Below are 64,536 nucleotides of genomic sequence, written 5' to 3'. Positions count from 1 at the left end.
TTCCATCCCTGATCCCACATGCCTTGTGGTACAGCCAGAAAAAAAGCATGTTGAAGAAAAAGATTAATGTCATGGCATATACATATAATTAAAAAGCATGTCATAAAATGATATGATACCAGCTTGTAATATATAAATGTACATAAATGTGTATCATGTGTAGATTTTTTAATTGGAATTTTATTTTCCTCTGTGACTTCTGTATTTTCTTTTTACACTAGTACATTAATATTTAGTTGAAATCAGGAAAAATTATATTTTCAAGTGCATTTTTATAAAAAGGTATTTCTTACATATATTTATGGAATTAAAAAGAAATGTATTAGAAATCAGGAAAGGAAGTTGGAAATGATCTTTGAAGGGTAGATGGGACTTTGGCAACAAAGAGGGGCTAGTTGAGGAGGCTGACCTATGCAGAAGGAACAGTACAATCAGTGATACAAAATAAGAAGTTCAGCAAACACCAAAAGGTCAGTTTGCTTGGAGCACAGGTTCACGTGGGAGAAATACAGGTGAGTCAGTCTGGAAAGGTAGGGCTTTGATCCTGCATACCAAGCTGAACCCACTGTGATTTGATGGCTGGAAGAAAATTCCTGAGGCTTGAACTGTGCAGGTGATAAATTTCAAAGTAAATGTTCCTGTATCCTCTTCCTTAATGAGATTCTAGATCTTAGCCCTTCTTCTAGTTCAGTTGCTAAGTCATGTCTGACTCTTTGCCCCATTGCCTGCTGCATGCCAGGCTCCTGTGTCCTCTACTGTCTCCCAGAGTTTGCTCAAATTCATGTTCATTGAGTCAATGGTGCTATCTGAAACTTCTCATCCTGTCCCACCCCCTTCTCCTTTTGCTTTAAATCTTTCCCAGCATCAGAGTCTTTTCCACTGAAAAGCCCTTCTACCCTAATGCTGTTTGGGTATATGACTGACTCAGAATGAAGAGGTAGGGACAACAGTTTTTGCATTCCAGCTGTTCACAGAGTGAGAACTTGCTTCTCTGAGTGAGGCCCTTGCTTCTCTGGTTATTCATTACTGCAATTTATTCAGAATGCAACCGTTTCAGAGAACAAATTAGCAGAGAGTAATGAAAGAAAGAAGAAATGTGCACTTTAAAACCAATGCTTAGCAAAAACTTTATTTTTTTTTACAGCTTTCTATGATTGGCTCTTTTTTTTAGATTCCATATAAAAGTGAAATCACACAGTGTGTTTCTCTGATTTATTTCACTTAGCGTAATATCCTCATCCATGTTTTCAAAAATGGTGTGATTTTCTTCTTCATTATGGCTGAATAATATCCTTTGCACTCTTTTTTGACTGTGGCCCTCCATAAGAAATATATTCTACATCGCAACCCAGAATATATATGCCCATGCACACACACACACACACACACACACACACACACACACCTCTGAAACAAAACATTTCATGAAATATTACCATTATTTTATGCAATTCTTTCTGATATTTTCAATTTTATATTTTTATTTCTTTTTAAATACTGATTATTGATCTTCAGACCCATTATAGGGCTCCAAAATGCCTTAAAGGATATTAAGAAAAGGCTAGACTATTATTCCCCACTATGTTTGCAGTTTTCACTTAAATATCCATACGGCTATGACCTTAAATTTGCTAAGTTTACCAGTCCAGAAATCAGCAGGACAGGCAACACTCTCGCAGGATGTGGTGGAGGAGGGGCTAGAAGGATTGGCAGGAGCCATGTTTGGGTTTCTTTTCCCTTCTCAGTAAATATTTCCTGATACCAGTATTTCTCAGAAATCATAAATGCTTTCTCATTGTCTAGCTTCAGATACAGACTAAACTTTAAACAAGACTAGGCTACTGACAGCAGACTACTGGAGACAACTGTTTATTTGAATGAACACAATCACAAACTAAAATAAAAGGGAAAATGATATATCTTGGTTGTGACAAAATGTAGAAGCCATCTTACCCAACACTGTTGGAATGCTACAGGGACAGGAAGTATCAGCCCTGAGAAGACTGGAACCCAAGAAAAGATGAAAATATCAACTTTATTACCAATAAAGCTGAGCTGAAAAATGTGCTGGTGAATGACCTGGTTAATGACCAAAAGCTTTTCACTATTCTTTGAATTAAAATAGCCTCTCCCAAATTCCAACATCCACTTTGCAGAGGTCTATCAGCTTTAGCCACGTGTGATTAGGAAAGATTGCCCTCTAAGTCCTTGTGTGTGCACGAGTGTGCCTGCACTCAGTCATGTTCATCTCTTTGCAACTGCATGAACTGTAGCCCACCAGGTGCTCTCCATGGGATTTCCAGGCAAGAATACTGGAGCAGGTTGCCATTTCCTACTCCAGGGCATCTTTTCCAACCCATCTCTAAGGGCAGGTAGATCCAAATTCACCAGTTAGATAGATCACTCCTGGAATAACCAGCACAAATTCTCCCCTATCTGACCTCCTATGGGGAAAAAAAATATTAAAAGGAATAGGGTATACGTATTTGTCCCTGCCCAAACAAATCAATCTGGCCCAACAGTTGGTCAGTTAATAGGAAAAGTATATTAAAGTGGCAAATACAAACCTTAACATTTCATTTTCACTTCAAACCTGTAAGGAACACCCACTTGTCAATCTTTTGGTGTGAGGGCAAACCTTTTATTTGAGCAAGTGGCAATTAGAATTCTTAAGTTGTCTTTCTTATGTAATTAATATCCATGATGTATTTTCTATGCTTTCCAATTTGGTTTTTTTTTAAGTTGACTGAGAGGGACTTCCCTGGCAGTCCAGTGGTAAGGACTCCATGCTACCACTGCAGGGAGCATGGGTTCATTCCTTGGTTGGGGAACTAAGATCCAGAATGCTGTTCAGCACAGATGAAATAAAACAGAATAATTTAAAAAATAAAATTGACTGAGGACTTAAAATTTCCTCCAAAGCAATATAAATAGAGACTCCTTTAAAAAAAAAAAAAATTCCTTTATATTTCTGCCTCCCATGTATGGTTTGCCAGTAATTTTCATGTGGTCTTTAGCTAATATTTCCAAAGCATTCAACTGACATTTCATAGAAATAGCTCCTTCTCTTTCAGGCTTATGTCTTATCAGTTTATGTAATTTTAATTAAATCAGTTAAACTCTGGCAAACAGCTGTCATAAGCAGTTTTGGGACCAACCACAACAGACTCTTGTTAGGTATCTAACAAAACTGGTAGGAAGATGTATATATATATACATATATATGTATATATATGTGTATACACACACATATATATATATATTCCAGATGTAGACTCACTTGTCCAAAGCATTCAGCAGGCATGGAAAGTAGTCAATATATTTATTTGGAGGGAATGGAAAGTGTTGATTCCAGCGAGTTCATTAAAACTACTGAATGCTCATTTTACTAGTATAACCAACTCTGGGTGTGTATATCTTAACCTTCTCCTCCCATCATGTATACATTTTATAAATGTTTATTGATATTCAGGACAGTCTGAGGCACTATACTAGGCCCTGAAGAAGCACAGCTCACTGAAGAAGAAACTGGTATATAAACAGGATGAAGAGGCAGGGTAGAGACAGAAGAATATTAAGGAGCAAATCCCTTTACCTTCTCTCTCAGTCCCCTCAAAATCACTGTCCCTCCATTCCCATTTAGCTAAAAAATAGCTTTAACTATCTTAGGATTGGTATGGCTATTATAGAAATCCACATAGCAATACACCTACTACACTAGCATGTATATAGGGCTTCCCTGCTGGCTCAGATGTAAAGAATCTTCCTGAAATGCAGGAGACAGTTTCGATCCCTTGGTCGGGAAGATCCCCTGGAGAAGGGCATGGCAACCCACTCCAGTGTTCTTGCCTGGAGCATCCCATGGACAGAGGAGCCCGGCAAGTTACAGTCCAGGGGGTCCCAAAGAGTTGGACACGACTGAAGTGACTTAGCATGCACGCATGTATACACACACACACATACCTACCTTATGTATTTTCCATTGCTAATAAGATGATGCAATTGGCCCATTCAGAAAAAGCTGTAGCAATGGGAATTTGTATAATCCTCTTAAAAAACAATTTGACAGTACTTCTTTTTTTTCTTTTTTCTTTCTTTTTTTTTTTTTGACAGTATTTCTGAAGAGCCTTAATAGAGTATGTGACTCTCTTTTGACTCATCAGTACCACTCCTAGAAACTTTTCCTTCAGAAAAAATCCTCCCTCTTTTTCACTAAGATGGCACTGAAGGCAAAGAAGGAAATCCTTGCCCCTCCCAAAGCCAAAGCCAAGACCAAGAAAGCAGTGTTGAAAGGCATCCATGACCACAAAAAAAAAAAAAAAAAAAAAAAAAGATTCAGATGTCACCCACCTTGCCACAGCCCGAAACACTGCAGCTCAGCGGGCAGTGCAGACAGGTATCCTCAGAAGAGCGCCCCTAGGGAAAACAAGCCTGACCACTGTGCCATTATCAAGGTCCCCCTCACCACCAAGTTAGCCATGAAGAAGACAGAATACAACACATTTGTGTTTATTGTGGATGTCAAGCACTAAATTGAACAGGCTGTGAAGAAGTGCTATGACATTGATGTAGCCAAGGTCAACACCTTGATCAGGTCTGATGAAGAGAAGGCATATGTTTGCCTGGCTCCTAACTATGATACGTTGGATATTGCCAACAGTTTGGGATCATCTAAACTGAGTCCAGCTGGCTAATTCTAAATATAAAAGTTTTCACTAAAAGAAAGACTCCTCCCCAGGGACTTCCCTGGCAGTCCGGAGGGTAAGACTTCACCTTCCAATGCAGGGGGTATGGGTTCAATCCCTTGTCAGGGAGTTAAGATCCCACATACCTATCTGGCAGCCAAAAAACCAAAACATAAAACAAACAATATTTTAACAAATTCAATAAAGATTTTAAAAGTGGTCCATGTTAAAAAAAAAAAAAATAGAATCCTCTCCAAAAGTGAATAGCTACTTGCATAATATTTACTGTAACCTTTTTTGTGATAGTGAAAGTTTGAAACATATGAATGATTAAGTAACTATGGCTTGCAACATTGTATAACTTACCACTGAGTAAGCACCCAGTGGGGTAACAGAAAAATATTAAATGAAAAAAAGATACAATTTGTTCAACTACACTGAGAACCATCAATTAGATACTTTACAAGGGTGAACTTTTGGAAATTCCACAGTGGTTCAGTGCTTAAGACTCTGGGCTTTCACTGCTGAAGTCCTGGTTCAAACTCTGGTTGGATCCTGGTGCAGCCAAGAAAGTATAAACATAATGAAAAGGTGAACTTTATGAATCATATTCATTTCTTTTAAAAAGATATAACTCTCCGGTTTTACTTTTGTATCAGCCAAGATCAGCAGGAAACAGATGGCCTGTTCAGTGAGTGTAACTGAAGACAGTTAATGAAGGCACAGTGTACACAGATGTGGGCAGGGCTGAGGGGAACCAACCAAGGATAATGAAGTGCCCCAGGGCAGTTATCTGCTGAGAAGCCATCATCATCAACCATAGGCCTGAATGGGCAAAGAGATGGAACCAGGGCCCATTGAGAGTCGCAGCTGAGAGGGAGGGCCAAGAGGAACTTCTAGGAACACAGTCCTTTCTCTCTGTCTGTCTCTCTCTCACTTCCTGTGGTACCTCCCACTGGCTGAACCCAAGAGGAAGTCTAAGGGGCAAGTGAGCCCGGATGACACTGTCCTTCAAGGTCAGCCTCTGCACAAGGACCGAGAGGGGTGGATCTGGAGGCAGCTTATCTAGCAGATAGGTGATCATATAACAAGGTGAGGGCTGGTTAAACATATGGCCAAGGACCTTAAGGGAAACCTGGAAAATCAGGGATTGTAGAGGTAGTTAGAGAACAGTAGGATGGATAGAGGGGGCAGGAAAAATTGTTACCTCAGGCTGAGACAAGGATGAGAGCCAGAGGCAGGAACAGTTTATTGTTTGGCCAAATACTGAGCTAGAGCCTGAGCTCTGGACTCTTATTAATAGGAGTGCGGGCATGCTCAGTAGCCTTAGTCGTGTCCAACTCTTTGTGACCCCACGGACCATAACCCACCATGCTCCTCTGTCCATGGGATTCTCCAAGCAAGAATACTGGAGTGGATTGCCATGCCCTCCTCCAGGGGCTCTTCCCGACCCCGTTAATAGGAGATACAGAACTAAATCAGAGGGGCGCATCAGAAATTCTCTGCCTATTGGCTATTACCCTGTATTTCTCCTTCCCAGTGAAACTTCATGCCTTCAACAAATAATTGTTTAGTACTTAGTATGTGCCAGGAACTGTTAGGCCCTGAGGATTGAGAATAAACAAAATAAACTTAACATTCTTGCTCTCCTGGAGTTTACATCCTGGTGGCAGGAAGAGAGACAACAGATAAGTAAATGTAAGTCAGGGGTGATAGATACCATAAAAAAAAAAAAAAAAAATGCAGGAAACCAGGGAAATAAAATCCTGTCCATTTTACCTCTTTATAAAAGCTCATGTGTGCACACGTACCAAGTCAATTCAGCCCTGTCTGCCTGTTTGAAACACTGTGGACATCAGGCTCTTCTATCCATGGGATTCTCCAGTCAAGAATACTGGAGTGGGTTGCTATGCCCTCCTCCAGGGGACCTTCTGAGCCCAGGGATCGAACCCAGGTCTTCCGCATTGCAGGCAGATTCTTTACCTTCTGAACCACCAAGGAAGACCCCCCCCCCCCCCCCGCCGCCCCTGCAAAATACACACAAAAACAAGTCCATACATGCCCACAAACTCCAGAGCTCCTGAGTAAATCAGGACTTTGATCTGCACTACGATGAGACTATCCTAATTGACCTTCCAGCCTCCAGCAAACTCCAACCAGTTCTGCACTCTGCTGTGAGGATCTTTCTGATCTTTTCAGTGTGCTCTGCTCAGTCATTCAGTCGTGTCCGATCTTTGCAACCCCATGGACTATAGCCCATCAGGCTCCTCTGTCCATAGGTTTTTTTCAGGCAAGAATATGGGAGCCGGTTGCCATTTCCTTCTCCAAGGAATCTTCTCGACCCAGAGATCGAACCCTCATCTCCTGTGTTGGCTGGCAGATTTTTTACTACTGAGTCACCTCAGAAGCCCCGATCTTGTCAGTGCCTTGCCTTAAAAAAAGTACCCTTCAATGCACTTATTTGCTTATCATATGGTATAATGCCTAACCTCCTTCTCATGGACCTTATCTTCTGGATCTATCATTTGCATATACCTCTATCATTCTCCTTTTCCCTAATTGTCTGTAGTCTATTGACCAAGCTGGACTTTCTCTCATTTCTGTACCACCGTCCCTGCTGCTCTTTCCATTTGGAACATTCACCCAAACTCCCTGCCTCCTCCCAAGGTTGGCAATCTTCTGCTTATTCTTCTAAGCCCATTAATTTCCACATTTTGGTCAAGCTTCCCTGACCTTCCCTGGTGTGAGGGATTGTCTTTTAGTTCCCACCTTTGTGTTACCAGTACACTAGGTACCTCATACCATATAATCCTAGTTCTTGGATCTCAGGTGTACATGATGAGGTTAAATATGATCCATGGGTCAGGGACCCTATATTCTTTTGTTCATGTGTGACTACCTTTTGTTACTTATCCCACTCAAAAACTACAATTGACAACTTACATATACCCTCCCCCCGAATCCAGTGCTTAACCTTTCTTTTTCTTTCAGTTTTATTGAGCTATAACTGATATGCAGCACTGTGTAAGTTTAGGCGTAGAATTGTCTCTCAGGTTGTTGGAAAAGGGTGTTTTATATTATGACCAACGTGTTCTCTTGGAAAAACTCTGTTAGCCTTTGCCCTGCTTCATTTTGTACTCAAAGGCCAAACTTGCCTGTTAGTCCAGGTGTCTCTTGACTTCCTACTTTTGCATTCCATTCCACTATGATGAGAAGAGTATGTTTTCTGGTGTTAGTTCTAGAAGGTCTTGTAGGTCTTCATAGAACTGTTCAGCTTCAATTTCGCCAGCATCAGTGGTTGGATTACTGTGATGTTGAATGGTTTACCCTGGAAACAAACAGATCATTTTATCATTTTTGAGACTGCACCCAAGTACTGTGTTTTGGACTCTTGTTGACTATGAGGGCTACTCCATTTCTCTAAGGGATTCCTGCCCACAGTAGTAGGTATAATGGTCATCTGAGTTAAGTTCGCCCATTCCTGTCCATTCTAGTTCACTGATTCCTAAAATGTTGATGTTAACTCTTGCCATCTCCTGCTTGACACATCCAATTTATCTTGATTCATGGACCTAACATTCCAGGTTCCTATGCAATATTTTTCTTTACAGCATCAGACTTTACTTTCACCACCAGACACATCCACAATTGAACATCATTTCTGCTTTGACCCAGCCTTTTCATTCTTTCTGTAGCTATTTCTCTGCTCTTCCCAAGTAGCATATTGAACATCTACTGATCTGGAGGTCTCATCTTCCAGTGTCATATCTTTTTGCTTTCTCATACCGTTTATGGGATTCTCAAGGCAAGAATACTAGAGTGGTTTGCCAGTCCCTTCTCCAGTGAACCACATTTCATCAAAACTCTCCACCATAACCCACCCATCTTGGGTGGCCCTTCACAGCACAGCTTATAGCTTCATTGAGTTATACAAGGCTGTGATCCATGTGATCATTTTGGTTAGCTTTCTGTGATTGTGGTTTTCATTTTGGAGTCTGCGGATTTGTAGTTCTTGCCTCTTCTGTCTGCCCTCTGATGGATGAGAATAGGCTTGAGCAAGCTTCCTGATGGGAGGGACTGACTGTGGGGAAAACTGGGTCTTGCTTTGGTGGGCAGAGCCATGATCAGCAAATCTTTAAACCAATTTTCTGCTGATGGGTGGGGATGTGCTCCCTCCTTGTCAGTTTTTTGGCCTGAAGCAACCCAGTCCTGAAGTCTACAAACTCTAGGACAGGGATAATGGTGACCTCCAAAAGAACTTATGCCAACACACACCTCCCAGGACTGCTGCTGCCTGTGCTCCTGTCCCCATCAGCGGGTCACTGCCAAACACCCCTCTGCAGGAGACCCTCAAATACTCACTGGCAGGTCTGGCTCAGTCCCCTGTGGGGGTCACTGCTCCTCTCCCCTGGGTTCTGGTACGCACAAGGTTTTGTTTGTGCCCTCCAAGAGTCTTTTTCCCCCAGTCCTCTGGAAATTGCTGTAATCAAATCCCCGTAAGTTTCTGTAAGTTTAGATGGACAGCATAATGATTTGAATTCCATACATTATGAAATGATAATCACAATAAGATTTGTAAACACCCATCATCTCTTATAGATACCTTATAAAAGAAAAAGGGAAAAAATTGCTTTCCTTGTGCTGAAAATTCTCAAGATTTCTCCCTTAACTTTCATATATAACATACCTCAGTATGCTCTATGTTAAATTCTATGAGTCATGTTGTACATTGCATCCCTGCTCCTGGATATTGAAAGCTGGTAACTTTTGACCACCTTCACCCCATTCCCCCTCCTCATCCCCCTCCAAGTACCACTTCCTCTGGCAATCACAAATCTGATCTCTTTTGCATGGAGGTTGTTTGCTTGTTTTTTGGGAGGCTTTTGGAAGTATAACTGACCTACAATGTTATGTTAGTTTCCTGGTGTCCAGTATGGTGATTTGATATTTCCATACATTACAGAGTGATCTCCACCCCATTGCTTAATCTTGTATTTATCATATTCTTGTTCTTAAAAATAATTAATATAAAAAATAAATATTTCATTATATATATGTATATACATCAATGCTTGCACGTGTACTAAGTCACTTCAGTCATGTCCAACTCTTTTGAGACCCCATGGACCATAGCCTGCCAGGCTCCTCTGTCCATAGGATTCTCTAGGCAAGAGTACTGGAGTGGGTTGCCATGCCCTCCTCTAGGGGATATTTCCAACCCAGGGAACAAACCCAAGTGTCTTATTTCTCCTGTATTGGCAGGTGGGTTCTTTTACCATAAATTTCACCTGAGAAGTCCTATATATATCTATATATACTTTTTTTTTTTTTTTTTTTTACTGTACCACACAACTTGCAGGACTTTAGTTCCCTGAGCAGGGACTGAACCCATACCCTCAGCAGTGAAAGCTGTGGAGGCCTAACTACTGGACCACTAGAGAATTCCCAAAAAATTATCTTTAAAAATTGTCCCAGCTTTATAAAAATTTAAAGTTAAAAGTGTTGCTTTTTAAGGGAACCCTCCTCTACCAATGGTAGGAATGTAAATTGTCCTTTTCTCATTAATTTTCAGAATTCTTTATATGTTCTTTTAGTAATCTTTTGCATTTTTTTTCTTTTGTTGGAATTCAAACAAACAGAAAAAAATTTTTTTTAATTTTCAAAAATTTGTATAAAAGACCCTGATGCTAGGAAAGATTGAATACAAAAGGATAAGGGGATGGCAGAGGATAAGATGGTTAGATAGCATCACCAACTCAATGGACATGAATTTGAGCAAACTCCAGGAGATAGTGAAGGATAGGGGAGCCTGGTGTGCTACAATGCATGGAGACACAAAGAGTCAGACACGACTTAGCAACTGAACAACAACAAAAATGTATTTACATACAGACATAAATATATATTTGTGTGTGTGAACATGCGCACATATTCCCAAAACGTGTATTATTAATTATAGTTGCTTATTAAAATGATATAATTCCTTACTTAATATCCTGGGATTTCTTTTTTTAAAATTCAACTATAGTTGATTAACAACATTTTCTTAGTTTCAGGTATACAACTTCAGACTCATTTCATTATAGGTTATTACAAGATATTGAATATAGTTCCGTGTGCTATATGGTAAATCCTTCTCATTTGTCTAATGTATACATAGCAGCATGTCCTGGGACTTCTTTTTTACCCTTCCTGTTTTATTGCTAAGATCCATCTCCGCTCTGTGGCATGTAGCTGAGTTTATTGTAGCTGCTGTAGACCATTTCAATGTGTGAATATGCTAATGTTGCTTTGTTGCTGGCAGCAAACACTCTTGGTGCTCTGTGTTCTTCCCTTTGACCCACATCTGGTTTTAGCTAAATGTGTGGTAGCCAGCTTCATGGGACCTCCCACTTACTGACAATGCCCACCGCAAGTGCTAGGCCTGGGGCCTCTCCAATTTCTGCTTTACCTCCTTCTCAAAAGCCATAAGTGCCTTCTCAGTCCTCTCCCAGGCAGAGACTGAAAGGAAAGAGCCTTAGCCCTCAACCAATGGGGGCTGTGAGCCAAGGGGTAAATGCCCAGGCTCCTTTCCTTCAGATGGACAGTTCTGGGAGGCATTTTGCATATTTCTCAGCAGTCTCTATGGAATCACACTCCTCACATTGGCTTTTCCTTCTGCTTTGCCTCAACTCTCTCCCTCTTCTTCACTCCTCTGCCGGAGATCCCTTCCCAAATAAATAACCTGCACCCAAGTCCTCGTCCCAGTCTCTGCTTTGGGGGGCCTCCAACTAACACAGCCACTTTACTGATACGGGGCATTCAGATTGTTGCAAGTTTTTGCTATTGCCAATGTGCTACTAAGAATATTCATATAAAACCCACTGGTGCACAAGTGCAAGAATTTCTCTTGCGTATTTACTTACTTGGCTGTGCTGGGTCTTAGCTGGGGCATGCAGGATCTTCACTGAGTCACGTGGGAGCTTTCCTTTTGGTGCATGGACTCTCTAGTTGTGATGCGCAAGCTCAGCAGTTGTGGTGAGGTCTTCGATGCTCCATGGCATGTGGAATCTTAGCTCCCTAACCAGGAATCAAACCCATGACACCTGCATTGAGGCAGATTCTTAACCACTGGACCACCAGGGAAGTCACACAAATTTATACAGGAGTAAAACTGTTGGGTCAAAAGCTAAGTGAACTTTCAGCCTTACAATCCCAAACTGCTAACCAAAGTGGTTTTTACCAATTTACAGTTTCAACAACATTGTATAGGTGATCTTATTGTTCCAAATCCTCTTCAATACTTGGTTTTGTCACATTTCTTAATTTTCATCTCTCAGATAGATATCAAATAGAATTTCATTGTGGTCTCAATTTGTACTTCTTGCTGACTAATGAGGTTGAACATGCATTTGTATATTCATATATTCACAGTTTTTGGACTGTAAATGTTTTGTCTTCTGAGAAATTCTTTTCAAATATTTTGCCCCTTTTTCTATTTGGTTGACTGTTCTTTCCTCATTAATTTTACTAATTCTTTTGCAGTTATGGTTATTCTCCTTTGAAACTTAGATGCTCAAAATCAAATTAATTATAATCTTCACTGAATATTACCTTTTTCTTGGTTACAAAATTAATGCATGCTTATTTTTAAAGAAACATATCATACAGATGTGATTAACTTAGAAATTCTTCCTTACTATTGGCTCCACCCCACCTCTAAGAAGGAATAATTCCCATGAATATTTGGGGGAATTTTGTTGTCACATCTCTCACCCAGATTAGATTGATAATTTCTTAAGGGTAAAGGCTATGTTTGTTTTTAAAATATTCTTTATTTTTATTATTATTATTTTTTAATTTTGACTATGCTAGGTCTTCATTGTGGCCAGAGGTCTTCTCTTGTTGCCCTGTAGAATGCAGGATCTTAGTTCCCTGACCAAGGATCAAACCCATGTCCCCTGCAGTGGAAGGCAGAGTCTTAACCACTGACCTGCCAGGAAAATCCAAGGACTGTGTTGTATTCATCTTTACATCCTCTTTCCAGGCATAGTGCCTGGTTTAGACCAGGAACACAATACATTATTGTTGAATGAATTGCTGAAAGCTAGGTTAGAACAGAAATTTTGAAGTTACAAGAAGACTTCAGTTTGGAACAGAGGATTTGTGTAAAAGTAGGAGATAGCACTGCTAAAATGTGTTGGGGTTTGATTACCCGAAGTCTTGGCCGTTGGACCAGAGTGTTTGATTATCTTGGAGGCAGCCACCCGGGAAGGCACTCAAGAATTTTCAGGTGGAGGGAGGTTATTCTTTTTTTTTTTTTAAACCAGCAACAGAGAACATAACACTGACAATCCAGTCATCTAATGACAATGTACAGGATATAAGGGGGAGGAGGTTGGAGAAAATGAAAACGAAGACAGAAAAATGAATAAATTGGGATTCCCTGGTGACTTAGTGGTAAACAATCCACCTGCCAATGCAGAAGACATGAGTTCGATCCCTGATCTGGAAAGATCCCACATGCTTCGGAACAACTAAACCCATGCACCACAACTAGAAAGTAGTCCCGCTATCCTAGAGAAGAGCCCATGCAGCAACAAAGACCCAGCACAGCCCCCAAATAAATAGATAAATAAAATTATTTTTAAAAAAGAAAAATGAATGAATCAAGAGGTTATTAACTTCTGGGGGAACCTAGATGCTCATGTAAAACGTGAGAACTGTGTCTCTTTCAGAAAAATAGACATAAATCCAAACCCATGCACTTTTTAAGTACCCTTTGTTTGTGGGTTGGTTATTCTAAGAGTGAGAGAGTAAGAACCTGAACCACGGGGACAGGATGTGTTCATTCATTCAAACATGTTTATCCATCTCCTGCTACATGCAAGGCACCAGGCTGAGTACTGAGAACAGACATTGTCCAGTTCGGGCCATCAAGAGCCATTTGTCCAGCATGGCCATCAAGAGCATAGACTCTGAGCCCAATGGTCTGATTGCAAACCCCTGGCAGATGTTTGGAACCTTGGCTAATTTACTGAAGTCATCCACACCTTACAGGTGTTTTATAGAGGCAGGACTGCCACCAGCCTCGTGATTGAGAAGGGAAACCCACAGCCGTATAAAGTGCTTAGAATTCATGGCATGCAGGAAGTCTTCAGCGGAGCCCTAGGGCTGAAACCAGAGTGGAAAGCAAGAAGAGGAAGCAGAGAGCACGGGCTTGATTTCAAGAACTTTGGTTAAAATAGAGGAGAGAGAAGGTTAGAGGGGGAAGTGAGGGGAGAAGGTTAGAGGGGGAAGTGAGGGCAAGGAAGATTTCTTTCTTTTCTTTCTTTCTTTCTTTTTTTTTTTTTTTTTTATGAAAGAGATCCTAAATGCTGACAGGGAGGATGTAATGGAGTGGGAGAGGCTGAGGGCATACCACTGATGATCTTGCTCTTTCCCCCTAAGGGTACCCAGATGGCAGGAGGGGTAAAGGTGGAGGGCCCTGCTTTCGATAGGAAGCCGCTTCCGCTTGTGAGCTGGGGGAGCGTGGTGTGGCTGCAGGTGCTGGCTTTGAAGTAACCACAGGCAAGTGAGAAGGAATGTCACCCATGGGGGAGAGGTGAGGGGCGGTGGTGACTGGTGGGAGGTCTGAGGAGAGAGAAAAAATTGTGACACGCCATTTAAAGATGGGATGGTCAGAAACTAGAGGAGAGAGGCAAGACTGCTAGGTGCTGGGAAATGTGTCAGGATCCTGACCTGACTAGGTGGGTAACTCCTCGTGGTGCTGGGAACCACAGGAGGGAAGCACCCAAGGAAGCGGTGGCGGCGGTTAGCCGCTCAGTCGTGTCCAACTCTTTGCAACCCTGTAGACGATAGCCGGTGGGGTTCTCTAGGCAGGAATACTGGAGTGGGTGGCTGTTCCCTTCTCCAGAGGCTCTTCTTGACCCAGGGATCGAACCCCAGTTTCCTGTTTTGCAGGCGGACTCTTTACCATCTGAGTCACAAAGAAGCAGTGGTAAGTGCCAAGTGTCACGGTGGTGAAGTTGGGCAGAATGGGGGAGGATGGGGGATTTGCCAATTGACTGGTCATGACTGAAGCAGCATCTTGAGGGTCACTGTAGTGTCAGAGCAGACAGGAGAGGAAATTCCCTGGTGGTTCAGTGCTTAAGACTTTGCTTTCCAGTGCAGAGGGTGTGGGTTGAGTCCCTGGTTAGGGAACTAACATCACACATGTCTTGTGGCCAAAAAATCAAAACATAAAACATAAGCAATGTTGTAACACATTTAATAAAGACTTAAAAAATAGAACTACATTTGTAAAAAAAAGAAAAAAAAGAAAAGAAAGAAAGGAGAGAAAGAACTACAATGCAGTAAAACACACGCAAGCCGAGAACACTGACTGTGAAATGAAAGGGCAAAGTAAGACATTAACCAGTCTGAGTCTTAACTTAATAAGAAAGTAACTAAATCAGTGAGCGTATTTTTCTTTCTAAAGGTTGGGAAAGCTATTTATATATAATTATTTAATTACTTTATTTATGATTTACTGGCCACAGCACTTACCTTATGAGAATCTTAGTTCCCCGACAAGGGATTGAACTCTGGCCCCCTGCAGTGGAAACGTGGGGTCCTAACCACTGGACCACCAGGGAAGTCTCTAATTATTATTATTTCTTACTAAGACAAAGGCAACAGTCATACATGCTGGCAGGAATAGGGGTCCCCAAGGTCAGCAGGGTTATGATAAAGGATAATGTGAAAAATGTTAGTTGCTCAGTCATCTCTGATTCTTTGCAACTCCAAGGACTGCAGCCCACTAGGCTCTTCTATCCATGGGATTCTCCATGCAAGAATACTGGAGTGGGTTGCCATCCCCTTCTCCCAACCCAAGGGTCAAACCCTGGTCTCCGCATTGCAGGCAGATTCTTGATTGTCTGAGCCGCCAAGCATAATATGGTCAAAAACAACTCCCCTGAGCCAGGTGTTTTCCATTAGAGTATGTTATCCCCAATTTATCGAGAAGGAAACTGAGGCTTAGAGAAGTGAAATTACTTGCCACAAATCACTGCTAATAAGAGGCAGAGTCAGGGTCACATGGCTTTAAAGCACCAATGCCAGGGACTTCCCTGATGGTCCAGTGGCTAAGACTCCATTCCCAATGCAAGGGGCCTGAGTTCAATCCTTGGTCAAGAAACTAGATCCCATATGCTGCAACCACAAAAAAAAAAAAGAAGAGGGAGATCCCACAGGCTGCAACAAAAATCCCACATGCCACAGTGAAGACCTGATGTAGCCAAATAAGCATATTAAATAATAATAATAACAATAAAGCACCAATGCTTGCCTACCCCTCTACCACAGACAGGGCTTCCCTGGTAGCTCAGCTGGTAAAGAATCTGCCTGCAATGTGGGAGACCTGGGTTCGATCCATGGGTTGGGAAGATTCCCTGGAGGAAGGCATGGCAACCCACTCCAGTATTCTTGCCTGGAGAATCCCATGGACAGAGGAGCCTGGGAGGCTGTAGTTCATGCGGTCGAAAAGAGTCAGGCACAACTGAACAACTAAGCATAGCACAGCATACTACAGACAAGCAGAAAAGTTGGCACTCCTGGGGAGGAGGATGGTTTGTGTTTCTTTAGAATAACTCTCCTTCCAACTCACATATGCAAGCCTATGGACTTTTAAAGTTGGCATGACTGAATTTGCAGGAACATGGATGGACCTAGAGAGTGTCATATGGAATGAAGTAAGTCATACAGAGAAGAATAAATATCCTGTGACATCCCTTATATGTGGAATCCAAAAGAAATGATAAAGATGAACTTACAAAACAGAAAAAGACAGACTTAGAAAATGAACTTATGGTTGCTGGGGGAAGGCCTAGTTAGGGAGTTGGGGATCAACATATACACACTGGTATATTTGAAGTGGATAACCAACAAGTTCCTATTGTACAGCACAGGGCACTCTGCTCAATGTTATGTGGCAGCCTGTATGGAAGAGGAGTTTGGGGGAGAACAGATACATGTGGCTGAGTCCCTTCACTGTTCGCCTGAAACTCTCACAACATTGCTAATTGGCCATACCCCAATATAAAGTAAAAAGTTTGAAGGAAAAAAAAAATAATACAAAGAAATGAAGTTGGCATGATTGAGATAGTTTCATTTTTTTTTTTTTTTTGAGATAGTCTCACTTTACGTAAAAGAAAAGTCAGTTCAGAGAGCTGAACTGACCATTCTGTAGTAAGAGGATTTCTTGGCGTGGTCAAAAAAGTTACACTGAAGACTTGGGACAATTGCACGGCCAATTGATCCATCAGGCCCTCTACCCAAATGGTTGCTTCATGGAAGAATTAACCTTCTCTTAATTTAAGGGAGTAGAGGGGAAAACAGTTTGCACATATTGACAAGTAGTTTCTGACAATGATCAACTTGAGGCATTTTATGGTGTATTTTCTCATCTATCGGTGTTTTCTGAGAGATGACTTCAAAATATCTGCCTAAAGAAAGAATAGATCTCAGTATTTCCCCGGTGGTCCAGTGGCTAAGACTCTCCCTTCCAATGCAGGGGGTGAGGGTTTGATTCCTGGTCTGGGAACTAGATCTCAAATGCCACAACTAAACAAAAACAAAAAAAACAGTGATGCTGCATGCCACAACTGAAAGATCCTGGGTGCCACAACTAAGACCCAGCAGAGCCATATAAATAAACAAAAAGAAAAAGAAAAAACAGACTTCATTTCTTTTTGCCAAATTCCCACATGCAACAAAAACAAAGTAAACTAAAACCAAGGCTTACGCCAGAGGTAACTATGTAGTCACACGGTCAGGTCACAGGCTCCAGCCAGGGTGAGGGCTTTGGTGAGCAAACTGGGCACATAGGCCCCAAGGTCAGGACACAGGGCACAGACCTGTTGCCACACCAAAGTCACAGCCCCAGAGGTCACACCAAAGGCAGTGGAGAGAAAATGCCAGGGTTCAAGGGCATTTCATAGACCAGAAAAGGACTGGAAAAGCAGATCTGAGCAGAAAAGAGGTAGCTCCCTGACCTAGCTTGAGAATTAAGCTCCCCATGCACACAAATGCAATTTTAAATTATCTGGTAGCCATCTTAGGTCTTCCCCAATGACTCAGCTGGTAAAGAATCCGCCTGCAATGCAGGAGACACAGGAGATGCAGGTTCGATCCCTGGGTCTGGAAGATCCCCTGGAGAAGAGCATGGCAACCCACTCCATTATTCTTGCCTGAAAAATCCACTGGACAAAGGAACCTGGTGGACTACAGTCCAAAGGGTTTCGAAGAGTTGGGCATGACTGAGCCATCTTAAAAAGTGAAAAGAAATAAGTGAAATTAAAATTAATGCACTTTATTTAATTCAATATATTAAAAGTGTTATCATTTCAACTTATAACCAAGAGAACCAATAGCTTACATTTCTTTTTTCTCATCCTGAGTCTTCCAGGTCTAGCACGTATTTTTTACTTGCAGTATATCTCAGTTTAGACTGACCCTGTTTCAAGTGCTCCGTGAACCTTATATCATTAGCCCTGGCTTAGAGAAAATCATACTCAGCATTATGACATTGAAGTATTTTGTCTATATATTTTTCTTTTCTTCCATTTTTTTTCTTTCTTTCCTTGAAAACATGTTAAATTAGGTAGGGCTGAATTGTGAAGGAAGTGAGTAAAAATTCATATTCTGAGATCCTCTAGTTTGAAATTTTAAATGTTTCAGGTACAGCTCTCCTGGTGGCTTTCCTGGTGGCTCAGACAATAAAGAATCAGCCTGCAATTCAGGAGACCTGGGTTCCATCCTTGAGTTGGAAAGATCCCCTGGAGAAGGGAATGGCTACCCACTCCAGTGTTCTGGCCTGGAGAATTCCATGGACAGGGCAGCCTGGCAGGCTACAGTCCGTGGGGTTGCCAAGACCCGGACATGACAGTGTGACTTACACACACACAGCTCTCTGAGTCAATTTTCTTTTTATCCCTGAGAGATGGCTTTAGTGTTTGTTTGTTGTTTGCTTAGCCCCAAGGTGCCCAGAATCCCTTGGGAAGCTAACGAAGCAGGGAATGCATGCAGGCGCCAGCTGCCAGATGTTCATTCCTTCTGTTCACTTGTTCGTTTCTTTCTTTTTGCTCTTAACAACAGTTACTAAACATCAACTATGGGTCGGTTGTGCCATGGGCTATTTTTACAGGCATATCCCCTAGCTTGTGAAACCTACAATGGTGCAGAAAAGCCAGGCAAACAAGTAAAATATTAATCAAATGTAGTAAATGTTGTGATAGGGGAAATATGAAGGGCTGAGTGGCTGCTTTCCCCTCTCAATCGCTCAGTCTTGTCTCTTTTGCACCCCTATGGACTGTAGCCCGCCAGGCCCCTCTGTCCATGGGATTCTGCAGGCAAGAATGCTGGAGTGGGTTGCCATTTCTGACTCCAAAGGATCTTTACTTAGTACAATAATTGGAGCCATCTTGGAGAGATAAAAGAAAGCCTTTGGGGTGGAGAAGGGGATAAAGATTGCCTAAAGAACGGCTAGGAAAAGGGAGAAGAGAGGGCTGGAAAACACTCGAGGCAGAAGGAGCAGAGGTAGGGAAGGCCTGGCACCCTTCTGTGGAACTGAAAGAAGTTGGGCACAGTTGGGGCCCCCAGGGCGAGAGGTAAGGCTGGTATGGCGCATTTTTCTCTGGGCAGTCTAGTTAGCCGCTGGAAGGAGTTGGAAGGCAGGATGTTGACAAATCTGGAATGCGGCAGGCCCAGCCCAGGAAGTACTCTACCCCAAAAGTATTCCTCCACCTGTTCAGTTCAACTTTCCTAGTTACAGACTCACGTGGGTTAACAATCTCTTCTTTAAAAAAGCAAGAATTTCTCCTGCAGTGACTATTCTTTTTCCGGATTATATCAGGCCTTGAAACTGTACATTTGATTCAGATAATTGGGCATGATTGAAGTTCAATGTACCAAAGGACAGATAAAAGGACATATAAAATACGGCAGTGGAACTAATGAAGGCATGTTAATTCTGCCCCAGGGAGGTCTAAGCAGGCCTCACAGAACAGATGACACTTAAACAAGGTCTGGAAGAAGCAGGAGCTTTTCAGGCCTCCACGTGGAAGTACATCCTAACAGTGATAATTATTTATTATCAAACCAGTCAATCCTAAAGGAAATCAACCCTGAATATTCACTGGAAGGACTGATGCTGAAGCTGACTTTAGTTCAGTTCAGTTCAGTCGCTCAGTCATGTCTGACTCTTTGAGACCTGATGGACTGCAGCACGCCAGGCCTCCCTGTCCATCACCAACTCCCGGAGCTTACTCAAACTCATGTCCATCGAGTCGGTGATGCTATCCAACCATCTCATCCTCTGTCATCCCCTTCTCCTCTCACCTTCAATCTTTCCCAGCATCAGGGTCTTTTCCAATGAATCAGTTCTTCACATTAGGTGGCCAAGGTATTGGAGTTTCAGCTTCAGCATCAGTCCTTCCAATGAAGAGCAGACTCGTTGGAAAAGAACCTGATGCTGGGAAAGAGAGAGCAGGAAGAGAACGGGGCAGCAGAGGATAAGATGGTTGGATGGCATCATCGACTCAATGGACATGGGTTTGAGCAAACTCCAGGAGATAGTGAAGAACAGGGAAGCCTGGCATGTTGCAGTCCATGGGGTCAAAAAGAGGTGGACACGACTAAGTGACTGAACAGCAACCATTTATTTATTTGGCTGCACTGGGTCTTTGTTGCTGCATGTGGGCTTTTCCTAGTTTCGAAGAACAGGCTTCTCATCGCGGTGACTTTTTCCTGTTGCAGAGAGTGCAGGCTTGGTAGATGCGGCACACAGGCACCTGGGGAAATCCTCTCAGACCAGAGATTGAACTGGCGTCCCCTGCATTGCAAGGTGGGCTATCAACTACTGAACCACCAGGGAAGCCCCAATAAATATTATTTACTAAGTGTCAGATACTATTCTGGGGCTTCCCTGGTGGCTCAGATGGTAAAGAATCTGTCTGTAATGCCAGAGACCTGAGTTTGATCCCTGGGTTGGGAAGATCCCCTGGAGAGGGGCATGGCAACACACTCCAGTATTCTTACCTGGACAGAGGAGCCTGGCGAGCTGCAGTCCATCAGGTCGCAAAGAGTCAGACACTTTGAGAGACCAACACTTTCACTGTTCTAGTGGTTTACATTAGCTCACTTGACCTTGTTTTTGGGTTGTGCTGAGTCTTTGTTGTTGCACTTGGACCCTCTCTGGTTTTGTGGAGCAGTCTTCTCACTGCAGCGGCTTCTCCTGTTGCAGAGCATGGGCTCTAGGTGCACATGCTCAATCATTGCAACCTCATAAGCTTAGCTGCCCCATGCATGTGAAATCTTTATCTTCATAAAAAAAAAAAAAAAGACACACCTTGATACCACAATCCCTGTTTACAGATAAGGAAGCTGAGGCACAAAGAAGTTAAAATAACTTGCCTATAATCACGTAGTTTGTAAAAGGTAAAGCAGTTTGGTCCAGAACTCACTTCATTAAGTGCTCTGTGATATCCTGGGGCAGCAAGTGTTCACATAGGCCTGGATTATAGGGTGAAGGATTGGCAAGGAATCAGAGATGAGGGAGGCAGTGGCCAAAGCATACCATGTTTCAGCACTCACAGTAGCCTTTAGGTTAATGTTTTTTAATGCTTGAGTGCATGTAGAAATGATTGCTAATGATTATTTCTTTGCATGTGGTTACATTAAGTGAACATTATATTCAAATCCAAATTTACACAAACCACATTTCCAGTGGTGATTCATTGCCTCAATGGATTCCCACAGGATCCCTAAGGTACCAAGAGGAGCTAACCCCTGTCATTAGCTACAAGATGCAAAAGCTCTAGAGATAATTCATCAGTGACAGAGGGGGTGGAAGCCCCAGTTAGAGGGAGGGGCTACGGTTGGCTCCCCCCGGCTACTCTTGTTGCTTCACACACAGGACCTCCACGTTCACAACGTGGCAGGACTTCCTTGGTGGTCCAGTGGCTGAGACTCCATGCTGCCAACGCAGGGGGCCTGGCTTTGATCCCTGGTCAGGGACTGGATCCCACATGCTGCAACTATGAGTTCATATGTCGCAACTAAAGATTGAAGGTCCTGCGTGCCACAACTAAGACCGAGTGCAGCCAAATGAATAAATATTTTAAATGTGTGTGTGTACATATGTGTATATATATTTATATATGTGTGTGTGTATATACATGTATATATATGTGTGCTAAGTTACTTCAGTCAGGTTTGACTCTGTGACTCTATGAATTGCAGCCCACCAAGCTCCTCTGTCTGTGGGATTTCTTAGGCAAGATACTGGGGCGGGTTGTGGTGCCCTCCTCCAGGGGATCTTCCCAACTCAGGGATCGAACCCAAATCTCTTATGTCTACTTCGTTGGCACAAGGGTTCTTTACCACTAGCACCACCTGGGAAGCACATTTATATATATAATAAAAAATTAAAACAAAACAAACAACAAAAAACCCATGACTTTCTCCTCACTAAGAACTAAAAAGCAAACAGCAAGGCCCCTTTCTCCTTTTAGCCAAAGCACAATGGCCAAACAGGAAATTGATGCCCCCCACCCCCCACCACTTGCACACACACATACCAATCCGGAAAGCGGAGCTTCCTTCTCCCAGCTGCCCCTGCAGCTGTCCAGGGCTTTTTAAAGAGAGCTCTCTGAAACTCACCCAGGGAGACTTGAGTGACCTTAGTAATACTCTCTACCCAGAAGACACCTTTGATTTGGGGGAGTGATACTTCTTCCTGATGCCTCATGTTATACAGAGCTACTTCATTACTATTTTTTAAAATAGTTACATTTACTTTATTATTATTGTTCATTTCTTTGGCTGCACTGGGTCTTAAATGCAGCATGTGGAATTTAGCTCCCTGACCAGGGATTGAACCCTGGGGCTCCTGCATTGGAAGCAGGGAGTCTTAGCCACTGGACCGCCAGGGGAGCCCCAGCAGACACTTTGAAACCATAGTTTCTCATGTCTGTAGCCACTGGGTTGGTGGGCAGAAAGTCCCATTTCTTTAGCCTCTGACCCGATCTTGGGGCGGGGGGTGGATGGGTCCCCTTCAGCAAACCCAGATAGATCCTTTTGGGAGGTGGCACTGAGGAAGAGCTAGACATCCAGTGTGACCTGGGCACTAGCCTACCCAGTATGCCCGGGGCCACTTCCTTTCCTGTCAGGGTCACAGGGAGACCTTCTCCTTCTACCTACCACTTCCTTCACTGGGGGATGGTCAAGGAAATGTGGGTGAGATCATAGCATTTTTTTTCTTGAATAGAGTTTTCCAAAATGGCGTCACCTTTGCTTCTGCTGATAAACACCACTGATTTGTATAGACGTGACTTGCTGCTGCTGCTAAGTCACTTCAGTCGTGTCCGACTCTGTGCGACCCCATAGACGTCAGCCCACCAGGCTCCCCCGTCTGAGGTTCAGTTACACAATGACAGGCTTTCTTAGGTCTGAGCATTTGGATATCAGCTGAATCCACTTCCTGTTTTTAATAATTATTCTCATTTATTGCCCACTTACCATTTGTCATCCATTGTGCAAATAGCATTAGCAACATGTACGATCTTGTGTAATCTTCGAATGATGAAATGATTTTTATTCCCCATCTTACATGCCAGAAAAGTGAGGATAAAAATAGTTAATTGACTGGCCCAAGATCACACAGCCAGTGAGTGGATTAATTTGTGATTCAAAGTCAAGTGGATCTTGGACTTTTCTGGTGGTCCAGTGGCTAAGACTCTGTGCTCCCAATGCAGGGGGCCTGGGTTGGATCTCTGGTCAGGGAACTAAATACCACTTGCCAAAACTAAGAGTTCGAATGATCCTGCATGCCGCAACTAAGATCCAGTGCAGCCAAATAAACAAACAAAACCCCCCAAAACCAAGCAAACAAAAAATTAAATTGGCCCGACTTATACTCTATAAGGTGTTTCCTTCAGGCAGGCCAGCAGGATATATGTAAAGAAAAATACCAGACATGCCATTGTGATCGATGGGGTCCAGAGGACTTATGTGTTTGGAAAGATTGGCAGTCTGGTGAGCAGAGAAAATAGCAATCCAGGGACCCGCATTTGGAAAAGTTCATTCCTGAGGCTTTACATCTTTATGTAGTGTGGTATCACCTGTCCTAAATATCTGAATTATTTTCATAAGACGTACTGTTTCTATCCCAACACTGCAGGGAAGCCTCATTAAGCCTTTCCAGATCCACCCAGTTTATATTAATCTCTCCAGGTCCTCTTCCTTCCTAACGGATTCTTTTCATCCCAATTATTTCTTACTGAGCCTCCCTTTTATTCAAAACGGTAAGCTCCCAAGGAATGAAAACTGGGAGTTAGCCACCCCCCCCCCCCCCCACCTAACCCTGTTTCTAACCTGTGCTGGACATTACGCTTCCTTTATTACAATACAAAGCTGACCTAGCTGTGGTCCAGCTTCCCTCAAGAATTTCCTTTGACTAAGGCCGTGCCTGAAAGAGTCTTTCTTCTATGAGTTTCAATAGCATGTATAGGCTAGCAGTTATATCTAGCTTGTTTCCTTTCATAATAGATACCTTTTTCTTTTTCTGCTGCAAATCATACTGAAAACCCTTCAAGAATGAAGGCTATATCTTCTGTTTTTTGTTTTTTTTTTTTTTTAGCCATGCCATGTGACATGTGGGATCTAGCTCCCTGATCAGGGATGGAATCTGTGCCCCCTGAAGTGGAAGTGCAAGAGTATTTGGCATTTTTTTTAGCTTTTTAATTTAATTTTTTTGACTTTTTCTTTTGTATTGGGGTATAGCTGATTAACAAACAATGTTGTGATAGTTTCAGGTACACAGTGAAGGGATTCAGCCATACATATACGGAAGCATGGAGTCTTAACCACTGGACTACCAGGGAAGTTCCCTATATCTTCTGCTTTTTATTTCAATAAATTCACTTTCAGCCTTGAGCACACACTGTGAATCTGAGGGAGGGTAATCCTATCCTTAAAGTTATCCTTGATCCCTCTGTCTCTGGAAGGGCTGGGCCTCCATTCATTCATTTGACAACCTCTCTTCTGTGTTTGTTTCACGTAAGTTGGGAGTAAAAAGATAAGTTTTAAAGCTCTTGCCCCCAGGAAACTCAGAGTCTGGTGAGAGCAACAGATACACAATGTTCAACTACACAATACACAAATGATGGTAAGAATGCAAATAGGAGAAGTGCAGTGAAGGCTTCCCAGAGAAGGTGGTGAATGAGCTGAATCTGAAAGGCAAGGAGGAATAAAAAGTGCTGGGGTGGGCTTCCCTGGTGGTCTAGTGGTTAAAGAATCTGCTTGCCTAATGCAGGGGACACAGGTTTGATCCCTGGTCTGGGGAGATTCCACATGTCCCCAGAGCAACTAAATCCATGTGCCACAACCACTGAGCCCCAGCTCTAGAGCCCATGCTCCTCAACAAGAGAAGGCACCGCAATGAGAAGCCCTCCTATGGCAACTAGAGAGTAACCGTGAATCAACGCAACTAGAGAAGATGCAGCACGGCCAAAAATAAATTTTAAAAAAACTTAAAAAAAAATAAAGTGCTGGGGTGAGATGGAGGAGGCATCTCTTTTCAGGCAGAGGAGGCAACTTACACAAAAGTGAGAACATGTGGCATTCAGGGAACTACATGGTCTCAAATGCAAGGGGAGGGAGAGGGAGGCAGGGGCCAGATCACAAAGTGTCTTTTGTAGCATGCTAAGGAATTTGACATATCCTGTGAGTCAGGAGGATCTACTGAAAGATTTTATGTAAGAAAGTAACATCACCAAATTAACGGCTTGGATAAATCACTCTGACTGCAGTGTGGAGGGTAGATGGGAGTAAGGCAAGACCTGGAGCAAGACTGCAGGTCGGAAAACAGATTAGGGCTTCACTGCAATAATCAGGATAAGTGAAAGTAGCATGAACCAAGGTAGTGACAGTGGGAATGAAGAAAGTGGTCAAAGAGAGATATTAAGAATGTAGGGAACTTCCCTGGTGGTCCAGGGGCTAAGACTCCACGCTCCCATTGTAGGGGGCCCTGGTTCTCTCCTCAGTCAGGGAACTAGATCTCACATGCCACAACTAAGACCCAGCGCAGCCAAATAAATGAATTTCAGTGCAAAACCCAGGAAAATCAGGATAAGTTGGTTATGCTAGTCTAGATTCATTTTTTTCTCTCTTGGATCATTCACTCTGATAGAAGTTAACAGCCATGTTGTAAGCTGCCCTAAAGAGAGGTCCACATGGCAAGGAGACCTATGGGAAACAGCCAAGTAGGAACCAAGGCTTCAATCCAACAGCCCAGGAATAACCAAGACCTACCAACAATTACATGAGTGAGCATGGAGCAGACCCTCCCTCAGTTAAGCCTTCAGATGAGATGGCAGCCCCTCTGGATAGTTTGACTATAACTTTCAGAGGGACTTTGAACCTAAACCACTGGTAGGTGAGGGCGGTCTCAAATTTCTGACCCACAGAAACAGAGATAACGTTTCTTGTTTTAAGTTGCTAGGTTTGGGGGTGATTTGTTGTACAGACATAGATAACAAATTCATCAGCTCAATGAAAACGAGGGGAAAGGGGTGTAATAGATTTCTAGACCTACCATAGTAGGATGACTTTCTCTAGCAGCCCTAGGCAACTCCAGACAATGTTTGTCTACTTTATATGCCATGGATATTATGCAATGTCCAACAGCATCTGTTTCTTTCAACAATATCTTTTGATAAAGGAATTTTGCCAAAATTTTAGTTTTCTTACTGGGCTTTTAATCATTAACACTGTGACTGACTTTAAAAGCTTTTTGGCAAAAATGTGACCTGTCACTGTTTTGGCTATAAAAAGCACAGCTTCAAAGTATAGCTTTATAGTTTTGATCTTTAGCGAGAAATTTTATCAAAGTTATATTAGATAGTATTATTTTGTGGGGTTTTCTTCCTCTAGAAAAAATTTTTTTGATTATCAGATTGGCCATTAAAAAAAAAGGGACTAAAATCTCAGACTTAGTTGATACTGTTTTGACCAAATTTCATAAGCTATGGAACGAACCACATGTATGCACTGGGAACCAGGGGCAAATAGACAACCAATTATTTTATTTATTTTTTAAACATTTTATTAGAGTATACCAAAAATGTAAAACTTAGAGTATAGTTAATTTACAACATTGTTTGTTTTAGGTGTACAGCAAAGTGAACCCGATATGCATATACAACATACCTGTATCTACTCTTTTTTAGATTCTTTTCCTATATAAGTCATTAGAGTATTAAGCAGAGTTCCCTGTGCTATACAGTAGGTCCTTAGCAGTTATCTATTTTATATATAGTAGTGTGTACACAGCAATCCGCATCTCCCATTTTATCCCTCCTCCTTTCTTTTCCCCGCTTGTAACCATACGTTTGTTTTCTACTGCCAGTTTAATAAAACACACTTCTTAGAGGCTTATCACATGTCTATTAGCACTGTTCTTTTTCAGCTGCTCATCATAATTCATTACACTTGTGGGTTACCCAGTCCCAGTGCAGTCAGATTCTCCCAGTATATATATTTGCACTGGATTCCTGGGCAATATTTCATTTACAACTTTTTTTCTGAGTTTGAACATATTCAGCATCCTGATTTAATTAACTTTCAACTACCTGATTTGAATTAATGATCCATTTTTGTTAGTTGAAAATAAAATGTAATACAGTGAAATTTCAAATTTAACACATAAACTAAACACTTATTATGAAACAATACATTATAGTAATGGCATCCTAACAACTGAACATTAGCTGAGACAAACTATAGAGCCAACACAACCTAAAGAGTGAAATGACTATTGAGATGTAACATGATTTCTGAGAAAATCATAATTAGTCTGACATTTAAAGTTTATGAAGTAGGGGACTTCCCCAGTGGTCCAGTGGCCAAGACTCCATGCTCCCCGTGAAGGGGGCCCAGGTGTGATCCCTGGTCAGGGAATTAGATCCCACATGCCGTGGGACAACTAATCCCCTATATTACAACTACTGAGCCCTCGTGCCCTCGAGCCCATGCTCCGAAACTAGAGTAGTCCTGCTGGCTGCAACTACACAAATCCTGTGCCCAGTGACGAAGACACAGTGCAACCAAAAATACATTAAGTAAATAAATTTTTTTAAAAAATGGAGAAAGTTAGTTATTGTTAAGAAAGCTGGGGAGAGATGAATGGACAAGAAAAGGTCCTTGCCTTCAAGGAACTTATGTCTATTTTCCTCCACAGGCCTTTCTAATTTCAAGAAATCAAGGATTCATATTTTGACTCAATAAGTGTGGCTTACCTATGCACAATAGTTGGAGATTCCCAACACACACACACATTTTAAATTCAACAAATATTTGTTGGGTGCTCAATGTTTGTCAGGTTGTGCATTCGCCACTGGAAATTTAACAATGAACAAGAAGTCAATGGTTCTTTTTTCTTTTTTGTAACAGCTTTATTGTGATATAATTCACATACCATACAGTTCACCAATTTGAAGCATACAATTCAGTGGGTTTTTTTAGTATATTCATAGAGTTGTATAACTATCACCATAATCAATTTTAGAACATTTTCAACACCTTCCCCCAAAAAGAAACCCCATACCCACTAGCATCACCTCCCACTTTACCCAACCCTCCCAGCCCTGGCAACCACTGCTTTCTGTCTTTATGGATTTGACTATTCGGGACATTTTACATAAAATTCATGGTCTTTTGTGATTGGCTTCTTTCACTAAGAAGCAATGTTTTAAGAATCTAATGTTTTTAAAGGTTCATCTGTGTCACAATATTTCTTTTTGTTTCTAAATAATATTCAATTGTATGGATATACCACATTTTGTTCATCCCTTCATCAGTTGATGAATCCATCCGTCATCCATCAGGTGCTCAGTCGTGTCTGACTCTTTGGGACCCCGTAGACTGTAGCCCACCAGGGTCCTCTGTCCATGGGGTTCTCTAAGCAACAGTGGAGTGGGTAGGCTTTCCCTTCTCCAGGGGATCTTCCTGACCCAGGCATCAAACCCAAGTCTCCTGCATTGCAGGCAGATTCTTTACCATCTGAGCTACCAGGGAAGCCCCATGGTTTGGCAGTTCGCTCCTCTTGTCTCCCTCTCACCTCTGGGTTTGGTAGTTTTCTAATCCTACCAGATTTCCTCTGTAACTAAGAGCTTCTTAAACTCCTGAAAGCTTCAAGCAGTGCTCTGAAAGTCACAGCCTCCGCCCTAACCCAACAGCACTTTTGGAAATACCTCAGTGGTCAGTTTCCCGGAGCTCAGGACAAATCCAGCGCCACACCCAGACTCGCGGCCCGGGCTTGAACCGAGGCGGGCCACTCAGGGGCCGTTTCTGCCCCGCAGAGACACGGTTCCCTATTGGCCAGGCGTGAGCTAGGTCCCGCCTTCCGGAGGTTGCTGGGCGGTCTCCTACCTAACCCTGAGCGGCCGCCACAGTGTGGGGCCGCGAGGATGAGCGCGGGAAGTGGGCTTCAGTCGGCTCTCAGCAGACGAGCTCCAGGAGGTACGAGAGGCTCCTTCAGCGAGGCCAGGCCAGGAGACTGGAGTAGGACGGCCGGGAGTCCCTTTGTCCGCCTGTCGCGGCGAGGGGGCGGGGCCGCGCCGGTTCCACCCCGGAAGCGGAAGCGCGGGCACCGCGGGGTCCTGTCCAGTGTGCGCTTGGCCCGTGCGCCAGCCGTTCCTCCCGCCGGTCACATCGCGCCCTTTCTTCTTCCCGTGTCCCCTCGTCGGCCCCGCCATGCTGTCTCTAGATTTTTTGGACGATGTGCGGCGGATGAACAAGCGGCAGGTGAGCTTGGCCGCCCACCGTTCCCCTTGTACCTTCCACTGTTGCCCCGCGTACCTCTGGGCCCCAGTATGAGGGCCTGAGCGGGTCTGACGCCTGGACTCTTCCATCTCTTTGTGGAGTCTGTGGCCAGAGATAGCTTTATCCACTCGCTGTTTTAGCCCTTAGTTGAGACTGGGCCTTTTCCGGGCGGAGCGGGAAGCCTGATCGTCACGTTCCATTGCCCATAATGAGGCAGGGAAGCAAGTGGAAACCGTGGGGCTCTTTTTAAGTGGGAGTTGGGGCTGCTTATTGTGTTAGACTGGGTAAGGCGGCAAACTTCAATCGCAGTGACTTCCGATGGATTCTGGCAACTGGGTTTAGCAGTCCACTGCTTCTCAGGCTTCTGGGATGCTCGGGGAGACGGTTATAGGCCCCACAAAAGCCATTCTACTTTGAGCCCGTTGCAACCTTTCTAGTACAACTGGGCCCCATCGGTCTGTACTGACTTCCTGGAACTACCTTCGAGTTCAGAGTTGAAACAGTTACTCTGCTTGCCCTCGAGTCCACTTCAGCCTTAGGGTGTACCTCAGAATATTAGTGGTACAGGGATCTTGAAACTTACATTTCCTGATTTTTGTCCTTAAACCTTATTCCATCCTGAACTTAGAGATCATATTCCGGATAGTCCTGTTGCAATTATTTGTTGTTGTTGTTTAGTTGTTTCTATCGTGTCCGATTCTTTTGCGACCCCATGGACGGTAGCCCTCCAGTCACCTCTGTCCAGGGGTTTCCCAGGCAAGAATACTGGAGTGTGTTGCCATTTCCTTCTCCAGGGTATCTTCCCGGATCGGAGATGGAACCCGTGTCTCCTGCATTGGCAGGCAGATTATTTATCACTGAGACACCTGGGAAGCCCTGTAATTATTTAGTCATTGGGAAAAGTTGCTTCTTTTTGTCTTCGAGGTCAGTAGTGTCTGAAGAGCCTAGTTTTGCTTGCTTCGGACCTTTTTTACAGTGTTTTGCTGTTAAGAAGGATCCTGATGTCACTATTAAAGGTTTTTCTCTTGGACTTCTGTTTTGCAGTTTATAATTACCATGTAGGGAAGAAAATATGCACCCTCCCCTTACTCCCCTTCAGACCTCAGCTAGCTCAGACCTTAGCTAGCTCTTAGAAATGTTTCCTACTTCCTTCAGTCATAATTGATCTTTCCTTTTCAAATTGCACGACTTTTATGTCTTTATAACATTTAAAATTCTCATCTGTATAGTGTTTTTTCATCCATATCTGAATTTCTAGGTGCCACAGACATTTCTCTGGAGAAATTCTTATTTGGGGCCTCTATTGTTCCCTGTGCTAGGTTCAGTGAGAAAAATGCAAAAATAAATAAGAACCACTTAGACTCTGGTCTTCAAGGAGCATCAATAAGTAGAAAATGACTAAGGCAGAACAGTAACTATTTTGACCTCTTGCTATATATGGAGTGCATTATATACCTGTGAGGTAGGTCATTTTATGCCCATTATACAGGTAAAGAAAATGAGCAGCCTACCAGAGATTGTTAGGAGGGGTTGGGAAGGATTGGATTGCATGGGGATGGGGGTGAGGAAAAGTTATAAATGAGGTTTTACCTGCACATAGTATCTGAGGAAAAAATTGATGGTACTGCCTATAGGTACTGAGGGGTTTCCCTGGTGGCTCAGTGGTAAAGAATCTGCCTGCAATGCAGGAGACTAGGGTTCGATCCCTGGGTTGGGAAGATCCCCTGGAGGAGGGCATGCCTACCCACTCCAGTATTCTTGCTTGGAAAATCCCATGGGCAGAGAAGCCTGATGGGCTACACAGTCCATAGAGTCACAAAGAGTTGAACTCCACTGAAGTGACTAAGTATGCACACATGCGTTTGTACCGAGAGCTTACTAGATGAAAAGAGGGAAACTAGAAGTTTCATCAAATGTTTGATTAATTTGAGTTGTAATTATTTTTTAATAGAGGAATACTTTAATACAGTAAACTCCATCCATTTAAAGTGTATCAGTTGAGGGAATCCCCTGACAGGTCAGTGGTTAGGACTCGGGATTTTCACTGCTGATGGCCTGGGATCCATCCCTGGTCAAGAACTAAGATTTCAGAAGCCACCCGGCAAGGCCAAAAATAAAAATGTATCAGTTGATAAGTTTCTACAGTTATATACATATATTACAGTCAAGATACAGAACATTTCTATCACCCACGAGATCCCTTGTAGTTCATCTCTCTAACACTTGGAAACCACTGATTTGCTTTTTGTCAGTATTGATGGGTTTGTGTTTTATAGAAATGGAACCAGAGTATGTATTCTTTGAGCTTTGAGTTTTAATTGATTTTTAACTTGTGTGTGCTAAATTGCTTCAGTCACGTCCAACTCTCTTTAGCCCTATGAACTGTAGCCCTCCAGGCCCCCATGATTGTTTACTGTATATAATTTTTTTTTCTGTCTGCTTCACAATTTTCAGAATTAAAGTGTTTCACTACCTTCATGGCATCCAATAAGCTGTTGCCAGATTAATGTCTTCTCTCCTGTCCTCAAACTTCAGTAGATCCTATTTTAAGTTAAAGTCCCAAGCCCGTTAGAATGGTGTTTGCAATAAGTCCTAGTCATTTTACAGTCTGCTTTTTCTCTCTCTCTCATAAACTGGGGTTTAATTTTCCTGCCTATTTCATTTCACTGTGTGTATGAACATGGTTCTGTTCAAACTTTGTGTACTTAACTGTCTTGAGAATGCCCCTTGTATTATTTTTGAGCCTTTGTGTACCGCCCTAGACTATTAGGTGATCTCTAAAGCCCTTTTAGCTGTTATATAGTGTTTTATTTGTCTTCTCCTCTTTACATTGTGGCTCTTTTACTGTAATATCAGAGCACAGCTTTTCCGAGGCTTTCCTTAATCCACAAAGCCCTGATTTATAGTTTGCCCATTTCTGTGGTGTAAATACTTCCAACATGACCAATTTCAAGCTCCTGACATGACATCACTGAATGCTGAATTAGGAAGAAATGTAGTAGGCTGCAACTATAATTTCCACCTTACAAATAAAATTTAAAAAATAATCTCAAGAACATAGATAATGGTAAAATGTAATAAAAAAGAAACTGATGAATTTAGATTATTTGTTAACTTTGTTTTTAAAGTAATTGTACTAATTTTTCTAACTCTTTGTTTAACAATCAGCTTGCAAGATTCCTCAGAATTTAGCAAGTTGGTTCCATCACTCCTCTGGTTGTAGGTTAATTTCTTGATGCCCATTGAGATAGCCTTTGTGTGCAGAAAAACCTATTTAGAATTCTTGTATTTGGGAAAAAAAAAAACACCTCAATTTATAAAGTCTAAAATTTAAAAACTCAGTTCTTAAATCTTTTAGAATCAGTTTTCAAATCTTATCCTATTGAAAGTCTAGCAACTTTTTTTGGCACACCATGAGGCCTGTGGGATCTTAGTTCCCTGACCAGGTATTGAACCCGGGCACTTGGCAGTGAAATCACAGGGCCCTGACCACTGGGCTTCCAGGGACTTCCCAGGTCTAGCAAATTTTAAGAATCACTTTTAAGGGCCTTTGAATATTTAGGCTAATTTGTAAACAGACATCTTAAAAGTATTAAATTTGATTTATAAATTTAAAGAATTTCCTTTTTAAGAAGGTTAATTATTCAACAAACATCAGTTCATACTTATGTAATTTTTATAAATTTGAAGCTTAGGTTCTCTCACATGTTTCAGCATTTGAATATAATATATAAATAGTAAGTTTTCTGATTAAAATATAAATCTATAACAATTCATTGTACATTTTGAATTAGAATTGCAAACCTGACCTACTTTAATAGATCATATTCTCTTTAAATGTTACAAAAACTTAAGATTCCAAATATGCACAGAGTCCTTAACATGAGAGTCCTGGAGTGAAAAGAGGCTTATTTGCTAAATAAGTATGTTATGCCAAATAATTTTTCTATTACTTTTATGTGTAATTCTCTGTTTGCTGAGAAGTTTTTGTTTTTTGCTGAGAATTCTTAATGACCAGAGGACTTTGGCCAGTCTGACTGGATCCGTGTTTGAGCCCTGATGGACTAGTCTGACTGTCACAGAATTTCCTCTTAGTGTCTCCTTAGGTCTTTTCCTTTACTTGATTGAACTTGGCATTTCTTTGGATTTTAATTATCTGTATGTTTTCCTACCAAAATCTGAAGACTTTAAGACTTGGCACAATCCTTTCTTTTGTTGTCTTTCTATTTTTAAAAAAAATATTTTGGCCGTGCCCATGAAGCATGTGGGATCTTTGACAAGGAATTGAACCCCTGCTCCCTGCAGTGGAAGGGCAGAGTCTTAACCACCGGACCACCAGGGAAGTCCTTCTTTTTATATCTATCTCTTAGGATCACTTAACTCTTAATGGCTACTGTAGTGATTTCTGATTGAATTCCAGATATTTTTGGTAACTTTTTCTTTTTAATAAATTGGCTCTCTAGTGAAGCACACAGAAGCCTAGATTCTTCTTAGACTTGAACCTAATATGAGCAAGTGTACTGCAAATAGGACGTATATACAACACCGAGGACAGATCCATTACTTTTTTTGATTATTGAAAGCTAATCTGGTCTTGTTTAGGATCGGGAAAATCTTTATCACTAGCAGGGTATTAAATATAGAGAGTTGTCAACTGGTTGAAAGATGCTCAGCCACTAAAATGGGTAAAAGAGGACTCTTAAGGGGTTTAGAAATAGTGTGTACAGAAACCAGTAATTATGCCTTCTAGGTTAAGGGAGTCAACAAAGAACTAGCAGAATACCTCCCTCCAAGCCCCTTCCAATAACCTGAGATAACAGACTTCTTTGGAGAGGGTGTGGCTGTCACAGGGACATGTAGTGACATTTGCCAGAGCAGTGAACTGGAACTGGTCCATAGAAGCGGCCTACTGAGAGGCTGAGAAATTTGCGAGTGTGTGTGGGCAGGAGCCAGTCTGTGATGGTCTCTGAGGTGTGCTCTCGAAGACCTCCTGTACTCAGATCTACTGGCTACCTGGTGAAATACAAACACTCCATGGGAAGAGAAGCCCTTCCCACTCTCTGTCATCTTGCAGCGGCCCTGCAGTGCCTTTGTTAAGAAAAACGTACATCCTTGAGGCAGTGGGAAAAGGTGCCCTTGTTTACAGGGCTCAGCCTAGTAACACAGAAGGATGGATTTGGTGCCGAAAGACAATAAATTTATAATGCCTACTCTTCCACTGTTCTCTCAGGCCAGCCACTTAAGATGATAGAGGACACATGCTGCTGCTGCTAAGTCGCTTCAGTCATGTCCGACTCTGTGCGACCCCATAGATGGCAGCCCACCAGGCTGCCCCGTCCCTGGGATTCTCCAGGCAAGAATACTGGAGGTGGGGTGCCCTTTCCTTCTCCAATGCATGAAAGTGAAAAGTGAAAGTGAAGTTGCTCAGTCGCGTCCGACTCTTAGCGACCCCATGGACTGCAGCCTACCAGGCTCCTCCATCCTTGGGATTTTCCAGGCAAGAGTACTGGAGTGGGGTGCCATTGCCTTCTCCAACATATAAGACCAGTGAAATTCATGACTGTGTGCCCATGTGACTGTTGTGCTTTATTACCTGTAAAATAAGTTTTCTGATCAGAAGCAGTGCTGTATGGAATGTCATGATGAGTCATAAAGGCATTCTGTAAGTTCATGGGTGCTGGTTTTGATGGAAATACTGAAGACAAGGAAGACAGATCTATGGCTGTGGTGGTTTAATTGCTAAGTTGTGTCCGACTCTTTGTGACCCCATGAACTGTAGCCCATGATGCTCCTCTGTCCATGGGATTTCCCAAGCAAGAATACTGGAGCGGGTTGCCATTTTCTTCCTCGGGATCTTCCGGACCCAGAGATCAGACCTAGGTCTCCTGCACTGCAGAGAGATTCTTTACTGCTGAGCCACTAGGGAAGCCCTCTGTATTCAGAATCTATTCTAGAAAGAAGAAATTACTGCCCCTTCCATGATGGAAGTAATCCAGCGTCAGGAATGGTGGCATTGTTGGTCTTTGCAGTTGGCAGTCTAGGCACTTATCATTGGCTAGAACCAAGCTGGTCCTGGTGAGTGAAAGTCCACGTTGCTAACCTTCATCTTGGCTGCTATAGCCATTTGACCGTGAGTCCATGGTTAAGAGACATGAGTGGCTAGGGAAAGAGGCTGACTGACACCATGATACACTGCATTACAAGTTAAATTATGGTCTGAATCTAGAGAATCACTTCAGTGAGAAGAAAGGAGAGGACAGCAAGAGCCAAGCCAGACCATGGAAGGCCCTCTGTACTTAGGGGTTCAGAAGTTAGCCTGTAGGTGGTCAGAGAAGATTTTGAGAGGTGGTAAGAGAAGATTTTGAGCAGACAGCTCAATAATTTTATTTTCACTTTCCGAACAATAATTATATATTGGTGCATGAATTAGAAAGATGTACTAGAGATAAAACTGTCAGATTGCTTCAGTAGTCTGGATAAGTGGAGATAAGATGTGAAGTAAGGCAGTAGTCATAGAAATAAAGCCAGTGGGTTGGATGTAAGAGATGTTGGGAAGGTAAAATTTAGAGGACTTACATGCATGGTGGGACTAATCACTAAGCTAGAGTACATGGATGGAGGTAGAGGAAAAGGATTGAGTTCAGCTCTGTACGTGTTGAATTTAAAGTGTCTGTGTAACACCTAGGTGATTTTCAGTAAATAACTGGATATACTTACCAATTGGATAGAACTGGTCTGGTCTGGAGAAGAGATTTGGGTGATATATGCTGATATGTGATAATTGAATCTATGAATAGATAAGACTGCAGAGTGGAAAGAGAAAAGGGCAAAGGTTGGACTCCTAGAACACTTGTATTTAACGGGATATCAGAGAAGAGGTCAGGGTCTGAGGTTGGTGACACAGAAACCAAGAGATCAGGGAGTGAGAAAAAGATGATCAAGTGCCAAGTGTCTCAGAAAAACAAGGTAGTTAAAATAAGATCATGGACTCCCTCCTCCTGGTTTTTAATGAATAGTTTAAATAGTTAATATATTTACATTGTTCTCCTCCGCCCCCCACAAAAAGTGAAAGTCACTTTTTCCTATAGTCTTGCCAGCATTGTGTTTTCAGACTTTGAGATTTTTTCCATTCTAATAAATGAAAAGTGGTATATCAGGACAGCTTACTTGTATTTCGCTCATTATGAGTTTGGTTGAGCATATTTTCATGTGATTTTGGAGTTTATATTTCATTTTCAATGAGCTAGCAGTTCATAACACTTTTCTTATTTCCCTTTTGGATTGTTGCTATTGATTTGTAGGATCTCTTAATAGGACTATTAGTCTTTTGTTTTGTATATATATAGTAAATATTTTCTCCCAGTTTGTCATTTGTGTTTTGACTTAGCTTACAGTATAATTTGCCATGCATAGTTGTTGGGTTTTTGGGTGGTTTTTTTTGGTTATTTGCTCTTTTATATTGTTTTGGGTAGTCAAATTTACCATTTTTTTCTTCATGGCTTCTGGATTTCAGGTCAATTTAAAAAACTTCCCTTACTCCAAGGCTTTTGTACTTTTGTGGGGTTTTTTTTGTTGTTTTTATTTTTTTTGGTGTGGACCATTTAAAAATCTTTATTGAATTTTTTGCAATATTCTGTTTTATTTTTTGGCCACAAGGCATGTGGGATCTTAGCTCCCTGAAGAGGGATCGAACCCACACCCCCATATGGAAGGTGGTTAAGCACTGTGTTAACCCTTGTGTTAACTGCTGGGCCTCCAGGGGAGTCCTGGCCTTCCCTCCTTTGTTTTCTTCTGTTACTTTTGTGAATTTGTGCCTTAAAAAAAAAAAAGAAAAACCACTTTATTGACGTATAATTCATAAAATTCACCCATTTTAAGTGTATAGTTCATGGGTTTTAGTAAATTTATATAGGGTTGTGCACCTGTCACCACAATCCATTTTTAGGATATTTTCATCATCCCAAAAGGTCCTTTGTGTGCTTTTAGTCAATGCCCATTTCCACTCCCAGCCCCAGACATCCACTAATCTGCTTTCAATCTCTATGATTTACCTTTACTAGATATTTTATTATTTTATTTAATTTTTTATCAGCAATTGGCTTTTAGTAAATCAAAGCAGACATTGTACTTAAATGGAATCCTGTAAAGTTCTACAAAATCCTTTTGTAGCTGGTTGCTTTCATTTCACGTAATTTTGTAAAATTGTGGTGAAATACACTTAACAAAATTTTCTATCCTAACCATTTTTACTTTGTTATTTTTTTTTAATTGAAATGTAGTCCATTAACAATGTTGTATTAGTTGCAGGTGTATAGCAAAGAGATTCAGTTAGACACACATATATATGTCTTCTTTTTCAGAGTCAAATTGGTTTGTTTTTCTTTGCTGTTTTTCTGTCTTCTATTTCACTTATTTCTACTCCTAATTTTAGTATTTCTTTTCTGTGAGTTACTTTGGATTTCATTTGAGTTTTCCTAGTGTTTTAAGTTGGAAGCTTAATTTGGGAAATCTACAAATATTTGAAAATTAAACAGTGCATTTCTAAATAACTCATGGGTCAAAGGAGAATCACAGGGAAATTGCAAAATATTTTGAACTGAATATAAACCAAAACACAACTTGTAATTTGAGACCTTTCTGTTTTTCTTAACATAGGATTTACTGTTATAAAATCCCCTCTACATACTACTTTCAGTGCATCCCGCAGATTTTGAAATGTTGTATTTTTATTCTCTTTTGATTTCTTCTACCATGGGTGATTTTAGAAGTATCTTATTTGATTTCTAAACATTTGGGGCAGTTTTTCAGGTATCTTTCTGTTACTGATTTCTATTTTCATGCCATTGTGATTGGAGAATACTCTTTGCATAATTCAAATTCCTATTTATTGAGATTTGTTTTGTGGTCTTGAATATGGTTTGTCTTTCTGAATGATCTGTGTGTACTTAAAAGGAATGTGTATCTGCTCTTGTTGGACAGAATGTTCTATAAATATCAGTTAAGTCAAATTGGTTGGTAGTGTTGTTCAAATCTTTTCTATGCTTACTGGTTTTTTTTTTTTTTTAATTTTCTTGCTGTATCAGTTATTGAGAGGGGATATTGACATTTTGGACTATAACTGTGAGTTTGTCTGTTTCTTCTATTCTTTTCCATTATGTTTTATCACAAGATATTGAATATAGTTCCCTGTACTATACATTAGGACCTGGTTGTTTATCCATTCTGAATGTAATGGTTTGCATCTACCAAGCCCCAAACTTCCAGTCCATCCCTCCCTCTCCTTCTGCTTCTTGGGGGAGAGTGTGTTCTTTATGTCTGAGAGTCAGTTTGTGTTTTAAATAGGTTCATTTGTGCCATATTTTAGATTCCACATAAAGTGATATAATTTGATATTTGTCTTTCTCTTTCTGAGTTACTTCACTTGGTATGATAATCTCCAGTTGCGTCTTGAAATAGTGTTTTATTACTATGACTTTAGTTTCACTAAACTTGTCTTTTGTGATGTCTAATCTGCTGTTATTCCATTTTGTGTGGTTATCAGACAAGATTCGGCACATGCAAGGCGGTATGGCCATAGCCAGCCTGTGTGGTTTTCATTTCAGATGTTTTCTTTTTCATCTCTAGAGATTTGAGTTGGGTCTTGGATATATTTTCTATCATCAAAGCCTCTAATGTGCTCAGTCTTTCCCCTACCATCTTCTTTGTTTTTAATTCTGGCTGAGCCACACAGCTTGTGGGATCTTAGTTCCCCAACCAGGGGTTGAACCTGGGCGGCAGCAGTGAAAGCGCTGAGTCCTAACCACTGGACCACCAGGGAATTACCGATTCAAGGCTTTTTAAAAAGGCTTTGTTAGGCAAGTCCACAGCAGCCTTTAGTCCACGGTTAATTTTTCACCACAACTAAACAGTAACTTTCGAGTATGCTATCCAAAGCCAATGTGTTATGAACATTTCCACTCTGGCCAATGGAAACAAATTATTCCTGCCCCATATGAGCTTTTAGAATTGTTCTGTTGCTCCTTTTAGATGATTCTTTAGATGATTAATTTCCCTTAAATGCATGTGCTAATCCTTGCTGATCATCACTCAGCTGAAGACTTGAGAAGAGAGGCTGCATAGATCTTTATATAGTTCTCATTTCTGTAATGCCTTACAATCAAAGCTGCCTTCGTCTCCCCAGACTCCCAGTTCTTTGTCATCAAGTCAGGAGACTTGTAGGCTCTGGCTATATTTCCATTTTGCCCTGTGACCCGGAAACCATCCAGTCTGTAAGTTGGGGCAATTGTAGGGCTCACCTTGTTTCTCCTTTCATAATCCTATGCTACCTGGACACCGTCACATGTCCAGTGTCTGAAAACCTTTGTTCATATATTTTATCTAGTGTTTTAATTATTTCAGGCAGGAAGGTAAATTTGATCCCTTTTTCTCCAACTTGGCCTGAATAACATGTTTCTTTTTTTTTTTTTACTTTTTTATTTTGTATTGGGGTATAGCTGATTAACAAACAATGTTGTGATAGTTTCAAGTGGATGGCAAAGGGACTCAGCCTTATATATACACGTATCCATTCTCCCCTAAGCTCCCCATCTATCCAGGCTGCCCCATAACATTAAACAGAGTAAATAGCGTATTTTTGAGATTCATCTATGTTGTGTGTTTCAATAGTTCATTCATTTCTATTCCTGAGTGGTTTTCCATCATTTGGAAATAATGTTGTAATTTATTTATTCACCTGTTGGTGGACATTTGGTGTTTTTTTTTTCCAATTTGAGGCTATTATGAATGAAACTACTATACAAGTGTTGCATGGATATGTTTTCATTTGTCAGATTTTAAAGAAATTTAATGGATTTTTTAAAATGAAAGTCATCTTATGCCTGTTTAGACAAATCAAGAATTTTTGTTGTTGTTATCATTTAAGACCCTCACTGGGACTATCAGTGACTTTATATATTGGACCATAATAAGTGTCCGTTCTGAATATGCTTCGGTTTTTCAGTGCTGTAAATTTTACTGGTAGCTGCTCTCAGTGTATCTGCTTCTAATACCCTAGTTTTTAATTGCTACTTCTATGAATTAGAAACCAGGGGAATTGTGATTATGAATTAATCAGTCTCTTACGTTTGAGGTCTCAAAATAAGTGGAATTTAAGACTTAAGCCAACTGCTGTTTTGTAGCTCTCAGACACATTTTTGCTTCCATGGTCATGTTTGTCTTCACTTGAGATTACTAGAAGTCTGAACTCCTATGAAAATACTCTTTGTTGAACTTCAAGTATCTCTTAGGAGAACAGGAAATATAATAGTGTGTTTGATAACTAGTAAGTGCAAGTATATAACTTCCAAATTTGTTGTTTAGTCACTAAGTTGTTTCTGACTCTTTTGCAACCCCATGGACTGTACCCACTAGGCTCCTTTTTCCATGAGATTTCCCAGGCAAGAATACTGGCGTGGGTTGCCATTTCTTTCTCCAAGGGATCTTCCTGACCTAGGACTTGAACCTGCATATCCTGCATTGGCAGGCGGATTCTTTACCATTGAGCCACCTAGAAGCCCCAACTTCCATATTAGAACTTGTTAAATTATAATATTTAAACTTACTATCACTGGGAAGACCCATAGGGATGGGATGGGGAGGGAGGTGGGAGAGGGGATCAGGATGGTGAACACATGTAAATCCATGGCTGATTCATGTCAATGTATGGCAAAAACCACTATAATATTGTAAAGTAATTAGCCTCCAACTAATATAAATGGAAAAAGAAAAAAAAAAAAACAATTTACTATCAGCTTTATTTTGCTGAATTTTCTGTTGTAGGTTTTTCTCAAATTCTTGTTATTTATTACGTACTGTGTATTTTAACTTATGTAGATTATTCTAGTCATGGAACTTTTTTGGGAAGTCTCCACACACTACTTCCTAAAAGTGCAAAAGAAAAATAGCACACATAAATCCTTATGCCATAGCTACCAAGAGATATTACATAGAGCTTTGACTGGTTTTTAATAACATTCTTTAACTTTGAACACTGAAGAACGTAATGTTCCAGTCATTTCTTAGAAAAAATAATGGGGCTATTCAGTTCTGTGATTGTTACTCTACATATGTCACAATGTCCTATTAATAGCTTGCTTTGGCCAAATGGTATGAGGTTAGGTAGCTGCCACCTTATTTCTGTCAATACCCAAAATACTTCTTTCTCTACATTCATTCTGTGCATTCATTAGCACTTAGATACAGTGGTGAAGAAAGCAGGGGCTTTTGAGTAAAGATTTTTGTCATGAAAAAGGGGAGAAGAGAGTGAAAAATACGGTACTTTCAAACTTTTGCTCAGGTAGAATATTTGTTTTCGCAGATATGTGCTTCTGTCTAGGTTTTGACAGACAGTCACACACTGACTTAGAAGTGTACAGGCCGGCATCTTTTAAGGAACATTTATACATAGTGAGAGACTCGGCCTCTTTCTCTACTGTTGAGGTTGCTCTTGATGATTGGATACATGTCACAACAAAGAGTGTGTAGTGAAAATAGGATTACATGTCTGAGGAAAAAGAGGAGTAATTATAGTGACCTCCTTGCAGGAACAGAGAAAATCAAGATTTTTTAAATCTTTCATTTCTCTTTTAAAGAACAGCTACTTTAGGGACTTCTGTGATAGCCTAGTGGTTAAGAATCTGTCCTCCATGGCAGGGGGCACAGGGTCCATCCCTGGATGGGGAACTAAGATCCCACATGCTATAGGGTGCAGCCAAAAAAAAAAGGAAAAAACCCCAACCAGTTATTTTATTAGCTGTCTCACACCTGTTCTGACAATGCTACATCTGTGCCCTTCTGAAAACAGAAAGCTTTTCCTCAGCAAAACAGATTTGAACTGACTGACATGTAGCTATTTTTAGCTTTATTTATTTCACTGTGTTTTTAATGTTTTGTTGCAGAAATATTAATAGGCTTGACTATAGGATATTGCCTGCTCAGAGTGTTATGTACTATATGGTATGTTCGGGTATTACCTTTTCAAAATCTGGCCAATTCTGAATTATGAAGCCTTTCTGACCCCCAAAGGTTTTAAATAAGAAATCATGAAACTATGTTTTGTAGTTTTTAGAAGTTCCACAGCCCTTCCTTCAGTGACTCTGGATTGGGGCCCTTAATAATCTTTTGCCCTAACCAGTAGTATATATAGGTGACTTTCTTAGCATGGTAAGTTTGGAAAATAGAACCTCTAGCTGAATTCCTTCGGAGAAGGCAATGGCACCCCACTACAGTACTCTTGCCTGGAAAATCCCATGAATGGAGGAGCCTGGTGGGCTGCAGTCCATGGGGTTGCTAAGAGTTGGACACGACTGAGTGACTTCACTTTCATGCATTGGAGAAGGAAATGGCAACCCACTCCAGTGTTCTTGCCTGGAGAATCCCAGGGACAGGGGAGCCTGGTGGGCTGCCGTCTATGGGGTCGCACAGAGTCGGACACGGCTGAAGTGACTTAGCAGCAGCAGCAGCAGCAGCTGAATTCCTGACTGCCGATCCACAAGCGGACCACAATCACTTCTTAAAAGCTAGCTTTTCTATCCTTATCCTTTCTGACTCTACTTTCTTAAATCTGTCTTTGGAATAAAAAGACTATTTTTTGTCTTTTCAAAAAATAATAGGAAACAAGCGGTTTGGCTTTGACAAAATCACTTCCTCTCTCTGAGACTGTTTCCTCACCTATAAAATGAGGGCTCAGGTTAAATGTCATTGAATAGCCTGTAATTATCAAGGGCTATTTATTGTAGAAAAGTAAGTCCTAGAGGAGTTTCGAAGCACAGGTACATTGCTGTTGGCTGGTATGTGCCGTGAATGTGATGGAATTTAAGCTGAATGGTTGTGAAGCCCAAATGAAATAATTTATATGAAAAGTTCTGAAAATAATGTTAATCATATGAATGTAACATGTTTTAGCAAACAAAGTGGAGCAGGATTCTTTGGGTGGCTTGAAGGGCTGTACTGGGATGTGCTCATGGGGTAATTACACGCACAATTTGAAAGGCAGTCTCTGGGACTTCCCTGGGGTTCAGTGGCTAAGACTCTGCGCTCCCAGTGTAGGGAACCCGGGTTCAATCCCTGGTCAGGGAACTAGATCACACATGCCACAACTAAGACCCAGTGCAGTCAAAAAAATAAATAAAATTTTTAAAGGAGTCTCTGAACTTCAGGTGCCCTAATAGTACTACTTGAAACTTTAAAATTGATACTACTCTCGGTTGCTTTCCTCAGTCGGGCTAACTATGGATCTGATTTCTTCTCTTGTTCTTACAGCTGTATTATCAAGTCCTAAATTTTGGAATGATTGTCTCCTCGGCACTAATGATCTGGAAGGGGTTAATGGTCATAACTGGAAGTGAAAGTCCGATTGTAGTGGTGCTCAGGTAACAATTAATTTTTCTTTTCAAAGTATGGAGTTGCATGGCATTACTTGGGAGAGAAACTGAGATGTTGAATAATGGATATATCATTCCTTTAGACATTACTGTTTCCCAGAAGAGGACCTGGAAGAAAAATTTGTTTTTCTTTCTCAGTTGTGAGAAATTCTCAACTTTGTCAGGCACTTTCCATTCAGATCCCAAAGGGCTCCTGACTTTTCCATGAAATGTTTACCATATGAGCTTTATTTTTGGCACATCTGTTAAGGAAGTGTTTCAGTTTAGTTTATTTACCCGAAATCTTTCTGTCTTCTTATGTTTTTTTACTTTAGTCTATCAGGGCTGATGGTGGTTTAGTTGCTCAGTCATGTCCGACTCTTTGTGACCCTATGGACTGTAGCCTGCCAGGCTCCTCTGTCCATGGGATTTTCCAGGCAAGAATACTGGAGTGGGTTGCCATTTTCGTCTCCAGTCAGGGCTGATACTTAGTTGTTAATTTACAAGATCATATATCATCTTCATAAATTAAGAATTCTTCTGCAACATGTTCTCAGTGTCAGTACAGAAGCCTCACTAATTATTTCCATGTTTCATGCTGACCTTTAAATATCACTTCTAAATAGACTTCAGGAATTTTGAATATATTAATGCCATCTCTTAAAGTGACAAACGTACCGATTTTTCCTTCCCTATCCTTGTACTCATATTCTTAATGATTTTAATAACTTAATTTAGTAACTCATTGTTGGAGAATTAACACTTGGTTATTTAATTGAATCATTATAATTTGGTCTTATTTGAAGCTTAATTATGTAAGCTGTCTCAAGTATTTTCTGGGGATAATAGAGTATAAATATAAAATAAATTGAATCATTAGCATTACCTAGAGTCTAGATAATAGTACATTAATCTTAACAAGAAGAATTTGACTCTGACTGTTTACTAGGCTTTACTTCCATCAGTAAGTGGTTGAAAGCACTGGGTCTCCAGTATCTTCCTCCTCCCTTACTAATACTCATATGCACACCCTCAATCTGTCTTTATTACTAATCAAATGCAATTGTGATTTTAGAGATCCAGTGAAATGTGGATTTTATTATCTAGGAAAGCACTTAATGTATTGTTCTAGGAGTATGGAGACTTGGGTCTTTAGCTCTTTCATTGTCTAACCTACAACCTTGGGCAAGTCTCTTACAGACTGAATCATAGCTTCCTCATCTATAAAATGAAGGCTAGACCTAGATGTTCCAGGTCTAAAATTGTGTGGCCCTAAGTTCCTGGACAGGTTTGAATTCAGTGAGTGTTCAAACACTAGTGGAAGGAGAAGCCACACTAATTGTCACTGTGGGGAAAAGCTGTAGAGAGAAGGCCCAGGGAGGCTTCTTTTGGAGATTCTTCTGGGATTATTTCAGATTGAGTTCCATTCAGTGGAGATGCTTAAAGACAGTCTAATTACCTTTAAATTGGAAATGATGGAGTGAGTAGGGGATTATACTAAACACCTGCTCCATACTTGAGTGGTCCTGAAAATATCAGCTGGGATTTAAAAGGGATATTTGGATAAGTTTTTTTGGTAGCTAGGTTGTTCATATATTAAACTTTTCTGATTGTCAATGTGGAATAAAGAAAAAAAATGAAAAGAGACCAGGTCAAGAGAGCATCTGGTCGAGACTGGTGGGAGTAGTCATTAGAGAAAAGGTAACTTACGTGATTTCATGAAACTTCAAGGAATATAATTTTTGCCTAGATCCAAATGTACCTCCAAAGACTCAGGCCACCTGAAAATCCACTTTTAAGACTTTTGTGAAACTATTGGGAATAAAGACAAATACTTATTATTTATTTTATTTACTGAAGTTTCAGGGAACATTTAAAACATTTCCCCCTTTGTGACACTGAAGTCAGTTTTATTTTTATTTATATATAAAATATGTTTATGGTTATGCTGCATGGCCTTCGGGATCTTTATTCCCTGATGGAGGATTGAACCTAGGCCCCCTACAGTAGAAGAGTTCTAACCATGGACCTCCAGGGAATTTTCCAGTTTATAATTTATATAAATTATATATGACCTCTTACAAAATTGATTGATGATGTATTATATTTAAAAGTATAGTTTGATCAGATAATAGTAAGAAGTCTACTAATTATTTAATTTTTAAAAAGTTTCTTTAATAATTATTTCTTTAATAATCCTTTTCACCACATGCTTTTTATCTGTTTTGAATTGCCATCTGTATCTGGATTCTTAAATCTCTTTTTTCCTCATCCAACTTTATCCCTTGAATCTACACTCTTGTTTTCATCCTACGCTAACATCTCTACCTAGATGTTGACCAGGCACTTGAAGCTCCACCAATAAAAGTGAAATTCATCTCCCATTCCCAAAAACCTGTTCTTCTTCCTCCTAGTTCTGTGACTGTCACGACCATCTGCTCAGTTGTATGTTAAAAACCTAAGAGTCATTCTTGTTCCCCCTTCTGTCATAATCCAACTGACCATCAAATTTGTTGTTTTCCCTCCCTCTATTCTGCCCTTTTATCACTGTCCTCCCTGCCGTTTTCTGTTTCAGGCCCTCTTCATTTCCTGCTTGGGCTATTGTAGTGACCTTTAAAAAAAATGCTTTTATAATAAAAATTAAAAAAACCTTAATATATCTTCATTATATGAAATTTTGAAAACACAAAAAATCTAGATGAAACTAAGTCACCTATAGTTCTGGGATATAATCACTATTAACATTTTAGTCTCTTTTTCATGTATATTATTTCTTACATAATTGAGGTAACTCAATTATGCATGTATTCTTTTTTCAGTCTTTTCCCCTTATCCTTATTTTCCAGTGTGCATGTTTTAATAACACTTAATAATTGCCAAGTATTCAGTTGTAGATAATACCCTGGACAAGTGGTCTCCCAGTTTACCTTCTCATCTTTTCCATCTATTCATGAATTCAATAAATATTTGAATGTCTTCTGTAAACTCTGTAGCTTCTAATGTGATCTTTTTTTTTTTTAAGTGCAAATGTGATCATGATAACTCCCCACTTAAAGTTCTAGAGTATCTCAGAGGCAATTTAGCACAGTGAGAGTAGACTCCCTTGGTCTAATTCCTTCTTTTATAATTTTTTTTTTTTTTAACTAATAACTCTAGGCCAGTCTAAGCCTCAGTCTCCTTATCTATAAAGTTAGGATAATTATAGTACCTACATCATAGAATTGTTCTAAAGATTGTTTGAAATAAAGAAACACCACTTAGAATTAGCACTTTGCATATAAGTGTTCGATAAAGCTGAGTCATTGAATCAGAATAACTCAACTTTTATGTTTTATTTATATAATTTTCAAGCAAGGTTTTATTTGAACCAAGGATGTCACTGATTTTTTAAAAAATCAAACAAAATAAAAACTTGAAAATTTCATGTCTAGAATACCTTCTATAATGTTTTCATCGAACACGTGTTTCATCTTTTGTCTGAACACCTTCCAAGAAAGGGAATTGATTGCCCCATGAGGAAGCTTAACAGAAGTTTTAAGAATAAACATTGTGCTGAAAAATCTGTATTTCTAGTGAGCCCCCAAATTTGCTCATGTTTGAATCACCTGGGATCTTTACAGAATATTGGTTTGATGCCTACTTCTCATCCTCAGACATTCTGATTTAAGTGGTTTGAGACATGACCTGGGCATGGGGATTTTTAAGTTTCTCAGATGATTCTTGTGTGCACCAGAGTTTGGGAGCCACTGATATACTCCCTTATATATATAGAAGACCAGAGTCTTCAAACAGAAGTGTTTGAACCTTGTCATTGTTCTTGTGTTGAATTTTATTCCTTGTCTATCCACTTTTTCCTTATTAAACTTACAGTTATTGAAAATTAGAGCTTGAGTTTCCGAAATACTGATGCACTATTTCAATGTAGAAAAAAAAGTTTCATCAAGTAGTGCAAATATCTTAGGACCTTTGAAGGACGTGGTATAAGGTAGAACAGGTGAAAGGTAAGAAGACACTCTAGAAGTTTGTAACCACTAAGTACCATGAAATTGAATTCTTTGCTCGTTTTTGAAATTCTTAGGCAAAAATCTCTGCTTTTGTCCTTGGTTTTCTTTCTTGTTTCTCTTTTTTAAATAAATCAGTTGATAGCACAAGCATTATCTCTTGCTGACTGTCCTTGACTTGATGAGCTGTTTTTCCTTCTTGTTGGATTGAAACCATAAGGTCATCTTGCTCTGTATCTTTATAAATGGCAGAAGAAGATGATCCGGTTCTCATTTGAATATTTGAATATCTTTAGTGTTTTCAGATGGAGAATAAGGGCAGGGATTATAAAGTTCATTCTTTTATATTCTGTTTTGAAATTTTAAAAGGTTAAGGAATTAGTAACATTGCCCTTTTCAAAATTTAAGCTCCTTTGAATAGTAATGGTTGCAATGGAACTAGTTAACTAAAGGAAACCTTTAGTATAACTAATTAGTATAAAGAAACCTTTTTTGGAGGACAGTACACATGTATGTTGATATATTTGTTAATGTATTAAGTATATTCCAAAGGTGATAACTTTTGTTGCATATCTAACTTTGAAAATAAATTTAATCTCAGACACTCTTTTCTTGTTATATTCTTTTTTCCCTCCCAGTGGCAGCATGGAACCTGCATTTCATAGAGGAGATCTTCTCTTTCTAACAAATCGAGTTGAAGATCCCATACGAGTGGGAGAAATTGTTGTTTTTAGGATAGAAGGAAGAGAGATTCCTATAGTTCACCGAGTCTTGAAGATTCATGAAAAGTATGTGCAAACTATATCTTCTCTATTTTAAAATATGTTTGTGTTTTAGTTTTTGCAGTATTTCATTTTGATAGCCCAAAGATTTAAGAAATGGTGGGAAACTCCTAGGTCCTTCTTCCAGTCCATTTTTATGAACCTCTTTTGGTGACATTTGGAAAACTAAATACTTACTAATTCATCTATTTCTTGAGGGCTTTTCTGGAGGTTTTTCTTGGATCTCTTCTACGTCCCAACCAGATCAGTGACCCTATATATCATCCCAGAAAAAAACATCACATAAAGATTGATCCCAAACAAGGATCTTATATAATGGATGAGGTAACCCTAATCTTTCAAAAGTAAACCTTTAAGGCAATCTCACAGACATTGTAAGAACAAATTTATCAACTTTTTCAAAATTCCAAAGAAAACTATTGAAATCTGAAATTATTTATTCTTGTAAATATAGAAGGATTTTAGAATTGAAAAGAACATATGTAAGACCTTTAGAATTCACTGGGGGTGGAGGAAGGGTGTAACAATGAGCAAAAGCTGTCACGTCCCAGGTTTCAGTTTCCCTGTCTGTGACAGAAAGAAGTTCAGGAAGATGAGCTCTGGGTTCTTAGCCTGTGCTCACTGTGCAACTACGTATCCTCACCTGTCCCTTCCAAATCTGTAACGTTCCTAGTTAGAAGGGAAAGACAGAAAGAAATGGAGGAAAAGGGAGTGTCCTGGAAAACATATGAGAGGGAGGTAAAGCAGTGGGAGTGATGTAGGTCCTTGAGTATGAGGAAGCCCTTAAATAAATCCTGCCTCATTCTTAAACCCTCTCAAATAGTTTATATTCTCCACTTACAATAGAGGGAACCGTCGCCTGTTGCTTTTTGAAGATCATTGTAAACATTCTAGCTTAGAAGAGTTCTTTCTTCATTGATGAAATAAAGATCTGACCGTTCTTCTCTTTCTGTACCTCAATATATTGAGAGATTATACTTTTTTGAAAGTATTTTTATTTATTTGGCTACACTGGGCCTTAGTTGCAGCACGTGGGATCTAGTTCCCTGACCAGGGATGGAACCTAGACCCCCTGCATTGGGAACACAGAGTCTTAGCCCCTGGACCACCAGGGAAGTCCCAAGATTATAATTTTTAAATGGCATTCTATTAGTGACTTGGAAGGAAGGAATAACTTAGTTTTATTTATTTATTTATTTTTTTAAGAATCATGAAGGTTTATTCAGTACAGATAGTGTTTTCCAAATTCTCAAAGTGTATTTGTGTATTTTGTTCTCAGCACCGCCTTTTGTGAACAGATCAGGACCAACTTTCCCCCAGATTTATCAGAAAAAATCAGACCCTGCTTTGGGTAGAGCACAACTTGTACATTTTTATATGTGATCCTTTGAATGGAGTTTTTTATTTTAAAAAAGTTATCTTGGGTGGGAGGTTCTAGAGGAAGGGAGCATACATATACTTATGGTTGATTCATGTTGATATATGGCAGAAACCAACACAATGTTATAAAGCAGTTATCCTCCAATTAAACATAAATAAAATTTTTTTAAAAAGAACTAAGAGGATAAAGCATGTGGAAACTCTCTTGATTAAGCACTGAAGACAAAATCCTGAGGAAACAAGTTAAAGAGCTTAGAAATGCAAAAGTCATATGAAGATTAAGGATTATCATGGAATCTATAAAGGCTGTGTTAAAATTTGTGGAAATTATATTTCAGAATTAAAGTTGAGAATTAAAAAAAAAAAAAAAACACCAGAGATGTGCATGCAGGTAAGGTTATATGTACTGTCATTTCAATTCAATTCAGTTGCTCAGTCGTGTCTGACTCTTTTGCGACCCAATGGATGCAGTACGCCAGGCTTCCCTGTCTATCACCAACTCCTGAAGTTTGCTCAAACTCATGTCCATGGAGTCAGTGATGCCATCCAACCATCTCATCCTCTGTCAACTCCTTCTCCTCCTGCTTTCAATCTTTCCCAGCATCAGGGTGTTTTCCAATGAGTCAGCTCTTTGCATCAGGTGGCCAGAGTATTGGGGAGTTTCAGCTTCAGCATCAGTCCTTCCAGTGAATATTCAGGACTGATTTCCTTTAGGATTGGCTAGTTGGATCTCCTTGCAGTACAAGGGACTCTCAAGAGTCTTCTCCAACACTATAGTTCAAAAGCATCATTCTTTGGCACTCACCTTTCTTTGTAGTCCAACTCTCACATCCATACATGACTACTAGGAAAAGCATCACTTTGACTAGTCAGACCTTTGTTGGCAAAGTAATGTCTCTGCTTTTTTTTTTTTTTTTTTAATGTCTCTGCTTTTTAATATGCTGTGTAGGTTGGTCATAGCTTTTCTTCCAAGGAGCAAGCATCTTTTAATTTCATGGCTGCAGTCACCATCTGCAGTGATTTTGGAGCCCCCCAAAATAAAGTCTCTCATTGTTTCCACTGTTTCTTATCTGTTTGCCATGAAGTGATGGGATGGGATGCCATGATCTTAGTTTTCTGAATGTTGAGTTTTAAGGCAACTTTTTCACTCTCCTCTTTCACTTTCATTAAGAGGCTCTTTAGTTCTTCTTCACTTTCTGCCATAAGGGTGATATCATCTATGTATCTGAGGTTATTGATATTTTTCTCTTAGCAATCTTGATTCCAGCTTGTGTTTTGTCCAGCCTGCCATTTCACATGATGTACTCTGCATATAAGTTAAATAAGCAGGGTGACAATATACAGTCTTAACATACTTCTTTCCTAATTTGGAACCAGTCTGTTGTTCCATGTCCAGTTCTAACTGTTGCTTCTTGACCTGCATACAGATTTTTCAGAAGGCAGGTCATGTGGTCTGGTATTCCCATCTCTTTAAGAATTCTCCACAATTTGTTGTGACCCACACAGTCAAAGGCTTTGGTATAGTCGATAAAACAGAAGTAGATGTTTTTCTGAACTCTCTTGCTCTTTCGATGATCCAGTGGATGTTGGCAATTTGATCTTTGCTTCCCCTGCCTTTTCTAAATCCATCATGAACATCTGGAAGTTTATGGTTCGCATACTGTTGAAGCCTGGCTTGGAGAATTTTGAGCATTACTTTGCTAGCGGGTGAGATGAGTGCAATTGTGCGGTAGTTTGACCATTCTTTGGCCTTGCCTTTTTTTGGGATTGGAATGAAAGCTGTGGCAATATGTAGTGTGGCAAACAGCAAAAAAAAATCTTCCTTAAATCCTTCTCTTTCCCTCACCTGTTTCTTGTCTTCCATGTATTAGGAAAGAGGAGAGAGTGAAGTTGGTTTTTTAATTTAAAAGGTGAAAGGTAGCTATTAAATGTTATCAGGTGACTGAATTCTGTTGGATAACTCTTTGTATTAGCCTGTGAGCAATTCTTAATACATTTTCCCCACTTATAAACTCTTTATCTTATATAGCCTGCTCTAATATAGTAAGTTCAGCCTGTAGGTAGTATTATAATTTGATGATATTGAATACTGGCATGTGATAAAGAATTTAGAAGAATCTGCCATGGGGGTGACTTAGTCCTTACTCTGCATTTTCGTGATGGTCTCTTGCAACTCACTATCCCTACCCCCTCACACGCTTGTTTTCTTTTACCGTCCAGGATTTTTCAAACATTCTTTCACTTACTGAGTTGTCAACTACAGGTTATTTTTCTCTGTATATATTTGCATTTTTTATGATTAGAATCTCGTTTTTAATGACACTGTTTGCACTTGAATGTTTTTAGTGTTTGCAACACCTCCAATTTAGTTCTATCTGCTGATGATTTAGTGTCTAGTGAGCCAGTTTCTGCCTTAGAATCTAAGTAGGTATTAGCATGTAGGAGCTGAAGCTATTTTTCTTCTTTCTAGTTAAACTGTTAACTCAAACTCATTTGAGTTAGTTTTAAGATAGTCTTTGTCAACTGTAAAATTCTATTAATTTTAAGATTACTAGAAGCCCCATGGTTCTTTAGTATCATAATTATTATTTTTTAATTTATTTCATTTGTATGTGTATGTGCTTAGCTGCTCAGTCATGTCCAACTCTTTGCGACCCCATGAATGGCAGCCTGCCAAGCTCCTCTGTCCTTGGGGATCCTCCAGGCAAGGATGCTAGAGTGGATTGCCATGCCCTCCTCCAGGGGATCTTCCCAACCAAGGTCTCCCGCATTGCAGGCGGATTCTTTACCATCTGAGCCACCAGGGAAGCCTGGTTCTTTAGTATTATTAAACTAATAATTGTCTAATCAAGTAATATGATGTTTATATAGACCCTGGCTTGTAAAAGTAGTATATGTTTGTTGGAGAGAAAACTTAAAACCGTATAGATAGCTGCTGTTCACACCTTGGTCTATCATTTTAGACCTTGCTTAGTATTTTTCTTTTTCAATTTTTCTTTTAATATGAGGATTTCTAGCATTCACAAAAGTAGACAAAACAGTATAATGAACTTCCATGTATCAATCATCTAGTTCCAATAAGCTATAATTAGCAGCAGTTCAGTCAGTTCTGTCACTCAGTCATGTCCGACTCTTTGCGACCCCATGAACTGCAGCACACCAGCCCTCCCTGTCCATCACCAACTCCCAGAGTTTACTCAAACTCAAGTTCATCGAGTCAGTGATGCCATCCAGCCATCTCATCCTCTGTCGTCCCCTTCTCCTCCTGCCCCCGATCCCTCCCAGCATCAGGGTTTTTTCCAGTGAGTCAGCTCTTCGCATCAGGTGGCCAAAGTATTGGAGTTTCAGTTTCGGCCTCAGTCCTTCACTGGACACCCAGGACTGATCTGCTTTAGGATGGACTGGTTGGATCTCCTTGCAGTCCAAGGGACTCTCAAGAGTCTTCTCCAACACCACAGTTCAAAAGCATCAATTTTTCAGTGCACAGCTTTCTTCACAGTCCAACTCTCACATCCATACATGACCACTGGAAAAACCATAGCCTTGACTAGACAGACCTTTGTTGGCAGAGTAATGTCTCTGCTTTTTAATATGCTATCTAGGTTGGTCATAACTTTCCTTCCAAGGAGTAAGTGTCTTTTAATTTCATGGCTGCAGTCACCACATGCAGTGATTTTGGAGCCCAAAAAAATAAAGTCTGACACTGTTTCCACTGTTTCCCCATCTATTTCCCATGAAGTGATGGGACCAGCTGCCATGATCTTAGTTTTCTGAATGTTGAGCTTTAAGCCAACTTTTTCACTCTCCTCTTACACTTTCATCAAGAGGCTTTTTAGTTCCTCTTCACTTTCTGCCATAAGGGTGGTGCCATCTGCATATCTGAGGTTATTGATATTTCTCTTAGCAATTTTGATTCCAGCTTGTGCTTCTTCCAGTCCAGTGTTTTTCATGATGTACTCTGCATATAAGTTAAATTAGCAGGGTGACAATATACAGCCTTGACGTACTTGTTTTCTTATTTCAAACCAGTCTGTTGTTCCATGTCCAGTTCTAACTGTTGCTTCCTGACCTGCATATAGGTTTCTCAAGAGGCGGGTCAGGTGGTCTGGTATTCCCATCTCTTTCAGAATTTTCCACAGTTTACTGTGATCCACATAGTCAGAGGCTTTGGCATAGTCAATAAAGCAGAAATAGATGTTTTTCTGGAACTCTTCTTGCTTTTTCGATGATCCAGCGGATGTTGGCAATTTGATCTCTGGTTCCTCTGCCTTTTCTAAAACCAGCTTGAACATCTGGAAGTTCACAGTTCACGTATTGCTGAATCCTGGCTTGGAGAATTTTGAGCATTACTTTACTAGTGTGTGAGATGAGTGCAATTGTGTGGTAGTTTGAGCATTCTTTGGGATTGCCTTTCTTTGGGATTTGAATGAAAACTGACCTTTTCCAGTCCTGTGGCCACTGCTGAGTTTTCCAAATTTGCTGGCATATTGAGTGCAGCACTTTCACAGCATCATCTTTCAGGATTTGAAATAGCTCATCTGGAATTTCATCACCTCCACTAGCTTTGTTCGTAGTGATGCTTTCTAAGGCCCACTTAACTTCACATTCCAGGATGCCTGGCTCTAGGTGAGTGATCACACCGTCGTGATTATCTGGGTCATGAAGATCTTTTTTGTATAGTTCTGTGTTTTCTTGCTACCTCTTCTTAATATCTTCTTCTTCTGTTAGGTCCATACCAGTGCGTTCTCTTGGCAAAACTCTATTAGCCTTTGCCCTGCTTCATTCCATACTCCAAGGCCAAATTTGCCTTTTACTCCAGATATTTCTTGACTACCTACTTTTGCACTCCAGTCCACTATAATGAAAAGGACATCTTTTTTGGGTGTTAGTTCTAAAAGGTCTTGTAGGTCTTCATAGAACCATTCAACTTCAGCTTCTTCAGCATTACTGGTTGGGGCATAGAATTACCGTGATATTGAATGGTTTGCCTTGGAAATGAACAGAGATCATTCTGTCATTTTTGAGATTGCATCCAAGTACTGCATTTCGGACTCTTTTTGACCATGATGGCTACTCCATTTCTTCTAAGGGATTCCTGCCCACAATAGTAGATATAATGGTCATCTGAGTTAAATTCACCCATTCCAGTCCATTTTAGTTCAGTGATTCCTAGAATGTCGACATTCACTCTTGCCAGCTCCTGTTTGACCACTTCCAATTTGCCTTGATTCATGGACTTAATATTCCAGGTTCCTATGCAATATTGCTGTTTACAGCATCAGACCTTGCTTCTATCACCAGTCACATCCATGACTGGGTGTTGTTTTTGCTTTGGCTCCATCCCTTCATTCTTTCTGGAGTTATTTCTCCACTGATCTCCAGTAGCATATTGGGCACCTACTGACCTGGGGAGTTCCTCTTTCAGTATCCTATCATTTTGCCTTTTCATACTGTTCATGGGGTTCTCAAGGCAAGAATACGGAAGTGGTTTGCCATTCCCTTCTCTAGTGGACCACATTCTGTCAGACCTCTCCACCATGACCCGTCCGTCTTGGGTGGCCCCACACGGCATGGCTTAGTTTCACTGAGTTAGACAAGGCTGTGGTCCTGTGATCAGATTGGCTAGTTTTCTGTGGTTATGGTTTCAGTGTGTCTGCCCTCTGATGCCCTCTCGCAACACCTACCATCTTGCTTGGTTTTCTCTTAACTGGACGCGGGGCATCTCTTCACGGCTGCCCCTCCTGACCTTGAATGTGGGTATCTCTTCACGGCTGCTCCAGTGTTTTCCTTTGCTCTTGGTATTTCCAGAAAGTTGGTGGTTTGTGTTTGTTTTATAATTAGCATGCTTACATCTAAAAAAATGAACAAACGTTTCTTTGTATTATTAAGTTTCCAATCTTTGTTCACATTTCCAATTGTGTCTTAACTTTTATCAGCAATTTGTTTCAATCCAGATTTAAAGGACGTCCTCAGTTGCATTTGGTTAATATAGCTTTATGTCTTTTATTTGATCTGTAAATTCCTTCTCTAACTTTCTTTGTTTCTTGCGATTTATTGGTTAAAGAAACTGGGTCATTCTGCAGTTTCCCATTGTCTTCACTTCGCAGATTATATCCTGTAGAATAGTTTAGTGTTTTCCTTTGCTCTTGGTATTTCCAGAAAGTGGGTGGTTTGTGTTTGTTTTATTATAAAAATAAAAATATAAAAAATTATTCTGTACATGCTATTTTGTAATATTTTTTACCTTAATAAAATTTGTATGCTCTTCTAATGTCATTAAATGTTTTTCTATATCATTATCCTTAATGCTTGTATGGATTTCAACTCCTGTTAGCCTTTTAGCTTGTTTTCAGTTTTTTCCTGTTATAAACAACACAGCTGTGAACATCTTTTGGCTAAATAATTATTTTTATATTGGGAATGATGATAAAATACCACAGTTCCATAGGAATTTTCAGTTATCATGAGCAAATTTTGTACTTTGAAATGGCATGAAGGTATTCGATGACTTGGATTTCCCCTACTCTTTTAAGGCAAAATGGACATATCAAGTTTTTAACCAAAGGAGATAATAATGCGGTTGATGACCGAGGCCTCTATAAACAAGGACAACATTGGTTAGAGAAAAAAGATGTTGTGGGGAGAGCAAGGGGGTAAGTATAGAGGGGAGATTTATGACACATTGGCCATCTCGTTTGTATTGGCTGATCATACACAATTGAATGTAGTGGTGGTCCTGTTTTGGTCAAATTCATCTTGTATCTTTTGAAAACGTACGCTTCTTAAAACACATCTGTAACTTCAGGTTTATTGCTCCAGAGGGGAGAATGTGGACTGATGAAAAAGAACAGAATATTAGTGATGAGGATGAATTAGAGTGACAGTTTTAAAAATTCATTTGTTTAATTCATTTATGAAATGTTTTAGTGCACCTCCCATGTACTCTGATGTCTGTTCTGTGCTAGGCTCTGGGGATCCAGAGTGATATTAATCCTCCTTGTTAAAACTCATGTTTCGTAAGTATTTACTGAGTCAGCAACTGAAAGTGTTCATCTAGATTAATTTCATCCCGATAATGTATTCCATACTGTTTTATTTCTAGTTGTGAAATTACTGAGGTCAAATGAAATTTTAAAGTTATATTAAGCCTGTTTATTTCAGATTTTATCAGGAGAACAGATGAGTGGAGGACAGGAATTGTAAGTTATCGGTATGAGGAAATATGGAATTATTACCACCTTCATGTTATTAATAGTATTAACAATAACTCACATTTACTAGGGCTTACTATGTGCCAGAGACTCATCCTAAGTGCTTTCTTGACACAAATTACCTCATTTTAACCTCAGAACAACCCTAATATTTCCATTCTACAGATGAGGAAACACGGACGTTGTGAGGTTGCTTATCTAAGATCACACTGATACTAAAAATGGCTGGCTGACTCCAGAACCCACTGTTTTAACCATCACCCCCAAATTGCTGGTATAACACTTGAGATGGGCAGCACTTGTTCTCACTATTTAGATGCCTGTGGTACTCCCCTCCACTGTCAGGACACCTGCTCCTAACCTAGAACAGACGCGGTGGATTCAGTGGTCCCATGAGCCAACAGTGGGACCGATGAACCGTGTTCCCGTAAAGAAATAAGTTCAAGTTGTTAAGTAAAAGTTACAGTGTAAGAGATGTTCAGTTTGGGGCTAAAGACAGTGGGTCAGAAAAAGCACCAAGGTGTTTTGTCTTCAGCAGAGCTGGATTTTGTGTATGCCTCAAGTTCAAGGGAACTTGATTTCCTAGGATGGAGCCAAACATACTTTTGTAATTCAAATTAGATACATCAGGGCTTCAGAGAAGGCACAGTCCCCATTTCCCTCTGTTCCCAAGGTGCTGGTAGTATCAACTTCTTTGAGTCTTTTTGTTTTTCCTTTAATTGCAAATGTTCAAATTCTTGTAGAAACACAAGGAAATAACAGACATCAAAAAGCAAAATCCCTTCTCTCCTTTTCACTCCCTCCATAAATATTTAACTTTTTGGTTCATGTTCTTTTAATCTTTTATGTATAAAGATGCAGATCTTAATATGTAAGTGTGTATACAGACATAAACACATTTTGTGTATGGGGAAAGAATGGTCACACTGCTTATAACCTCTTTTTTATCCCCCAATATTACTAGTAGTATCCACAGATCAAAAGACTTATTTCCATATCATCATTTTAATATCATCAAAGTTGTATGCTACTCCACTATGTGGAAAGACCACATTTTTATTTAGCCAACCTCCTATGTGTTGGATGCCTTCAATTGTTGTCTTTTTTTAAAATTGTGAACAATGTTAATGAGGAACATCCCTGTTACATGTCTCATTGGCTCTGCCCAGTGCTTTTTTCACAGTAAATTTTTAGAAGTGGAGTGACCTGGTGAAACAGCGTATTTTAAGGCTTTTGGCAAGTTTTGCTGTACAGTTTTATTTATACTCCTACTGGTATGACAGTGTCCCTTTATCTAGATCTTGATTGTGAGGTGTTTCATGCTACTCTGTCTGCTCACTTTGGCCCCATTTGGGGTAAAAAATGCATCATCCCATGAAAAGGGGGAGAAACCAGGCTTTCTTTTTCTCAAGTAGCTTGTCATTCTGAAGATTTTTTTTTTTTTTTAATCCTTAACTGTATACAGTGTCATTTCTAAAGTCCCAACGTTGAAAGTTATAGACCTTTTTCTTGCTTTTAATACAAAAAATGTTATGGTCTGGAACTCTCTGAATTAAGTAACCTTCCCTGAAGTGTAAGCACCTGGGATGTGAGAGGCAGTAGCACAGCCTTAAGTGAACAAATTCACTTTCTGTCGATCCAGTCACCACTTAACCCTGACACATAATGGGGCACATCACCTCCTTTTGTGGAAATTGTGTTTATAAAACACTAAACTACATTTCAGAGTCAGACTGTACCCAAACCTTGGAATTATTATTTTTTTTCTCAAACAGCTGCACACTGAAGCCTAAGGCACTAAATAAAAACAAGTTTAAAACATTTTTTATTGAGCTATAATTCACATATATTGGGATATAAAATTTATCATTTTAAAGTGTACAGTACAGTGGGTCTTATTATATTCAGAAAGTCGTAAAACCGTCACCACTATTTAATTCCAGAACATTTCCACACCCCGAAAAGAAAACTGGGTATTCATTTGCAGTCACTCCTTGTCCCCTTTTCCTTGCAGCCCCTGGCAACCACTCATCTACTTTCTGTCTCTATGGATTGCCTGTTCTGGACATGCTGTATAAACAGAATCTTATAATATATGTTTGTTTGTTTTTAAATATGTGGTCTTTTATGTCTGGCTTCTTCTACCTAGCATAACGTTTTCAAGGTTCATTCATGTTGAAGCATGTAATAAAACAATTTTAGAAAGTGAAACTAATACTGAACCTACTAAGAATAGGGGTGATTCTTTCTAACTTAAGATAGTTGAAAAACACAAGAGAAGCTGTTAGTCTCAGAAGGGTAGAAAGCAACAGGAGGAAAGGAGAAAGCCTGGCAGAATATCAGGAAATAGAAAAATATTGACAATGGTAAAGAGAATAAAAATAAAGGAAGGAACAGAGTAAGTGAGGTTTATAAACCAGAGTAATCAGAGTTTTAAGCCAGAGTAATCAGGTTTATAGAGGAGGCTTTCAAAATGTACTTTTTACTTAACTTGAAACAGATCATTCTGGGATAGAAATAGTGATCCTTCTTAAGTCAGCTTCTAGGGTCCAGACTTCCCAGGCATAGACCTCTCTTGACATCTGACAGATTATTTTCACCCAAAACATCAGCAGATGGTTCTTCTTTCTTCCTCCTGAGGCTCCTTTCACAGCAGCACCTTTGATACCGAGAACTCCCGGGAATACGTATTTACCCTATACTCTGCCTTCTAGATGTTAACTTGCCACACTGTCTGGTGTTCAAGTTGGCTTTGTGAATGGCATTTTTTTTTTAACTTATTTTAAACTTTCGCTTATTATCAACTCTGCTTCAGCAGAGTTTATCTGAGTTCAGTAGGAAAAAAGTGCACATGATTTGAATTTAAGATGACTGATGATAGCAGCTCTTGTCTGTCCATGGAGGGAATCAGTGGTACAAATAACGAAATTTTCATTTGACTTTGGACTGCCTATCATATTCTGGCAACCTTATATTTTACTTCTGTTACTCTTAAAGATCAGGTTGCTTCTATTTCACTTATGGTAAGCAAGGTAAAACCACCTTTAGGGGAAAAAAATATTTCCACGGATAACCTGTATGCAGACTGTGTAATCATTGGTTCTTTGAGCATAGATATCATTGCATGGAGGTGACATTGGAAGCCTCTATCCCTGAGAATGGCTGCTGATTGCTCATCAGGCCAGAATTGGCAGCCTGATCATTGTTTTCATGGAAGTCACAGATGCTTTTATAACTTTTAATCTGCATTTTACTGAAAGGCATTTGCCTTTATATTCTTAAATTAGATGATTTTCTTTCTGAAAGACTGGAAACTGTTGCTTATTTCAGATGTTATAAATGAGACAAAAGAAATAGAATTGTTGCATTAAAAGGAAAAAAATATATGTATTAAAAATATAGAAAACCTTTATCTACCCTCCTAGAGCTTTAGCAAGGCCATTCTGTAGTGACTGTTCAGTTCTTAGAGGTCCCAGGGGTCGAAACTAAATCATGGTCCTTAAAAGAGGAAGTTACTGTCACTACACACCTGTTCCATACATCTCAGTGGCTAAAGCTGTGCTTCTTGTACTTAAATGTGCAGAAGTGTCATTTGGGCCTGACCATCCGGAGGTACGCTGACTCAGTAAACCTGGGAAGATAGAGCATCATAACAAGCTGTTCAAGTGATTCTCACAACAGAGGTGTAGGTTTTAAGAAACATCAACTTACAGGAATGGGAGTCTGGGGAGGACGAGAGATGGGTCTGGATAGTACTGCCAGAAGGGAGAAGGGTAGGATGGGGGTGGGGACAGGAAACAGGAAGTAAGAGGAGTTCTCAAAAGGAAGTAAAATGCACCCCAGACAAAACTTCTGTTTTTCAAGACTGCCTGAGCCTTTGATGGTGGAGGTGTTATATAGGAGGTCATTTATGTTTGTGCACCTTTGGTGTGTGCAACAGTTGTGAGTGCCCTGAATAAAAATGTCTGAGATACTTTGAAATAGGCGAAGATCAGCCTCCCTTCTCTAGGATGGTATCACCCAATCCACTCTGGAATCCAACAGGAGCAGAGGAAGAAAAAGAAAGTTGTACATTTCTAACAGCTGTTTCCTCCCACATCTCTCTCTCCCCTGAATTTTTATGCTGAGGAGTCTTTTGTTTTGAGGGGAGAATTGAAGTCCTGGGAGGAAATGAGATTCCCCAGGGAAAGAGAAAAGACGAGGCCAGGACATCCCAACCTTCAGTCTGTCAGTCTTTGCTGGAAGCCTACTGTGTGCCGTGTATATAACATGTTTGGCCTTGAAGATACAGTGGGGAGCAGATTGCCACTGGTTTTGCCCCTGGAGAGCTTAGAGTCTAGTAGGGAAGACAGATACTGTCCAGCTAGTTAGGCAGCTAATTCTGTAATTAAACTCATGATGAAGATTTCTGAGAAAATATATGAGGTGCTATGAGATTATTTAATATGTGGTTTTTACCTAGTTTGAGGGCACAAACTTTAGGGATGACAGGAAAGCAAGAACTAGTGAAAAATAAAAAAACAGGTGTTGCAGCCAAGAGGTAGTAGGTGGAGGTGGAGGAAGAGACTGGTGTGTTAATGGAACCCAAGGAGAAAGGTTTCATGGGCAGGTTTCAGGTCATCAAAAGTCAAATGCTGGAGAGATGAAAAGGAAGACGGAAGCTGAGATGAATCTTCTGCAGGCAGTGAAAGTGAAAGTTGCTTCAGTCATGTCCTACTCTTTGCGACCGCATGGACTATACAGTCCATGGAATTCTCCAGGCCAGAATACTGGAGTGAGTAGTTGTATTCTTTCCTTCATCCGGGGATCGAACCCAGGTCTCCTGCATTGCAGGCAGATTCTTTACCAACTGAGCTACCAGGGGTTTAGACTATTCCAAAAGAAGTTTCCGGATGAAGAGAGCCCAAGTCAGATTACAAATGGTTATAAAAGGAGAGAGTGGTGAAATCTTAAGTACTATAATAGAGCTGTTACACTCACTTTTGGGACACTTAACATGAAGTACCTTGTAAAGTTCTGGCTGTGTTTGCCTGATCCCCCCAGCTAGACTGACAGCTTTCCCAAGGTTATAACAACAAGCCCAGCCCCTGACACTGAATAAGCATGTGGCATTAGGATCACCAACTAGAGGTCAGATACCTCAGATCTGGTACTGGTTCTGCCATGTACCTTGGGCATGAGCAACTGTTTCCTCATCTATAAAATGGTGATATCGCTAACTTCCCTATCACATGGGCTGTTGAAAGAGTCTAATAGAACAGTATATACAAGTGGACTTTGTCAGCCGAAAATTAGTATTCAATGGAAGATAGAACTGAGAATGTTCCGTAAATGATAATAGCTACTTAGAAAGTTCTGTGATGCTCAATCTCTTGTTTGTTTGTTTGTTTAGATTTGTTCCTTATATTGGGATTGTGACGATCCTCATGAATGACTATCCTAAATTTAAGGTAAGATCTGATACTTTGTGTTTCATGAGTTTTGGAAACTATTAAATGGATTACAGTTAAAAGATGAAAGGCCAGTTGGATGATTTAGTGATTTATCATGGTCCCAGAGGCCAGTTAATTAACTGAGGCTTTGTGAACTTTTCCAAGCTTCTCTGACTTGTGCTTCTGTGTTTATTTTCTAGTACGCTGTGCTCTTTTTGCTGGGTTTATTTGTGCTGGTCCATCGTGAGTAAGAAGTCTGCCTTGCTGTTCCTGGAAGATGCTGTACTTTTTGTTACTGAATGTTTGGAGTAGATGCCGATCTGTGGTTGGTGGAATGGAGAACATATGTCGGCGCTTCTTGGTAGCACTCGTTTGCATTAGTTTATGTTTCCACGCCAGAGCACGTGTGGGCGGGTGTGTGTGCACCACCACGTGCACTCGAGGGGACTTTGAGTCACAGATTTTCATATGTTGTCACTGTCACACTTCGCATTTTTGTACATCAGTGAATTTTTTATATTAAAAGGTTGAGCCAAAGCCCCCAGTGTTTGTATTTTGAAGCCAAGCTTCACTTCTAAAGTGCCTACAGAATTCTGTAAATGAAAATACAGCTCTGCCCGAGTTTGAAACTGCCATTCCCCCTTCTAATGGGAATGGTGTATACTGAGGTGGTCATAGTCTTAACTTTTCAAAATTTTAAATAAAAGACTTTGCATATTGAAACCCCTTATCCCTGACTTGTGTTTGTCGGGAAAGCGTTTGAAATTTGCTTTCCTGTGCTGGTTCCTAGCGCCCCTTGGGGAGGTAAAGGCTTTGATGGGAACAGTTCTTCAGCCAAGAAGTTTGTCCTAATGCTGACAATTGGTTTTTGTCTGCTTGTTTTTGTTTTTGTGAAGCAGAAGTAGAATCTCTTAGTCATAAAATTGACTCTTCAGGAGGGTGTGGCTCAGATGTGTGTTAGCCCCACTGGTTGCTGAGAGGTTCAGTAACTCTCACTTTCCTGTAGACTTGAAACCTTTTCTGCACTTGAGACCTTCTCAACCCTTTCTACAGGGTGGCAGTGAGTTTTAGCATCTCGGGGAGGCATGAGGAAGGTGCTGGAGGGCAAGTATGCTACTTGTTTTCTTTAGACCCTTAACTTGCCTGAATCTGTTCTCCTAAGTGCCTGGCTTTGCTTTTCTCTAATGCAGACTTACAGAAGGCAAGGTTTAAGGTGATGAAGGCAAAGCCCAGTTGCTTTCTTTTTTTTAATACTGAGACAGTAAAGGAAATAAGGAGTATGTGGTAACTGGTGTGTTTTAAGCACAAAAGACTCTTAATCCTTTCTGTTCTCTCTGTATTAGTGTGAAATCTCAATACTTGGCAAAATAGTGGGCTAAATGAATGGTTTTTATGATTCGTTCAACTGAGGTGGAAATCAGCCCATACTTTAATGGAATGAGAACAGGGACATTAATCTTCTGAAACCCTCCCCTGTAGAGATCAGCCATCCTAAATCCATTCTCTAGGCTTTAGCTTTCAAACTTTGCATACGGACTCTTAAAGATATCAACAGAGTATGAAACTTGGCAAATTACTGCTAACAAGAGCTTCTTTGAACCTGTCTTTGAGGCTTACATAGTGTTTCTATTTTCTCATGAGCCAAGGAGAGTGCTGAAATGTCCCCCCACCCCCACCCCACCTCCATGTGTGGTAGAAAATTGCTGCTTACTCCCTTTTTCCTTCCTGACAACCTAAAGATGGCAGGGTTAACTGCGGAGCCAGTAGTAACTGGCTGTTTTTGTACCAACCTTTCTGAGACTTCTC

At 40.4% G+C, this 64,536-nt stretch overlaps 1 protein-coding gene and 1 non-coding gene across 6 annotated transcripts; one reads left to right on the top strand and one right to left on the bottom strand.

The window, feature by feature from the left end:
• The first annotated feature begins 29,200 nt into the window (after positions 1–29,200).
• Positions 29,201–63,453, top strand: SEC11A (SEC11 homolog A, signal peptidase complex subunit). 5 transcript variants are annotated; one of them, XM_061158773.1, is made up of 6 exons: positions 29,201–29,222; positions 43,824–43,933; positions 48,564–48,713; positions 56,621–56,740; positions 62,691–62,748; positions 62,931–63,453. In XM_061158773.1, exons 2-6 carry the CDS (start codon positions 43,851–43,853, stop codon positions 62,979–62,981), a joined length of 462 nt encoding a protein of 153 aa, XP_061014756.1. In that variant the 5' UTR covers positions 29,201–29,222; positions 43,824–43,850; the 3' UTR covers positions 62,982–63,453. The 5 variants fall into 5 exon arrangements, with proteins under 5 accessions (XP_061014756.1, XP_061014759.1, XP_061014758.1 ...); XM_061158772.1 differs by lacking the exon at positions 29,201–29,222 and adding an exon at positions 29,238–29,507; XM_061158776.1 differs by lacking the exons at positions 29,201–29,222; positions 43,824–43,933 and adding an exon at positions 29,233–29,507.
• On the bottom strand, positions 39,271–39,342 carry TRNAE-UUC (transfer RNA glutamic acid (anticodon UUC)). The gene has a single exon. It is a non-coding gene; the product is annotated as a tRNA-Glu (tRNA).
• Positions 63,454–64,536: the final 1,083 nt, after the last annotated feature.

Source organism: Dama dama, chromosome 13 (genome assembly GCF_033118175.1).
Source record: "Dama dama isolate Ldn47 chromosome 13, ASM3311817v1, whole genome shotgun sequence".
Classification (NCBI taxonomy): Eukaryota; Metazoa; Chordata; class Mammalia; order Artiodactyla; family Cervidae; genus Dama; species Dama dama.
The sequence above is the reverse complement of the archived record's forward strand: the minus strand, read 5'-3'. Positions and strand labels throughout refer to the sequence as shown.

Bases quoted from the DNA above. Each gene is read 5' to 3' on its own strand.
- SEC11A (XM_061158772.1), top strand. From the start codon at position 29,457: ATGCTGTCTCTAGATTTTTTGGACGATGTGCGGCGGATGAACAAGCGG. The intron at 29,508-43,823 runs GTGAGCTTGGCC...TTGTTCTTACAG, and splicing joins GGCGGATGAACAAGCGGCAG to CTGTATTATCAAGTCCTAAA. The intron at 56,741-62,690 runs GTAAGTATAGAG...TTGTTTGTTTAG, and splicing joins GTTGTGGGGAGAGCAAGGGG to ATTTGTTCCTTATATTGGGA.